The following is a 52,451-nucleotide window of genomic DNA, read 5'->3' on the forward strand; positions in this document are numbered from 1 at the left end:
AGCATATTTTTAAGGGCACTGGTGCGTTTGCCTGTGGTGATACCAATCTGGTTCTTGGCCATTATATTTCCTTTCTTTGGCCCCATCAACTCGGCTGTGGGGGCTCTTTTGGTCAGCTTCACGGTCTACATCATCCCCTCTTTAGCACATATGTTCACTTTCAGATCTGCCTCCGCAAGACAGGTAAATTGTTTAATCTCCCCGCTTCTTATCTTCATTTTTTTTGGTTGTAGTACTCATATCCAACTGGCATTGTCTAGTCCGCCATTGAAGTTGTTAATGCATTACCACCTGCCTCACTTCCATCCATAATGTCGACTATTGCAATCTGGTGGACACACATGCTTATATTTGGTGTGTGTGATGGTCGAAATAGTTCTTATATCCATATAAGCCGGCATATTGCTCATTCACACAATCTTAATCGCTGTTTAGTCAGTCTCAGCTATTGAATTATTAGAGAGAGGGGTGATATCTGACCCCCGAGCAATTTATAATTGGCTTCCTTGCTGTTGTCAAGTCTTTAAGCTGTTAGTGGTGAGCCAAGAGCGTACCTAATATTAATCTGTTTTAAGGTCGTGTCTACAGATTTTCTGGTAGCCTGTCATTTTGTCGTTCTGTCAATGTTAGATTCAAGATTTGTTGATTTTGAGAAGCTTCAGGATCTCAATATAAAATTCCCCTTTTTCTTTCTTTGGGGATGAAATTTCAGAAACTCATTTTGTGAGCCCCATTGATTTACCTTCTTACTGTCACTATTAAGCGTTTGGGTTCGGAACACAAGGATGCACCCAAATTTACATGGGCACAAAACTACAGGGTGTTACAGCTATACTTGCCTCTTATGACAAAATAGAAAGGTCAAGGTCTTAATTGTTTGAGGATATGGATCCAGCTTTTCAATTTGGCTTGGAAGTGACTTTCAATCCCATAAACAAATATAGCCCCACAAACTCTTCAGGAAATTTATGAGAAAGAGATGAGGTTGGTGGCATCTCCTTGTCATTCAGTTATTTCAGACTGTCAGATTTCTACTCTTCTTGTACTGGCCACCTCTTGGAATGCTTTGGTCCAAGCCAATTCAACTCTAGGAGTCGACCCTACTTAGTTCACCAGTCTTATTCTTGGACCTAACTGCGACTTCCAATGAATTTGCTGAGCCAAAGCATTGAGCTTACTCTGCTAAATTATACTAATGAAAATGAAAAAGGAATCAATTACTCCCATCTTCCTATCTTATTGCAGATTTGCTTAATTTTTTGACTGCATGTACTTTCTCTCCCTACTTGTTTAAGCAAAACTGCATAGTATTTCAGCTTCGAAATTAAACTGTGACTATGTCTACGTAGCAGAACCCATTTATTTATCCCTGACATTTAGTTGTGTAACTCTGGTGTATGCAGAATGCAGCAGAGAAGCTTCCATTCTTCCTTCCGAGTTGGACTGCCATTTATGTAGTGAACACGTTTATAGTGGTGTGGGTGCTGGTAGTCGGATTTGGCTTTGGAGGGTGGGCCAGCATGAACAACTTCATCAACCAAGTTGACACTTTCGGCCTCTTTGCCAAGTGCTATCAGTGCCCGCCCCGAGCAGCAGCCGCGAAAAATCACTAATTTTCTCAGGCATATTACGTAAGGAGCATCAGCATTTCCCCTTGTGCATGTGGTGTGCTGTATTTTCCCTATCCTTTTGTTACGTCTAGTATTGTGAAAGGTGTTTTCCTTTTAGTTCTATCAAAGCAATGCTTACATTTGGATATGTTTTTCCCCAAGTATACAAGTAACCAATATATTCAGATGATCATGCCAATTATAAAGGCCAAGGGCGCCAACCAAGAACACTTATAATTTGATTTGGAATGCATGCAGCAATAGTCATTATTAGTATCATCTTGGCTAAATCTGACAAAATCTCCCATATCTGTTTCTATGAGTTTTGGTATATGCTTCCGTGGCCATTGTATTTGCTTCACGTACGTGGCTTTCAAATTCGGAAACTTGTGTCTAGCTGCTAGCATATTCCAGCTCCCTTGCATGTGAGTTCACGTGAATATTACAAAACAGTGTAGTCTGTATTATTATGATTAATAATCTAAATTAAGCCACCTCTGACTGGCTCTTGTTTATTTTTCTCACTCACATGAACACAACGTTATACAACATATATATATGTGTGTGTGTGTCGTTTTGCGGCATAATCATGTTGTCTTATACGCTGACTAGTCAAATGAAGTGGATTAAACATGGGTCCGTCTCGTTGATGTAAAGGTGCATGGTTTGGTGTTTGGAGCTAATTTCAACTTTACCATATACAGAACTAGCGAACAGCTTCCGCTCAAGCTTCGTTCTTCTTCTTTTTTTCTCCGCATTTATGCATTATGATAAAGCTTCGGCGTGGGGACGTCCAAGACAAAACTAGAGATGATGAATTTGCTTTTTTAAGTTGTGCAGGAGCAAATTGGTCATTGGTCCCTATAATAGTTTATTTAAGCATTTAAGTCAACGAAACTGAGAAATTGATTATGCTCCACCAATGCACAACCTGTCCTGCATCCTTGAGATACAAAAGTTAAAGTCCTCGTCTCAAATATCAATCTTTTTTCTGCTCTTCTTTTCTTTCTCACGTATAAGATGATGACAGAAACCAGCAACTTTAAAGAAAGTCTCTAAGAAAAAATGAAAAAAGAGGGAACGGGCTTTATCAAAATAAAAGACCCCATTACCTCATCAAATCACACGTTCCCATTCTGTTCTGATCCTTTTTCTTTCTTGTTTCCATGCAAAAGCATATTTCTTTATAATACAAAATTGATTTGGCGACCAAAAAATGGTTGCTTCCGCTCCCCTTACTTAGCATTGGCTTGACTTGTGCATCTTCATATTCATTTTCATATTTGTATAATATTTTTTTAAATTGATCTACATTGAATTATGTATCTTCAAAATCTAATATTAAAAGTAATATTAAAAATGGTTCAAAAATGGAAAAAGCATATTAATCCTTCTCTTTTTCGAACTATCTAACCATAATGTAAAGTAAAATTTTATTTCTAACTTTCCACGACACCCAAATTATGCCCATGAAGTAGATTATGTCTTGCTTACCCAAAATCATGTTGAACCAACTTTCTCTCTTGCTCCCTCGGAACAAGAAACAATGTTAAAGATAAGTAATTTTTTTATCTTAAATTTTGTCATCCTAATCATACATTGTTGATATAATAAATCATTTTAATTAATTTTTTTATTTTAAGTGGTAGACAACTACGTAAAATGTATCATATTAACAAATATGATTAAAAGTGATAAAATTTATAATAAAGTGTAACATTACTTATTTAAAAAAAGATAATGATAGGCTTACTAGTTCCTACCACTCATTTTTTTAAAATTTTTTTTTTTACTTAATTGTTAAGGACGTGATAAGTTGTATATATATATTTTTTTCTTAATGATTAAAAAAATTCAAATATAAAAGAGTGATAAAAGGATAGTAAACCTAACATTAATTTTTAAGAAATAATTTAAAAACGCGAATACCTTCTTTCTAGGCATAATGCAGCATTAGTCGAAATTTTTCTCATAAAGTTTATATAAAAATGAGAAATGTTTTGGATCCGAATTCGAGATCTAAAAAATATCCCGAATGGAATATTTTTTTTTTTTTTACCAAATGATTAAGAAAATATTTTTTAATGATATTGTGAATTTTTTATTTTTTTAAAATATTTATGATAATTAAAAAAATACATTAAAAAGAAAAAATTTGCACTATTCAAAATATTTTTTTAGATCTCGAATTCGGAGCCGTAGCAGTAATTTATAAAAATTACAAACGGGGCTCTGTGCGTCTCTGTATTAAGCCCTTTGTTACATTCAACAAAACCGAGATCCAAGAAAGCTCTAAAAGACCCCCGAAAAGCCCAGTTATAGTGAGAGGCTGCGAGGCTGCACCCCACTTAACCACTAGCGACGGAGAATTCTAGACTACATGGGTTCGATGGCTAACGCAGCAAAGGCACCATCAAATTTGGGCGCGTCTTTTTCCATCTTTGTCACCTCTACCAGCATTTCCACTAAATCAGCCTGCTCTCTCTCAGCACTTTTCTGTAGGCCCAAAATCACACTCTCCAGCCTGCACTTTTCCATTCTATGAGACTCGGCCTTGCTCTTCAATCGCCGAATCCACATTTTGTGCAGATGGAGCTCCTCCATAACCTTGGTTAGTTCCACTAATCTTTTCCTCGGCCGAAACACATTGTACCCCAAACTCTGAAGCTCCTCCATAGTCTTCCACAGCTCGCTGGACCTAACCCAGAAATCATTTGCTTTCAGAGTATGGATTTCTTCGACTGTTTCTTCAAATGCTCGATCCCACCCGGCCATCAAACTCTTCCTTGCCACTTCAGAGTAGCTCCGAAGCTGAAGAAAGTGAGGACTGTGAGGGATGTCTTTCAGAATTCGCGAAATGGGTATCAGTGGTAAACGTGGAGACGAAACAGATTCAGAAGTTTCTTCCATTTTCGGAACCGTCTCGATCTCTTTCTGAATTGTTTGCTGATTGGGTTGAGCGTCTTTCCGTGAATTCTCTGCGTTATCTGAGCTCAATGGCATGACCTTTTTATCTAAAACAGAATTTTTAAAAACATAGTGGAATATTATTAGACAAATTAACTTGGATGTACCGTGTACGGAACGAAATACACACATACACACGAAACAACCAGAGGTTCGATCCACGAACAAGATGATCACTAGCCACCTGGCACAGTGATTGGTTTAGCATTTGTAGACAATGACAAAAGTATTTTACCGTGGGTGACAAACGAGCTCGAAAATGCATGCACAAACACCGTCAAATTCATACCGTTACAAGACTGCAATCCGGAAGAAATCGAAGCAGGGAAATTCGTTGATGGAGGATGTGATGACGGGAAGGGGTTGGAAAACGGAGTCGTAAGAATGGAATTTGACAAATTTGAATTTGTTGCAGAGGACTCGGTGTTGGCCCCGCAAGAGCAGCGATTCCTACCACCTTTCGCCACGATTGTACGTTTCCGAGGGCGGAGTTTGGCTTTGAAATCAACTGTTCCTGATCATGGGAAAATTGTAAGAATGGTATTATAATTAGTTGGATCACTAGCGAGTGTGTGTTTGAGAGAGAGATGATTACCGCAGGAAAAAGAAGCAGAAGAAGTTGGTAATGTTCCAAAGACGAAGGAGTTCGAGTCGGCCATGGCCTGAAAGCTGGCGATTACAGAGAAACAGAGAGGCCACTGGTCTTAGTTGAAGTAAAATAAAAGTAAGAATAAAGCAGGATTAGCAGTCACTGTCTCCGTCGATTTTTGACACTTGGTACAGTACGGTGCTGAATCGTTCCCACTTCCCAAGGCTTAGCTTTCCATCGAAGGAAATAACAGTGATCACTGGATTAGATAAGAGCACTCCCATGTCTTCTTTACCATTTTTTTTTTAAATATATCGTAAAAATTTATTCTTTCTATTTTATATATTAATTTTTACAATAAAAAAAAAATTTAAATTTATAAATAAATTGAGATGGATTAAAATAATTTATGAATAATAAAATAAAAGTTAAATTATTTATTATATTTAGTATGAAAATTTGAAAAAATTATTTTAAGATTTGAAAAAGTTGAATTGTTCATTATATTTTATGAGAAAATTTGAGAAAGCTGTAATGATGAAATGAGATTAGTTGAGATAGATTTTGAATCCAAACCTCTCTTAAGTTATATAATAATTTATTTATTTATTTATATTATTTAAATATTATATTATTTAATTCTTTTTATTTATTTCAAATATTATATTCTCTACATATCATATATTTCAAATATTTTTCTATACATCATATATTTTGATATTTATAATATTTTTTTATGTATAATATAATATTTTAAATTACTTTAAAAAATAGTAAAAAGATAAAAAAATAAAATACCTACCTTTATTATTAACAATATAAAAAATTTTCATACATGAAAATCGAAGTGACTATAAACAAAATACTCGAGAGTAGATGAAATATAAGAGAGTGGAGCTTGTATAAAAGTGATAAAATGGTTAAAATGAAAATAAGATAAAAAAGAAAGATGATGAAATAAGAGAAAAATAATAAAAAATTATTTAGAGGAATAATCAGTAATCTCAACATGTGAAAGATTTATTGTAGTTAAATGTAAAATAGAAAGAGAATAAATGAAATAGAAGGAATTTTTGACTATCTATTATATTTTATAACAGACATTAGAAGTGCTCTTATCTAGTTTAAAATTTAAAATTTGGTTACCTAACTTTTTGGTTTTTCACTAATCATTTAAAATTTGAACTTCATATTAAATTGGTTATTATATTTTCTATAATGATAAAATATTATTAACTTTTATTTTTATTTTTAATGCAATTTTTTTTATTTGTTTAAATACTTTTTTATTTTCATTTTCATTATCTCCAACAATTATTTTTATTTTTACAATCTAACAATCTATACAATTAGCATATCTAGTTGAGTAATAAATTGTGTTATTTTTATTTTCACAATCCAACAATATAGTTGTTGCCCAAAATCTAATTGAGCAACATATAACATTCTACCCACATGATATTCTCACAAATTATCTATTTTTTATTCTTCCACATATAACAGTAGCATATAACACCTCGATAAACCCAAAACTTGCCTTTAGAAAATCAAATCATCCCTATAAGAAATTATATCGAATTACAAAGAGTATAAGTAGACGGAGAAAATAAAAACTACCCGCAATTGTGATAGAGATCTGCTAATCCACTAGATCACAGAGGCCAACCTATCTTCCATTCATGCATGGAGGTGACTCCGCATGAAGCATTCATGCAAATCTTTGGCCCCGTTAACCCAAAATCGAAATCTTTGAGCATAGCAAGATGTAAATCCAAATCATAACCCTAATAGCACTTCACAAAAAATTTAAAAATTTAGTGAGATAAATTATCATTAGCCACAACAAGCACATGTACACAACTCTCTCCCTCATATACATCTACGCGCAATCGTTTTGAGATTCGACAGTGAGTTGAGTTGAGTTGAGTTGAGATGATAAAATATTGTTAGAATATTATTTTTTAATATTATTATTATTTTGAGATTTGAAAAAGTTGAATTGTTTATTATATTTTATATTAGAATTTGAAAAAGTTGTAATGATGAGTTGAGATGAATTGAGATGAGTTTGGTAACCAAACTCACCCTAAAGAAACACTAAAAACCACAAACAAAAATAATAAAAAAACATCAACACCAATCTCGTCCCAATCCTCAAAAACCCCATATCTAGAAGTGTTTGCATTGACAATAAGTTATAACAATGAACACAGAAACAAACTCATTTCTTGTCCATCCTCATAAGACTATAATTTTTCAACCAGAGGCAGTAAATATAGATCTGCTAAAAGTGAAGATGAAGAACTACAGGATCAACTAGGTGGAGATCGATGGGGGAAAGGGGGAATGAAGGGGAATGACAAAAACGAAATGAAACGGTGTTGTGGAATGAAGGGGAATGAGCAATAAACGAAACGGCGTCATTTTTGTTTGCCACATGGGAGCTGATGCCGCGACGGAGACGCAGGGGCGGTTGTATATAAAATTATACATTGAAAAAACATTTGACGCATCAGCCTCCCATTATTTTATGAAAAATGATAGCCAACCCGATAAAAGTGATCGATTGATTTTTTTTTTAATCTGTAATTTTTTTATTTAATGGTTAAAGAAGTGAATATTAGTGAATTTATATATTTTTAAATATTTAAAGATGTATAGACAATAATTAAATAAAAATATATATATTTTTACACTTATGGTCGTTCTTCCGTTAAAGTCTTGGACTCTTGATCCTTGTATCACTGTCCTTGTTTTGTTATAGACGCAGCTTCACCCAATTTCATCCTGCTTTAACATCAATAGCATCTTCTATTCAACGTGTCACTGCCTCTCATCTGACTCTCCCGTCGGAATTCTCTTCGAGTCAACTCTCCTTCCCTTCGTCTGAGACATGGTTGCGGTTCATCAAAATCACAAAATAGTAAGGAGTTCTCTACCTAAGGAAGAGCAATATTCTCTACTACCGAGTCATGGCTTTTTTTTTTTTTTTTTTTAGAAGGAATTTGTATATTTTGTAAGATAGGTGTTTTTTTTTTAATTTTAATTTTAATTTTTTTATAAAAATAATATATTATTCATAAAAGAGGACATATAAATATGACTTAAAAAAAATCAAATACAACTGTTAAGAGCTTCCCAGCACACTACCGTAGTTGATATGGTCTAGTCCAGATGATGGATCGTTAAAGACCTAAGTTTAAAGAATCCGTTATATACATCTCTATTTCCGACATAAAAAAAGTTATCAGGTGACAAAATTTATACTCCGTCTAAATAGAGTAGGGTAATATAGGTGCTTTCTTTTTGTAAAAGTATTGCCAACTTGCATCTTATGAATTATTTACTATTTTTATTAAAGAGACAGTGCGTTTCTATCTCTCCAGGTACTGTTATTCCAATGCCTTGCAGAAGAACGAAGAAGACGAGTAACCACACCATGTGGAGCTCGACTTTGTTCATGATGGCATCGGAAAAACCTAATGGTGGCTGTTCTGGAGCTTGACTTTCTTTCAAACATTTTTAAATATTTAAAGAAAATACACAAAATCATTAGTAGTCACATTTTAATCATTAAAAAAATTAAAATACATTAGCAGTCAAAATCAAAACCAAGAGACAAAAATCTAGCATTTTCTCTAACCATTTATATTATGTAACACGTTTGAAATTTGATAAATATGACACATTATTCCACTGGAAGAAAAAGTGAAGGATATTTGGTCACGCTTTTCATATTTGTAAAACATATATTTTCAACGGTCTTTGTAAATCGTTTTCAGGAACTGAAATATCTATCGTGGGCTTTTCATTCAATGTCTTATTATATTTAGAGGGCCAACTCGTATGGAAACCGTGACAAATTTGTGGATGTGTACTTAAAAATTCAGTGGTACAACTGATATCCATATAAGGAGACCATTACTGTTACTAGGCAATGTGTGCTGGAGTCAGACTCATTTATAGGGCTCAATCCTTCTTCCATAATCATAAATCTTTACATAATTACATCTATTATTTTTATATGGTAATAAAAATAGAAATTAAAGGTAAAATCGTTGCTTAAGCCGTCTTGAAAGTAAAATAAAAAATGCAAATTACCTTTGGGTACGATGATGTATGTGTACTTGAAATGATGATGCTAATAAATGTCAAAATCTGAACTATTCAAATAAAATCTAACGTACTCACACTCGCATTAGATTTTTGGATTTATTTTTCTTTTTACCTGGTAAAAAAAATTTGAATCAATCAGTCACTCATTTAGATATTGAACTGAATTGAAATAAATTAATTTTTTTTTTATAAATAATAGATAATTGTGATAATAAAATAAGTTTTATAGAGTCTACTTAAAATACGTTTAGATATATTTAAATATTAAAACGATTTTAAATGTATTTATAAAAAATTAAAAAAAAATTATAAATTTTACATATAAAAATATTTTAAATTAAATTAAACTGAATTAATCTCAATTTTTCATACCGACCTTACGAATTCTGTTGAGAAAAACAAAGAGATTATTATTTTTTTAAGAAAGAAAATATTGATAAGGATAAAAGGACATTAAGAAATAAAAGTCTGAGATAATGCACAACTGACAACTGCACATGTGACATATTGACACATGTGTCCCAAGCCAATCACCAAGGGGTACAGATGCCTCGCAGGCAGGCTTTCAGTTTCTTCTGTATGTTTTCGAGCGTTTCAGTTTAAAAGTCGGAGCGAGGCCCCAAAGCACCACTCCAATTTCTGAAGCGTCTTCTCTCCTCCTCCCGTCGCTATTACGGTTTCTTCGAGGATTTCCGTCACAATGCAGAGCCTCGGTCTTTCTCACTGCTTGCTTCCGTCCAGCCGCGGGCGCTCTCTGGCCCCACTACCCGTCCCCGCCATTGTCAGTAGAAGAAGCTCAAGCTCAGTTGCATTTATCCCTACACTGAAATGCTGCTCTCTAACAAGCTCGTCCTCGTCTTTAGGTAATTGATACGCTTCCCGGTGTTGTTTAAACTCTTGTCGGTCGCCGAGAAATTATAGGAAGGAACCGAAAGGTTCTGTCCCGAGCTTCTTGCCTGCGGAATGAAATTACCCATGTTTTTGGAAAAGGGAAAATATTGCTTGAACGAAGCGAGTCATTTTTATTAAGCTTTATCAATTGGAGTTTCTGGTTAAAAACAAGGACACATCCAAATACGTTATTGAAAAACGTTTAGTTATAAGTGATTGCGTGTTTCATTTTCTCTTTTGTTTTTTTTTTTTGGTATTCTTATCTATCAATTATTCCGATTTTTGTTTTTGGATTTTCAATGATAAAAGCAATTTAGCAGCTTATGTCTCAATGTTTCAGCAGTTATAAAAAGTAACATTGAGGATTTTCATATTATATTCTTTACTATATTTTCTAGCTATCCAAATAAGGAAAAAGCTCGGAAAAGAAACAAATCAAACATCTTGAAATCGATACTATGTTTTATCTTTGTTGAAATATAAATTAAATAAGTTAGTTCACGTTTTCCTACCGGTTTCAGCTTTTGGACAATTGGTTATTTAACACTCTTGGTTTTTATAATTTGTGCTAATACTTAGTGAGAAGAGAAGTGTTCAACTGATTTGCTAATTTGAATAGGCTTGGAGGAGTGGCGATGTCGATTATCCTGAATCACATTTATACAAATTTCAAACGTCAGAAGCAACTGAATTTAGAATTCAGTACAGAAATTTTTTTCTTTTTTAAAAGAAGCAGTTATTAGGAATTTGATTTTGTTATTTCAGTTGACAATGAGACAAAATTCGTGGAAGTGGCTAAACATGCAAATCTAATTCCACTTCACCGAACCATATTCTCGGATCAGCTTACTCCAGTTATAGCTTATCGGTGCTTGGTTAAAGAAGATGATCGGGAGGCTCCAAGCTTTCTTTTTGAGTCGGTGGAGCCCCATCCTATTGCTTCAATTGTTGTAAGTTGTGGTTTAGATTTTTGTTTCTTGGTCTTGAATTTACGAGTCTCTCCATATCATATTACAAATCACTACTGCATTGGTTGTACTAGGGTCGTTATAGTGTAATTGGAGCTCAGCCAACAATGGAAATAGTGGCAAAAGAAAATAACGTTACCATAATGGACCATGAGGAAGGGCGATTGACTGAGGAGGTTGTTGAAGATCCAATGATGATCCCAAAAAGAATCTCAGAGGACTGGAAACCTCAACTTGTTGATGAACTTCCAAATACATTTTGTGGTACGAGAAGATAACTTTGTCTATAATCTGTGTCCACAATAATCAACTTATTGATGAACTTCAAAATACATAGCGTTATCAAAATTCTGTTGATGACTGGTGTTCCATAAAATTAAAATCTTAGGTATGACCGGATCGTGACTTTTTTGGTAACTCCTATTGGATTTTAACAAAATTATCTTACTTTAGAAAAAGAAAAAGATTTTGCTGGAAGCCACATTACTCACATAGGTTGAAAGTTGGTTGATTGGACTTACTATGTTTGAGCTGAAATGGAAGTGCACAGAAAAATAGTTTTTGCTTATTACTGATATGGTAGTGCGGTGCATTTGTTGTTGTAACGTCCATAGCTTACAACATATGCATACAGTATATACATGCATGCACATGTATAACTGATAAACCTGTTCTAACGAAGTCAATAACCAAATCGGGATAGATGTAGGAGTAAAATCAGGTTCTCAGAAGAAAGAATAAAAACTTTCCATTATGGCCGACCATACTGCTTTTTGGCAAGCTCAGGTTTTGGAATTATTAGCACTGGGAATTATTTGAGACAGTTCAAAAGAAAGAAGGAAAATGCTAAGAAAAGTACTACTCGGTTGAAACTGCAGATCTTTTAGGTTCTTCCAAAACATACATTTGGTTTGTCGGTTCCTCAGGGTTTGGAGTTATCGGCTCTGGCAATCATTTTGAGGCTGGTCAAAGGAAAGAATATTCTAAGAAAAGTAATATTCTGTTGTGACGACAAATTTTTTAGTTCTTCCAGAACGCATGTTTGTCGCATCCTCATTATGGTGCTGAACATTTGTCCTTGGGGTCTATGACTATGAAGTGTCATTTGGCAACTTTTGGCTGTAATAGCCATTGAATTTACTAAGCTCCAAGGAATATGGCATTGTATCCATTAGAGGAATTAATGTGTCAAATAACTTGAAACCCTTTGTTTGGTCAAATCTCAAAAGAGAGCGAGGATCAAGTAGCTGTATATTCATTGCTTAAATTTTGTCATTAATGGGGAACCTTGAGTTCAAATTGGGTTTCCGTAATTGTACCAAATCATTGAAATATGTAAGATATAGACATCATCATTTGTACATGTAAGGGGATGCACCAAGTGGGTGGGTGTATGTGCATAGAAGCATATAGTTGTAATAATGAATCCCCAAGTGCTAGAGATATATAAATATGCAAGTTCTGTTCATATTTTAATCAAGATTCTCTCATGGCATGCTGCATATATTAAAAACTGAACATATGTTTAGTTCATCTTGTTATAAATTCTAGCGCTGGGACTCACTTGGTTGTCCGACACTGGAAGTAAGATGCAATTGCTTATTCCTCCTCTTTTTGATGAACCTTGCTTAATGGTTTTTTTTTTTTACCTTGCTTAGTGGTTAATTGCTGTCTTGAATAGGTGGCTGGGTAGGTTACTTCTCATATGACACAGTTCGTTACATGGAGAAAAAAAAGCTGCCTTTCTCAAAGGCTCCAAAGGATGATAGAAACCTTGCTGACATACATCTTGGTCTGTATGATGATGTGATTGTTTTTGATCACATTGAAAAGGTATCTTTTTTTTTTTGCATTAATGATGTGACCTCTCACCAGTTATACCCATTATATGTTTTGAATTTCTGTGTGTATCATGTTTCAAGTGCCCCACTTGTGGTTATACATTGTTCTCCATTTAAAAGTTTAAGATTTTCGTTTGAACCCTTTGTAACATTCATATCCTTTTTTAATAAAACTCTATGTTAAGATTTCCATGTTGCTCAGAAATGTCATGTACATAACCATTTAGCCCCTCTTGGTGTTCTGTTCATGTTTAGAAAGCATATGTTATTCACTGGGTAAGATTGGATCAATACACCTCTGTTGAGAAGGCTTATAAAGATGGAGTCAAACGCTTGGAAGTATTGGTGTCCAGAGTACAAAATACTGAATCGTGAGTGACTGCTGCTCTTTGTATAAAATACTGGAGGTAGTAAAGTTACCTTATAAATTTTTTGTTTGATTCCCAATTTTACAGCCCAAGGCTTGCTTCAGGTTTTGTGGAATTAGAAACTCACCATTTTGGTCCTTCTTTAAATAAGTCAACCATGACAAGCGAAGAATTTAAGAAGGCTGTACTACAGGCCAAAGAACATATTCTGGCAGGGGATATCTTCCAGGTCGTATTAAGTCAACGTTTTGAGCGCCGAACATTTGCAGACCCATTTGAAGTATATAGAGCATTGAGAGTTGTGAATCCAAGTCCATATATGACTTACTTACAAGTTTGTATCTCTTAAACCTTTTGTAATTGCAATATCCTGGTTTTATGAGTTTGCTAAGTTGTTCTGAACTTTTTCTTTATTTTTTGTTTATATTGTTCCCCATCAGGCTAGAGGATGCATTCTTGTTGCTTCAAGTCCAGAAATTCTTACACGTGCAAGGAAGGTAAACTATCACAAATCATTTGGGAATTCATTGATTTGAAATCCTCGAACAAAAGGACCAGCTCCTTTCTTAACTCCAATATTGTTCTTATTCTCTGACTATTTACAACAAGGATATCCATCTTTATAATGCATGACAGAATAAGATTGTCAACCGACCGTTGGCTGGAACTGTAAGAAGGGGGAAGACAAAGAATGAAGATCAGATGTTAGAAGTTCAGCTGCTTAATGATGAAAAGCAATGTGCAGAACACATCATGCTAGTTGATTTGGGTCGAAATGATGTTGGAAAGGTTTCTAATTCTGCTAAATCTTTTCCTAATAATCTAGACAGCTTTGTAACTTTTAAAGCTCTAGACTCTCTAACTTGTTTGTGTTGGCTGCATTACTAAATTTACTCCTTGTAATTGCCTTCTTATTCTGTCATCTTTCTTTCCTTTGTCACTAAAATGACATATTTGAAGTTGTAATCAGTTGAAGCCATTAAGTAGTACAATAATTGTTTCCATTGTGTATCTATCCTGTATAATATCCATCTGCTAAGAGCAATTAGTTGTGCTTAATTTAGTCTATGCTTTTGAAAAGCTTCTTGTTGGATATCTTGTGTTTTAGTTCTCCTTATTATTTTCTAGAAGCTGCTAGTTATATCATGTTGTGCCTTCGTCAATTAAAGAGGAAATATAAAACCTGAAGCTTCATTGTTAAAGCTACAAATCTCTTATTATCTTTCCCATGAATAATTGCTTATTGTCTTCATGAATGGACCCATGGTTGTGGTCCGTGGATCGTGAAAATTGTTAGAGTAAACATATCTTCTCTTCTATGTTGCAGTAGAAAGGGCATAACTTCTTATTAATGACTTTTCTGTTAGTTGCAAAAAACTGGTATTTCTGACATGGATTCTTGATTTAGGTCTCCAAATATGGTTCCGTGAAGGTGGAAAAGCTTATGAATGTTGAACGGTATTCCCATGTGATGCACATAAGCTCCACAGTAAGATCTGCTCTTTTTGTGTCTCTTCTTGTTTGAAATTGTAACATGAAATGTTTCTTGTGATTATCTGCATAAAGCATAGGTAAGATGAACTGTGTCATCTGTCCTGGTTTTGCTCTATTACTTGATAGTTGAGTAGGACAGAAACCTTGAGTAAGGAAACACATGATATATATATATATATATATATATAATATTTGGTGCCTCAAATAAATGAGTGAGCAACTGCAGAACTTAAACGTTGGGGATGTGTATTCCAGTTTCGAGTTGAATACTATCAGCCCTAAGGTGAAACAATTATTGCACTTTGTTTACAGTAATAAAATATAAATGTCTACTTCAGTTTATGTGGACGAAAAACCTTGCTTCCACTGTGTTTGGTTTGTGGTTAATGGAATTAGGTATGGCATTCCAATATCAAGTGAATTGAAATCAGTTTGTTTTGGTTTTTGTTGGCAGTATGAGTGTTTTTCCATATGTAGCGTTTGTATAATATTCCTTTGTTGACTTTTCCCAGGTTGAGGTAAAAGGTGAATTTCCATTTTTTTTTTTTTAAAATTTTCATATTGATTATGGTGATAGATAATAATGCCTGCTTCCATGTGATTTCCAAGTGTCACGTTAAAATTGCTTTGAAAAGCTCTATAAACCAATGTGATACTACAGTATCAAACGCATCACGGTGCAGGTTACGGGAGAGTTGCAAGATCATCTCACTTGCTGGGATGCCCTGCGTGCCGCACTGCCTGTTGGAACTGTTAGTGGAGCTCCAAAGGTTTGGAGAGTTATTTTGCTCGATTCACTTCTCTTCATTTACCGTCTTACGCCTATTTTGTTTCTAAACAATGACGAAGTACTTATAAAAAAAAAAAAAATGCGTGCTGCTCGAGCAAAGTAGATCGCTAGTTTTAGATCTCTCTCTCTCTCTCTCTCTAGCTCTCTCTTCTGGTTGTCATTAGTTATCGTTTCAGGTCCGGGCCATGGAAATAATTGATGAATTGGAAGTAGCAAGGCGTGGCCCATACAGTGGCGGATTCGGAAGTGTCTCTTTTTCTGGGGACATGGACATTGCGCTAGCCCTCAGGACCATTGTATTTCCCACAGGAAACCGATATGACACTATGTACTTCTACAAGGATGCAACCAGGCGCCAGGAATGGGTTGCTAACCTTCAAGCCGGTGCCGGAATAGTGGCTGACAGTATTCCCGAGGACGAACAACAGGAATGTCAGAACAAGGCAGCTGGTCTCGCCCGTGCCATTGACTTGGCCGAATCCACTTTTGTTCATAAATTATGTGGATGAAGAAGATGTTGGATACCCACCTAAATAATTTTTGCTTTCTCAATAAAATCTAGTAAAGGTAAAGCTTCTCAACAGAACTCAAGTTACTTTCTCATTTTGTCCCTGAAATTCTATCGTATTTCTTGCCACAATATGAAAGGCATAGCATTAAGAACACCCACGGCCAAAGATACCGTTGGATCATAATCAACTTATAATGGAGCAAATATTCTTTTAGAATTATTATTATTATTATTATTATTATTTTTGTCGAAAAACCTCTCCAAGCAGAGCCCTTCGGACCCTTGACTCATTATATTAAAAGATATCACTGGCTAATGAATTAAAATCCAGAGGTTCTTATTTTTGTTTACAGCTCCTAGTTACAAGCAAAACAATTCGTCTTGCGAGTCACCTATTTTTCCCCTCTTATTTTACAATGTCAACCGTGCATAACGTGGCGAGACTATGCACTACTGAAAGTTTTGTGGCTTCGTTCAGAAAGTAAACTCATCTCAACTCATAATTATAATTTTCTCAAATCTCTATATAAAATATAATAAACACTTCAATTTTTTCAAATTCTAAAATAATAATAATAATAATAAATAATATTCTAACAATATTTTATCATCTTAACTCAAGTCAAGTCAACTTAATTTAATATCCAAACACACTAGTAATCAGTTGAAGAATAAAGTACTTTTCCTAGATCCAGTTTTTTAATGATACTGCGAGAGTACCATATATCCATAATTCTAAAGACTATCTAAGAATTACTAATCCTATACAACCATTAAGTTTGTCTATCATAAACCCTCAAAATCTGTTCGCACATATATATGTACTGTGGCATAGGTGAAGACAGACTGCCAAATGGAAGCAGAAGTGAAAAGATAACGATAAAGAAACGAGCCATATATATTCTGGTATGGAAAAGTACATACTTTCCGTCCTTTAGATAGGGCTTGCTTGTTCAACCGAAACACCGGCAAAAATAATGAATACGAGGGTTAGCACCAATGAACTCTACATTTGACAAAGAGAAGAACGCTTTTTCCTGGTGTTGGCATCCGTAGAGAGAGATCAAGGCAAATGCAGATACTATTTTGTGAATGTTTTCCAGGCAGAAGTTGTTCCTGTTTCTGGGATCATGGTATTCCCTTGGCCTTTGAGTCCCAAAACTGGCAAACAAAACTAACTCTATATCTCAATGAATTACTTGAACAACAGAAGCATGAAACCCTTGATGAGATCAGATTGCTGAAGATCTCCTTCAGAACTCCCCTGTTAAGAAAGTCTATATGCTCTCATGCTAGTTTAGTCCTATGCTGGTAAATTGGTAATGCAACGCAAAGCCATATGTATGATATCACCAGCCATGGACTGAGTTATGCTGTACAAGTATCCCATTGTAATGAGCCTTCATGCTTTTGCTGATAACTGCTATAATCTTATAAGCTTTTATAGGACCACTATTTTAGGATGGTAAAAGATATCAGGGAAACGAATGTATGGCGAATATCTTCATTCAAAAATCATCTATGATGTGGTTACCATATATCCACCCCATGGCATCTCAATCTTATAATAGATGGAAAATTAACATATTATGGATCCCATTCTCCTCCTCATATTAGTTTTTAACAATAAGGTTAAAAACCTGGGAAAGAGGCATTTCAGGATGAAGAAAACAGGAACAACCATCAAGGACTGAAACAGGACATATTCAGAAATGCCACATTGCTCGATGCACAAGCCCTCATCCTTAAACTAAGAAAAGCTCATTCCTTTACCTTCAACATATGCTATTAGGCCTTGCATAAGAACAAATACCGCAACAGATATCACCTTGCTATTAGTTCCAACTACTCTAGTCCCTGACTGCCAGAGTATCACCGCTCCTCCATTCCCATTTCAAGTTAAAATCAGTTACTCTGTTTATGCCTATACACAATTACAAGCATATATCATACGAACATACGCATGAACAAATAATTCAATTGCATACACAAGCAAGTACGAAATAAAACTGCCAACCAAACAAAAGTCAGAATTTCCAGAGAACAAGCAGGAAATTTAAGCATGAAATAAGCACAAAAATCATACTGAAATCCCCAACAAAGAAGCTCCCAACAAATAAGCTCCCAACAATAAGCAACAAAATCGAAAATTCAACCCTCGATTCAAAAATTTGAAAAGAAAACAAAAGCATAAATAATTTACCGCAACATAAGATCCGATCACCGAACACTGATCATCACCAAACAAAGAGAATATCCTTACAAAGACCACAAACACGATCCGAATCCATATACAAACAGAAAATTAGAGACCCCACAAAATTCCACCAAATTATCCATGTGCGAAGATACAAAGATCAAGCTCAGCTAGTCGACTTCTAAATCTCACCGCTTGCTATCGTAATCGACGATCTCCGAGTCGGTAACTGACCTAGAGTGCTGCACTATGGACCGTCCGATGGAGTTGATCCAATCCTCTTTCTCCTTCTCGGAGTCGGCAATAAAGTACATGGTCTCGGAGCGGGTGGAGAGCTCGAAGGCGTACTGTTTGTTGAGGACGTCCTCGGCACCCTTGACGGTGAGGCAATTAGCCACCGGGATGACGCCACGTGGAATAGAGCCGCGGGTGACCGTGGACTCCTTGAACCAGAAGAGCTTGCCTTGCTTGAGCACGAACCAGCGACGGCGCCATGTCTTGATGTACTCGCCTTGCTTCGTCAGCCACCCGGTTCGCTCCGGGTTGGACCAGTACTCCACGCCATCGTAGTTGTCGGGATTCTCGGACTGGCCCGTCACGGCCCGCCACAGGCTCGCCATCGGACCCTAGTTTTCTGTGTCGGGTTCGGGTTAAAGCGATGGATGATCGCTGGTGAAGCTAAATTGGAATGGGAATCAGAAATGGAAACCTCCACCGGACAACTTACGGTTCTTTTTCTATGTTTTACTTTCGATTTATTTTATTTTAGATTATTTTATTTTCTTGGAAAATTTGCGAATGTACCCCTCAAACTTTTCATATCTGTAAAAGAATCTATCCGCTTGTTTGATCTATTCTCTGTTTGTTTATGGGTCCGAACGTCAACCCATGCGATTCCTCTCAGCTACTACTGCTTGTGCTAGAGGATGAGGCGCATGAGTTTAATATTTAATTTCATATATTTTTCTTAGACTCTTTTTTTACTTGAAAGTCGGTGAGCAAAATATCCAAAAGAATATCTTATCACCATTGCTACGTGCAACCGGCATGCGAAACCATTGTGTAACCATGACATCAATATCTGTCAAATATTAAAAAAAATTGAGAGGTTGACTAAAAGTCTAAAATCAAATGAAACTCTTTGTTTGAGTCCAAAATTCACCAAAACAATAAAAAAACTCTCCAAAATGTACATCTAAAGAAACCTTTGGTCTCATCCAAAGCGTACATCATCTCCTCATCCATGGCTGCCACTGGTCCTCTCCATCCTTCTAGCTCTTTCGGCATCTCCTCCTAAGCATCATTTTTCCACATCGTAAACCATCTTGTAAGTGCAGGTCATTTTTCTTTTTTTTTTAGGGGTTTCTTCATTTCTTGGGTTTTTTTTTTTTTTTTGTAATGTGGTTTCTTCATTTTTTTTTTTGAGGGGTTTCTTCATTTCCTGGGTCTTTTTTTGTAATGGGGTTTCTTCATTTCCTTGGTTTCTTCATTTTCTGATTCTTAATCTTGAACTAAGGTCATTGATTTTATTCTGTGAGAAGACGAAGGAAACGAAAAGACTGGGGACACATGAACATGGAAGTGGTGGAGAAGACAAACAGTGACTTCGGGTGTTCGTGTGGGTTCTGTGGATTCGTGGAGAACAAGACGAAAGAAGACGGAGTGAAGAGTAGCATTCGTGGGGATGGGGGCGAAACGGGAACAAAGACAGAGTTGTTAGGGATCTCGGTCAAGTCCCTAAACACTATGATTTCTACGCCTAGGATCTCCTTGAGATGACAGAAAGCCCGTTCCTATCTTGCTTGATTCTCGAACAAGGGTCACAAAGATGACAACTTGGGTGTGGTGAGGTTAAGTGTTTAGGTTTGAATAGGTGTATGGAATGGTGACAAAGAATGATGAAGTGTATAGCTACAATGGTGGAAAGTGGTGCACGACAATGGGTGCAACTAGGGTTGGCGCCACTTTGGGGTTTAGGGTTAGGGTTTGGAAGATGATGTTGGGCGGCTAGAGTTTAGGTTTAGGGTTTGGAATTAGGGTAAGAGTGTTGGGCGGTTAGGGTTGGTCGAGTATAGCTAGTGTGGGATTTTAGGAAAGTTTCCTAAAATCTTGGAAGTCAATGGTGAGTGTATATGGCCAGCTATGGTAAGGATGAGGTCAATTAGGGTTCCTAAAATATAGAAACTCTAATTATGGTAAGTGGAGTGGGCGGTTAAAGCAATTCAAATAAAGCAAGGAATGCCGAAATTTGAATTCGAATTCAAATTCAAATGGAAGTGGGTTTTGGCTAGGGCCACAAGGATGAAGGGTTTCAATTATGGAAAGTAGACAAACACTAGGGTTGGTCGAAAATATGGTTTGGATGATTAGAAGAGCAAAAATGAAGATGATCATCAAGAACACAAACATGAAACTTAAGAACTTGAATGAACAAATAACAATAAGGATAATTCAACACTTGATTCACGAATTGCACATGAATTGAATAAATCTCATATATTGATAAATATAACTTGGATTCACAGATTGCACTAAGTTGCAAGAAAACAAGATAAATGAATTACACCTATTCATGAATTGCAAGGTGTAATCCTCTCTTTGGGGTTCACAAATTTTACCCAAAAAGCCCAAATGCAAAGGCACCGTTTATGATCTCTCAAACAATAGTCTTTCATCTAGGAAATTTGCCAAAAGATCCTAAGGCAAGTGAATGAAGTTCTATTTATAAGTAATACAATTTGGAAACTCCCGATGTCTCTTGAAAATAAATAAATTAAATAAATAAAGTAAATAGCATGATAATGACGTTGGCTGCATGGCCCAAGCTAGTGGCTCAGGCGTTGAGGCTGCAAGGCATGGGCTGGAGTCATGCGCTGGATAACATGCCTGGTGGGCATGCCACTGACCTACTTTGCAAGGCCCAGGATGGAGCCGTGAGTTGGATGGCATGCCACGAGGCATGCCACTGACCTTGTTGGTGTACGGCAGCTGCTGTGCGTGTGCGCGCGCGCACGCACGCACTGGGTGGGCTGGATGTGCTGCGCATGGCCTTGCGGCACATGGGCATGCGCAGGGCCGTGCGGCCCATCAAGATGTGCATGGGCCTGCGCACGGGAACAAGCATGCACGCGCGGCGCGCTGTTACATGCAATGTTGTGCGCATGGGTGTGCGGCGCATAGGCAGGCGCTCACTAACCTCGCTGGCCCGCATGCTGGGCGTCCTGTGTGTGCCATCGCGCGCGGTCCAAGGTTGCATGCATGTTAGGCGCCCCGTGCGTGTCACTCCACGAGCCAATGCATGCTTGTGGGCTAGCCAAGGTGCATGTCCCCACCATGACTAGGGTATGTGTGGCATCTCTAGAGGCAACTCGACGTGGAGGTCTAACAAGAGTGCAAACGACATCATTGCTTTGCCACGTTGGACACGATGCCGCGGGGGTTCCCCAAGGCGGTTGCAAGTAGCATTTTTCTTCATATACTATATATATGTCCACACTTGATAATATGAAAATGCACAACATGTGAAATCCCTTCCTCATTCTGTAGTCCACCGAAGCCTCTTGCAATACTTCCCTCTACCATCAGACGAATTCTTCTTGCTGCTTCTTTCCACCAACTGCTGCCACCACTACCAGATCGAAGCAGCCAGACTGAGTGACCAACACTGGAGTCGTAAAAAAAATGAAGTAGAGCATGATGGGGCCTGTTTATTTAATTATAAAAAATAATTTTAATATTTTTAGAAATACATTATATTTTTCATATGAATAGATAGACTAATAAGGATTTAGATATACTTAAGGATTTGCAAGGCAAGCCAAGAGGGTTTCGATGCTTTGGGGCTGCTAGACAGGTCTGTGGGAGTTAGTTCTTGGCTGTTGTTTTGGAAGAATTCTTAGAAATTGTGTTGGTTGTTGTTCTATGAATTCTTAAAAACCCGCAGACGGATCGGCTCCCAGGTTTCTCCTTCTTCGTCGTGGATTGATTTCTCTGAAACTAAGACTCTATGTCTATTTTTATTTCCTTGGATTTGGTTAGTGGTTCCGAAAGATCTTCATAGTCTTCGTTGATTATACTAACCAAACTCATCTCAACTCATCATTACAATTTTTTCAAATTCCAATACAAAATACAATAAACAATTCAATTTTTTCAAATCTCAAAATAATAATAATATTAAAAAATAATATTCTAACAATATTTTATCATCTCAACTCAACTCAACTCACTTCAACATCCAAATACAACCTTACTACTTTCTATCACTCATTTACTAATATTATTTTTTTAGTTTCTTTCTTTTAAGCTCAGAAGCTCTCCGCATCAATCCAGACAATCATCTACTCCTCTACACTCATCTGTCAGAAATTCGCTTGTAGAACTCTACTTTTCACTCATCTACTTATGTCCAGCGTGCTCTTATAGTGTATTTGGAACTTTTATTTTTATTTTTAATTTTTTTAACATTTTTAATTATTAAAAAAAATTAAAAAAATATACAACTTGGGTTACTTATTTAACCATTAAGTAAAACTAAAAAAAAAAAAAAATGCCTGCAGCGGAATAGAGGAGTGATGCAACTAAAAAGAAAGAAACTTAAAAAAATAAAGGAAATAATCAACGGATGGTTGGAGGTAGTAAGCATATTACTATTCTTTTATTAATTCTAAAGTAGGGGGAGTAAAAAGTTTAGAAAAATAATAGTATGACTATTAAATATATCCACCAAATGTGTCCACTCATATATATTTTTTATTTTTATTTTTTTGGCTCCCGCTCCCTTTTTTGTTTAAATTTTTTTTATTTAGTGATTAAGAAAATATTGTTTAATAATATTGTATTTTTTTTTCTTTTTTAAAAAATATTTAAAAGTATTATAAAAATGATGTGAAAAAAAAGTTTGAAATATTTTTTGTTTTTTTTTCACATCATTTTTTTTAACTCTTTTAAATATTTAAAAAAAATCACAATATTATTAAATAATATTTTCTTAATCACTAAGTAAAAATTACTAAATAAAAAATAAAAAAATGTGAGCAGGAGAGGGATCCCCTATCATTTTCTTTTTTCTTAATGATTAATGGAGTGCTTATTAATGAATTTATATTTATATTTATAAAACTGCTTAAAGAAAAATATAAAAACTTATTTGTACTAACGTGAATATTTCGTGAGCACAAATTGCTTTATACAAGAAACGAAAACGACTCCTACTCTTGAACACTAGGGAAAGAAAATCGGGACTTGAATGAGGCAGGGAGACTTTAGCATGATGTTTTGGTCCTAGGAAGAACTGCCTGTAATCTTAAATAAAAGATGGAAACCTTTGGTTTAGTGTATTTATCTTAACAAGAACACTAGAAATTGGACTTGTGCAGGTAGATGAAGAAAGCCATGTGCTTTGTGATCTGGAAGAGTAATTTGGTATATTTTCGAGAGTCAAAATGTATTGCAGTATCGTATCCAACTCGGTACATCACCAGATTCACCGTATATCTGATCTTAATACGTTCTTCAACTAAGCCTGCATATATAATGTCCGTTTCGACATGCCCAATACGTGTTTGTAAGAATGTCTTAGACGTGTTTGTAAGAATTTCTTCTTACCAAGTACGTTACCAGGTTCACCACACGCAGCCAAAACTGTTTGGTCAACCCATCAAAGTTTTGTGCTTGAGAGGTCTGACAAAAATGATGGGAAACTGAGACGTTTCAAGGTAAGGCTTATTTGTGCTTGTATATATAATTCCACAATTTTGAAAGTAATCACTTCTGTGCATCAGCACTCAAAGCGCTTAGGTTCCTAGTCCTGGATTCTTTCTTCTTCCGCCTCAGTATCGTTGTGATTATCATTACTCGAAGCTATCTTCTTCTGTAGCCTTTGCTATGTCATTTACGTCTCTTGTGAAAAGGTTTATATCCAGAATCTGCTCTACTCTTTCTGGCAATGCCATCTTAACAAAGTTGTGGAGGCTGAAACCATTTTAAGGAAAAAACTATATTACTACTCAAGTTGTACCGTTATACTTGACGGCTCGGGAAAAAAAAAATTATTGATGTATTTTTTTTTTTATTTAATGATTAAAGAAATAATTGTAAATATATTGATGTATTTTTTTATTTTTTAAAAATATTAAAAAAATATGAACAAAAAAATTACAAAACGTCAAAGTGAGCGGCTACTCTGTAGCCCGACTCCCATCTTTAAACATTTTGTCGGTGGGTCTCTTTTTCAAAAGAAAATGATAGTTGCAATCATTAGTGAATGAGTGTGTACAATCGTTTTGAAAAAAATAAATAAATAAAATATTCACATAATAAGAAATTAATTTTTTATAAGTAGATTTTACTTTTTTTCAAAACGATTACATAATATTTATGCATTCTATAACTGTATATAGCATTACTCATTTTCCGAATCCCGTGAACATCTCCAACAGAAATATCCCGTAGCCATAGGCATCTCCCGGTCTTCACGCCTCACCACCCATTTCCGCAGTCTGCAATTCATATTTTTCACTTGCATAATTAATGTGAAAATGATTTCTCATAGCTGCTTGACAAGTACTTCAAAAATATACAAATTTAATGTTTTTGAAAATTCTAGTTTGCACCCCTAAACAACCACAATTTTTTCAAATTGTACTCAAAAGCAACAATTTGTGTCCCAAACATTCACATTTTCTCATTTTGAACCCTAAATTTTTAAGTAGATTGACTATATACACTTACCACAAATATAAAATTATGTAAATACCCTGAAGTTATAATAAAAATATGAAAAAAATACTATAAATAAATAAAACAAAATAAAAATAATACACTAATGTAATATAAAAGTAAAAAAATTAAAAAAAAAAAAAAAACAGGGTGACCTTTACTGTGTAGACCATTTTTTAGCTCTCATATTTTTAAAATTTTAATGGGTACATTTTAGGAAATGTGGGTGTAAATTTAGAAAATGTTAACTAGCTATTAGTGATTCTTGTCAACTAGCTATGATCATGATATGGAAGATTTTAAAATCTTAAAAATTATTTAAATGTAGCAGTGTAGCCAAGGGAACCCTTTATTCCAACCGTGCTGGTTTGGTTTTGGGAAACATTATTGGTTGTAGAGAGGAGCCTTGCCAAACCAAAATCACCATCATGAGTAATCGTGTCATTGTCGAGAAGAACGTTGCTTGGCTTTGAATCACAATGAATAATTGGTGTTTGAAGGTGGTCATGAAGATAAAAGTAGTGCAGAAGCGACATCAATTGCAATATCCAGTCTTTGAAGAAGATTCAAATTTCTTGGTTGATTTCCATCGTCATCTGGATGCAGCCACTTCTCTAGGCTTCCATTTTCCTTAATTTCGAAAACTAGTGCATTGAATTCATTACCATTGTAGTCTACACTGGAGAAGCATGTTAAGATCTTAACGTGATTCCAATTTCGTGTATTTCTTTAACATATTGTTTATAGTTTAGTTTTGAATGTTTGTCTCAGCGAGGTATGAGAATGGTGATCTTTAATCAGGAAGGAAAGCGGTTGAGAAAGTAATTTGAGTTTCTACTTCCTAGTTTTCAATGACAAGGGTCCAAACTTTCCAAAGAAAGTACACAACAAATAACAGAATGCGTAGGACTGTTCAGTACATATCGAGTTTCCCTAGTGGAACAACCATGAATTACATCATCTCTCAAATCCCAACAATTCCAATAACTTTACATTAATCGTAGAAGCATGACTTCGGTCAGGTCATTTGAGAAAGTGGATTCTCTTTAGCAGTCAGAATGATTCAGATTCAAAATGAAATGAGATTATAGGGCGACTACAATGCAGTTATATCTCAGGATAATAGGCCTTAGAACTATCACCTGCCCCGCACACAAGCAGGTGATCGACCACCTCGCTCACTGCCAATCTCGTCTTCTAGTTCACTCCCATCTAAACATAAGCCATTATTGTTCACGCTAACTTCAGAACTAGCATTGCTGCTCGTGGCAAGAGGAGAGTCTGAAACACTAATAGCTCTGCTTCGTGAAGGCCCGGACCTTACACTGTACATAGATGATGCTGGAATATTTGTCATCAATGGCCGTAAATTACCTGGAATGCTTCGCCTTATATCCTGCTCGAGTGAAACTTGAATCAGAGAATTGCTTTTGAAAACAAGAATGAACAAATGAACGAGGGATGAGAATCTCATGCCACGGAAACTTTTGTAATGACATCGGAGAATCTGCACTGAACTGATGCCAATGCAAATGCTCATAACATGGAAAGAATATACTTACCATATGCCTTATAGCCATATCCAGGGATTTCTTTGAAAGCGTTCTTCCAAAGCCTGAACTGTCAGGGGATGAGGACGACTTTCCTGAGAGATTACCACAAGGAGAATGCTTGTCATCCTGCTTTGGCGGTGCCAGTTTCCGCATGTTTATTACCCTTTCAACCATTTTCGTTCCAATTAAGACTGGGCTCACATTGTCATTAACTTTAGAATAACCGCGATTCACTGCAGGAACAGAGCCACCACTCGCATGTTTCGTGGGGACCCGTCCTCTTGAAGGAGAGCATGATTGCCGTCTTGGTCTTCCATTAGAACCAGGCTCAATGGAGGAAGATCGAGAACTAGGTTGTCCAGGCCTACCCCTTGTTGCTGATAGTGGCCTTTCAGGAACTGATGTCCTTAAATTCGGTGGCGCATCAAGTGAGAAACCAGGCATCTCCGAGGGTTTCCATGGCCTGGACTTCACTGTTGGGGAAGTGCCACGTGATGGCACGGAATTTCTTGATGATGTTGGAGCTGGCTTTGAAACTGAAGAAGATGATTTAATTGAAGGAGCAGATACATTGGCTGTACTCAATGGTGTGGATGGTCGCCTAGTGGGTGTTGCCGCCCTTGATGTGGACTTGGATGGAGTTAAAGTAGGTCTGGCAGTTGGAGTTGAAGATCTTGATGTAGATCTGGATAAAGGTGTAGAGGATCGTGCTTGTACTGCGGGCTTAGCTGCAGGAACTGTGGACTTATTTGCAGGTAGCGTTGACTTAGCTGCAGGAACTGTGGGCTTAGTAATAGAAACTGAGGGCCTAGTTGAAGACAAGGTCGCTCTTGATGTAGGTGTTGAGGATCTTGAAGGTTTCGATGTCGTGGTCAATATGGGACGCCCGGTTGGTGTTGCAGGTCTTGATCCTGGACCCCCTGACGATGAAGGCCTGCGAGTCCCAGCACTAGAATTGTTCAACCCAGGGGAAGAAGCTGCTGGTTTAGATATTAAGTTGCTCCTTGTAGTAGGCTCTGGCTGTAGGTTTGCTAACTACAAAAAGCACAAAGGAATGACTTCCCATATTGGCATCATGAATTCAAGCATAATGTTAACCTCGAAATACTAAATACCGAAATGCCATTAAAATTGCCTCATGGCCATTGAATTTCAAAGACTTTAGATATATTTGAGAAAAAACATCATTATTTCAGGGGGGAACTACAACAATCTTTAACTTCAACATAATTTTTTTTTTATAAGTATCAACTTCAAACGAAACTAAGGTCTTAAAATAGCTTAATATTCCTAAAACTGTGAAATTTTCAATTCAAGTAATCGAAAGAACACTGTCAGACAAGATATATATTTTTTGATAATAACAGTAGACAAGCAATATTTGAATTGGTACCAAGAGTTTGAATGTTCAGATAAATGCACATGTGAAATTCAGAACCTCAAACAGCCATCATTCACTGAGGACAGAAGTGTATAAACTATGAAACTTTTATAACTGCTTACCCTAGACTTCAGCACAGTGGGGCGAGCCTTTGGGGTACCAAGCTGACTCATTATTGTCTTTTGGGATCCCACCTCCAATGAAGGAAATAGAGGTGTTCCAGGAGGGGTTAGAAGCCTGAAAATAGAAGAAAACTCTATTGATATTGGCTAAAATAACACTCATTGACACCTAGTTACATATATGTAAAAAATAAATAAATAACATCACAGTATGACATTACAAAATTTCTATGGCAGAAAAACTAAAACAAATTTTCTTTTTGAGGATCACAAGATTTTTTTCATTCTGACGATAGAAGTTAGAACCTTTGAAAATGTCTTTCAATCAAATCCACAATGTATCCACTTCCATCACCTACACATAAATATCAATAACTACAAAAAATGTTCTCTTCTTCCACGTAGGTTTCTCTAATGTATGCTTACCGTGTACTTAGTGGCACCTCTTGCTCATTAATAAAAATTGTCCTACGTATCTTTTTTTTTTTATTGGCACCGTGTGTCTAGGAACAGCATCCCGACTAATCCCGGGGGTGCACATGCCCTTGGCAAGGAGTTTCCCACAAGTGCACCTTAGGTAATTCAAAGGAAAAAATTAAAATCCCCCAGTCCGATGGCCCCTGGAGATTGTTTGCATCCAAGGGGATTTGAGCCTTAGACCTAGGGGAAGCATACCCCCAAACCCAAAGCCTTTACCACTTGAGCCAACCCCTAAGGGTTGATTGTCCTACATATCAAACAAGTTTCTTTTCTTCTTCATTTGGTTTGGGGGATGTAGATCCTTTATTTTTACAAGGAAAAAATTATTTGGAACTACATCCCATAATTCAAGTTAATACTGCTTCTGAAACGTCAAACCAAGAGTAAGACCCAGTGAAATTGCGATGACAAGTGGGATGACAAAAATCTAGCCCTAACTGAAACTATGTTAATTTGCACAAGGAAGACTTAAGAAAAATTATTTGCTCTCTGGAATCAATCTCAGCTAGTGATGACTAGAACCCACATGAGAAAACGGAAACTCAACTAAAATTAGCAAACCTTACAATACGAATGTAAAAGGAAATAAGCACATTACCAATCATAGTCATTTTTATCATTGTCAGAATTGAGGAAATCGTCAGTACTGGTCTTGCGTGGTGGCGCCAGCGCCGCCATCGAGGATGAAATATTAAATATTGGAGAAGTTCCGGGTTTTGATCCTGCAATAGGAACGACACCGAATTACAAACACGATATCAATCATCAAGACGAATTGCTCTTGCTGCATATATCAAAAGTTCACACAACTGCAAATATAGACCACGTTAGCAGCCTAATTGAAGAAGAATACAAACCCAGTAGAGAACCATAGCAAAACCTATCTTTTATGTAATTCGACGTTTTATGAATAGCATCGACATGAGAACGATCACGATACATTTTGTACACTTTTAAAGCCCTCAGAAGCGCAAAATTTCCCAACAAAACTTGAAGAAATCTGTACCTAAAGGCGCATCGAAGTCTTCGGAGTTGTTTAGAAGGTCATTCCGTTCCTTCTCGCGCTTCTTCATCTCAAGGAACAGTGCGAGCTCCTCTTCCTTCTCATTCATCCTCGAGGCCCTAAGACCTCCCAACTGCTGCTGTCTCTGCCTCATCGCCGCTTGCATTTGCGATTCCTGAGCCCTAAAACTCCGATTCATCGCTAAAACCCTAGCTCACGACCCCCCCGAAATTAGAAACAAAAAAAAATTCAGATCAAAGCAAAGAAAGCCCCAAATCCCTAAGCGAAAACCTACTTAGCCTATCATTCCCGCCGCTAACCGCCGCAGAAACTTCTACAACACCAAACACTTTCTTTAAACCACAAGCAGCAAGAATTAGATCTGAAACCCAAAGCGCAATCTACACATTTTATAAGACTTTGTCCGAACAAGAACTTTGACCTCATCCAATGCCAGGGACTTGTCAAAAAGATTGAGAGCTTGAGAGAGAGTATCTTCAGCTTACGAAAACCTCCATCGTAGCGGAGTGAAGCTGAAACCTAGAGGAGGTAGAGATTGAGTTTGAAGGAACCGTCAATGAAGCTGAACGAAGCCGAGGACAGATGTCTGAGATTTCACAGTAGAGAGAGAAAGAGGAGAAGTGGCATTAAATGGTAAATAGGTGGGGTTTGGAGTCCGAAAAGGAGAAAAGAAAGGGGCTTGGACCTACAGCTCTCGTGGTTTCTATCACTTAAAGCCTACGTTTTCAGGTTGGGCATTTGGTTGGGCAGGTAATGACGATAATACCCTGTCCTACTACTCCTGTTTTTCTTTCGTCGAAGCTCCTTTTGAATTTTGAAACGGTGTATTGCAGTTTTACCCCTAATTTATTCTATAATTCTGTTTGATACGCTTTTTCAGTTTTTTTCTTAACAAACTTTATTATTTAATAACAAGAAGTCTGAAGAAGACTTGCAAAGGGCGTTGGTAGAAGCTATGCAACAGCTAAACTGGAGCAAAAGGCCCAATACAATAAAGCCGAATTAGGCCGAAGACCCACGATGATAAAATGGCCCAAAACTAAAAGCAAGATGAATATGCCTTTCTTGCATAAGAGAGAGGTTGAACCTCAGCTGAAACGACGGTGGTTGGTGTCTGCTCAAGACGACTATGAAAAGTGTTAGAAGCATATGTAATCAACATATAGATAATAGATCTCTCTAAAGGCTGATTGTTGCATGGGGTCGGTCTCAAGCTGAGGGACATAAAGAGGGTGAGCGACCAGTAAGATGATGTCAAGACAAGCTCGAGTCCTCGGCCATCGTGGGATCGTTCACATGTAGCCTCCTCTACGAGTAAAAAACCAAGCCGACCAGGGGAGATACCTACAATTGCTGTGTGTATCCCCATTCCCCCCTTAGGTTGTCTCTCTCTACGACCATCGTGTGTGCAACTTTTGATATGATTTTTATTGGAACGATGTTATATATAGTTATGAAGTGTGTAAGCGTCGTGTAGTCGTTGTAAAAAATAGTGAGATCCACTATAAAAAAATTAATTAATTTTTTTACGTGGATCTCGTATTTATTCATTTTTTTAAAATAATTACACGATACTTGCGCACTTACGACTGTAACTATCATTTTTTTTTACTCTGATATAAAATTATTAAAAGTAATATTAAATAAAATTATAGAATGTGTAAATTTAGCGTTTTTTTTTTTTTTTAAATAATTAAATCTAATATGCACATGAAAAATTATTTTTCTAATAATAAATCCTACATTTAAAAAAAAATGTACCAGACTTACTCTATTATTTAGCACTATTGAAAGTGTCCGTTTGGACACGGAGGTTATTTCATCTTATTTTAATTAATAATTTTATTATTATTTATAAATCATCTCAATTCATCTAATCTCATATCATTATTCAAGCATGTTCTAAAATTGAGATATATAGATTGTATAAAAAATTTTAAATATAAGTCTCATACTCTTACACACCACTTAAAAATATATTATTTTATTTTTATATTTTCGTAAAATATGAGGATAAAAATTAAAATTATATATATTTTAAATGTCAGTACTTCTGTGTGTAACGACTCTGATTGTATTATACACTTTTTCTATGCATCCGCAAGTTGCGTATTAATTTTGCTGACGTGGGTGTGGAGACTGGAGAGTAATATTTTTACAGGGAAAATAACAACGGTAAACAAGGGTGCGATCGAATCTCAGATTACTTTTGCTGGGAGTCTGGGACACAGAATTTTGACAGAAACGAAGGGTCTAGTGGTGTTCGCCGAAGTCGTTTAGTGGCGGGGAATATGAGGAGCGATGGTTGCAGTAGCAGTAGCGGCTTTAGCAGTAGCAGAGGGGAAAGCATTGTGGCAGACTACGGAAGGCACAAAAGCTCTTGCGGCTATTGCAGACGCCCCGGTCGCACCAGCATGTCTCATGGTCCGTCTTTCTTTCTATTTATTAATTATTGTTATTTATTGTATAATATATATATGTTGAATTGTTAGTTTAAGATTTGGTTGTGATTGAACAAACTGTTTATTCTTAGTTATTATTCTGTGTTCATCAGGGGTTTATTCCTTTGTTAATTGGGAAATGATGCGTTTGTTGAATTTTGGACGAATCTTTATTTAGTTTCTATGCGTGAAAGTGCGTACGCTTGTGAGGACTTATTGATATGTTAATTTTGCTCAACTAAGGTGGTTACTATGAGTATTTGCAAATTCACCCGAAAGAATTGAGCTTCGTGAGCATTCCTCGTCCATTGATCATTCTTTGACATAATATTGGAAAAAACTGGATCAGAGAGGCGTCTGTTGTTGACAATTTAGCACAGGCAGTGACTCATGCAAAGGCGCTCATATTATGTAATATTGAGATATTGAAGACAAAAGATCGTTTGTTCATATTGAATAGGGGTTGTCCGTAAAAAAATAGTTTCCCATTTGGATTTTGAAAAGTGAATAGACTAGTTTTTGCACCCACACACATTTTCAAACATACATGCGTGCTTGTGCACTTGTGTTGTACACACATACATGTTTATTTCACCATTCTTTGTCTAAAACAAACACGAGCAAGGTAAAAGGCTTCTCATTTAGTTTTTTCTTCTTGTTTCTCTTTTCTTTTGCAGGTTTGTGGGCGAATAGAATCACGGTTGATGACTACCAAGGTGGAAGCAGCTTCTTGCTCTATGTTGCAAAGCAAACACTTGTTATTTGCATGCAGATATCAGTCAGTTGATTATTGTTCCAGAAAAGGATCACATTTTTTCATTGTTACCCAACATCAAACTTTGAAGTGGCATGACCTTGCGGTGCCATCGGGAATTTTGTGGTTGTCTCACTAGTCTACACTATATGTGATATATAATGGTGCCATGGCAATTGTAGTGTTACGTCTATCTATGAAGTCTTCCCCCAATCCCTGGATGCCCCGGTAATACCATTGAGGGCCATCATTTATCTCCTTGAATGAGAATAATGTGGGTCTAGAGAAAAAACTTAGTTATTTTTGTTATGTTACAGATTTTATGTTTAAAAAATTTCCATGATGTCCGTGCCTAATTAAATAGGATATTTAGTGTGAGTAATGACATTGTGATAAGTGCCTCTAGAGCGTACAGATGAATATTGTGATATTGCAATGCATAACAAAGATTTTCTTTTATCATTGTCATCACATATGTCGGGGTTAAATGGTTATTTTCTCTTCTGTTTTCTGGTTTGCTGGCTCTCATTGTTTTGTAACTGTAATAAGATATCCATTACTTCAAGTTTTCAACACTTCTACTAGTTATGATTATGTCTTGACTGCCCTTTAATAAATCTATTAGCCCTTTGGTAGATCTTCTTGACCAAGGTTGGAGGAGATCTGGCTCATTTCTCTACAAACCTGACATGGAAACAACATGCTGCCTTTCTTACAGTATTCGTTTGCGGGCGACTGATTTTTTTCCTTCTAAAGAGCAACTCCGGGTGTCTAGACGAATGCAAAGGTAACCTAAGTTTTTGTATGTTTAGTCATTTGCAACTCATATTCTTTTATTAGCTTATACTTTATTATTTACTAGCTTTTATACTATGCTCTAACTGAAGATATTGTCATTAATTTAATATTATCTCTACTAGAAAATTTGAGCTATCCTGATTGTTGAGCATCCATAATGACTTAAAGAGTTGAAAGGGGTGTATTTTGACCTTTATTAGAGGATCAAACTTCGGAAGTTAAGATGATCTCATCTAATGAGTATTTTCTTCCTACTAATATGTCAAATATTTTCTCACTTATTTCTCAGATTAGACCATGGGTTTTCTTTTCTATTTGGGTTTTCCTAGGGATTTTAGTAGATTGCGATAGCTGGTGACATCCTCCTTCAATATCAGAAAACTGATTTGCTTGATGTTGCTAGTTAGCTCTTATTTGTAGGCACAACTTATCTTATTCTGAATTTTGTTCTGTATAGGGTACTGACAGCCTGTCATGCCTAGGTTTTTAGATGGCACATTGGATATTCAGAAACCAATTAACCTAATAGATGATCCACCTTCTAAGGATACATCATGCTGTGTAGGTAATGAAGTTTCAAGCTCGTCCACAAAGGAATTGTTGTCCAGTAACAATGAGACGAATAACAAAGCAGAACAACTACTGAATTATTTGTCTGACCAAATTGAAAATGCAATACTCACATTTAAGGAAAGTGGAGAATATCATTATGATATTCAATTGCCAAAAGCATCTGTCAAAGCGGTTGCACAAGCCAAAAGGAAGCTACTAATTAAAGGATCAGAAGATCTGCTGTACTACATGTGATAAACATCAGCCGAAACTATCAAGACACTCTGCAGAAGAAGATGAGTTGTCCCCAAAATATATTACAGAAAAACTGGCAAGTTCTTTAAGTCACCTGGCAGAAACTTATAATCTGTTAATCAAGGCTTGCAATGGACACATAAATTTTTATTCTGCTAGCAAGAAATCTTCATCAGATGGAAGTGTTGAAATTCATTCAAGTTCTAAATCTGGAGCAGGTTGTGCAAGTAAAAAGTGATGCTTGAAGAAGAGCACCGAACAACCTCAGGGGAAAAGGCGGAGGCTTGAGATACTTTTGAAAAGATCCAATTTCGATCCAGAAGAATTTGCTTTATATAGGCAATATTAGATTAAAGTGCAAAATGATACACCAGATCATGTCACTGAAAGCTCATACCGAAGCTTTTTGGTCAACACTCCCTTAGTATTTGTTCCATCAATTGGTGATGGTATCATTCCTAATTGTGGCTTTGGTTCTTTCCATCAGCAATATGTGATTGATGGTAGGCTAGTTGTAGTTGGTGTAATAGATATCCTCCCTAGATGTTTGTCAAGTAAATACCTGTTCTGGGACCCAGACTTTGCCTTCCTATCACTAGGGAAGTACTCAGCCCTGCAAGAAATAGGTTGGGTCAGAGAAAATCAAGCCCATTGCCCTAGTCTTCAATATTACTATCTTGGCTATTATATTCATTCCTGCAGTAAGATGAGATATAAAGCAGCATATCTCCCATCCGAGCTTCTCTATCCTCTTCGTTACCAGTAAGTTCTATATCTATCAACTGTTTCCCTTCTCTACTTTATCTATCTTACAAAGTTATAACGCATCACCATTCATCCCCATCACTAGCTCTTAAGTTTTGGTTTGAGAAACTTCTGACATTCGTGAGTAAAACCAGAGTCAATGATCAAGACACACCTGAGAGAAAAATATATTGTATGTAAAATTCCTGGAGATTACTTATAAAAAAATACAAGAAATTTGTAATAGAGAATATTTACCTAGAGATTTGAGAACGTGGTTGCACCATCCAGATATTGTTTCCCACCATCAAAACAAACAAACAAAACAAGGATAAAACAATTTACTTCCCACCTTTCAGATCTCAAAAGTGGATCTGTTTTGCTGCATTTAGTCCTAATCACTTTTTGCTTGTCTATGTGGCGTTCAAAGTTTTAGGTTATGTTTAGATACTGAGGTAGTTCCATACATTAGACTATACTCAGCATCCAAGCGCACACAAGTATGCCCCATATGAAGTGATCTCAAGTGGGTCATGTGTTTTTTCGTCATTGTTTATTGAGAAGACGAATCATTGATGTGACTCACTACTTTTTCAACTTCCCATAATTATTCCATCCCTACTACAACAAACCAATCATTGATGGACCGACGCTCTTACACGAAACTCATTCAAACATCTTAACTCACTACTATTTACAGATAAACTCAGATCATCTGAGATACTCTTAGCATATTCTTGGCTTACAAAACTGAAAGCTTGTTTCTAGATGGGTCCCCTTTGATATTGCCGGGCCTTTGCTTGACAGAAAGCCATATATAGTCTTATCAGATTTTGAGATCTTACAAAATGGAGAATCCTCACCACCTCCCATTTCTCACAAGTCATGGAAACGCATCCTGTTGACATCCTTCACCAAGACTCGAATGATGTTTTTAAGGATGAGGAAGAAGAAATGATTGATACTGGATATGAAAGCTCCGAGAATCAGTCCCGAAAAGCAGTGATCAGGCTTCAACTGAAATAGAACTTGGTGACAACTGTAATATTTTAATTGGGCCAAATAAATCTCATATGAGATACAATCATACATACAAGGTATGCATTGTCAACCTGGTGCATTGATGACTCTACAGCATCTTATTATTCTCATTTTGACTGAAGTTTAATTAGGCAGCTCATATCATATTTACTCATTTTGAAGTAATAATGATTGTTTCCGTTTGGATTTAATAGAGGAAAAAATAGGAGTAACAACCAAAGAATAAGTCAAGGGAAAAATAATCTAGTCGTCTGATCACAAATTCTCACTAATAGAAGGCCGCTCCAACACTAATAATGAAATAGTTATAGGGAACTAAAAACTGCGTCCAATGGAAGAAATTACTAACCAGTCGAATTATGTTTCTTAATTCTCCGTGCTTTTACTCACTCTATGGCATTGTTTCTCTACTGAAGGATATACGACAAGCGTTTGGTCCCGCTGAAAGGAGTTACTTGGAGTTACAGTTGCGTAGATACATGAATGTTGTGGGTGCAGAGCTGTTTGAGCGAATGGTCTATTCACTTTTTTTTTTTGCTCAAACCAACCATATATATAAATCAAAAGGGAGAACAAAGTTATACAGTTATAGAATAAATACAGAACATAAAGAAGATCTCTGTGGGGTCAAATCTAGTATGAGTCCAATAGAGAGAATCATGAGTGACAGGATCCTGGTACTGATTAATGAGTTAGCAACCCTTTGAGCAAGTTCATGTGCCTTATGGTTGGCATTTCTGGAAACATGTAGAGATCTTCAGTCCATGAATTGACTGAGTTGGTGTCGACAATCCTCAATGATGTTTTGGATAGACCAATCAATGTCTTCATGGCTATCACTGATGGCTTTATGTACAAGTTGGGAGTCGCCTTCTAGGAAAATAAATTGAGCTTTGAGAGCCAAAGTTTCCTGGATTGCCAGTAATGCTGCTTGAGCTTCACCATAGAGAGGGGTGGATGCTTTTTGCCCATGATTTAAGAATTTCTCCTTTTGAGTTGCTACATATGCCTGCAATAATAGTGAATTTTTCTCAGATAGCTGCATCATAATTAACCTTCATGAAGCCGATGGGAGGGGCTGACCAAGCTGCATCATAATGCTTGATTGGGCTGACCAAGAATGGTCTATTCACTTGTTTGATTTGATTATTTTGAAAAGATCACTCCCTCAAATTTTTATCTCAAGCAAGGGATGTATGTTCAAAGTAGAAGCGGCTTCGTTTGGTTACTAAACCTCTCTCAACTCATTTCAACTCATTATTACAACTTTTTTCAAATCTCAATACAAAATATAATAAATAATTCAACTTTTTCAAATCCCAAAATAATAATAATATTCAAAAATAATATTCTAACAATATTTTATCATCTCAACTCAATTTAACTCAACTCAATTCAACATCCAAACGCAACCTTAGTTAGCTGCCCATGTTCTCTGTTGATCATACTAGGGGGAGGTCGAAAGCGAGATGTGTTGTAGTTTAACTTTTACTTCGATTGGGGATTGGTTTGTTTGCTCAATCGTCCAATGTCCAATAATGAAGTACAGATTACTAATCCAGGTTCATGTAGTTAGTCCATAAAATGAACTGGACTTCTATACAACCCCACGTTCAGCATGTTTGGCATGTAATTTATACTTTGTGATTAATATACAAATTCTTCTTATCAGACCACTACATTTTTTAGAACTGATTTGGGAATATGCAGAATCAATTTCTTTATGGAGGTAAGGCACTCAAGAACTGAAAGCGTCGGATGTGCAGAAACAAACTTCCACCGCAAGCTTAAGAAGAAATTAAGAGAGGATGGATCGGATATTCTAGAATAGAGAAAAAAGGAATGGATTCTACCCTACCGATTTTAAGAGGGCAATCATTACGCAGTGGTGGTGTTTTGTATTTCCCCCTTATTCTTAAAAGCTGTTATAAACGTGAACAATAATGAACAGTGATACATGAACAGTAGATTTGTTTTACTTTTTTCTTATTCCCCTTACGTCCCTTTCTGCATCCGCGTCCCTCTATACATCCTCACAACAAAATTACTACAAAATTACCATATAAATCACCACACAAATTTTCACACAAATCACAAATCAAATGTTATCGACTGGAGGAAAAGAGGACGTGGAGGGGTCATCGACAAAGGACGAGGCTGTTAGTGGTGTTGCAGTGCCGTAGGGTGGCTAACAGCGACGCTACGGGGAGAAACCCATGCGTGTAGAGGAAGAGAGAGGGCTACGGACTTCAGCCTGTTGCGAGGGGAGAGAGAGAGAGGTATGTGGGGATGAGATCGGCGTGGGGAAGGTCGCTTGTGACTGGGCTTAGTGCTGGCACAGCGACCGATGGTGCTGGGAGGAGCTGAGGAGAAGAGAGATCAAGAGGGAGAGGGGCGTGCGACTGGAGGGAGGGAGGAGAGAGAGGGAAGAGGGAAAAATGAGTGAAAAAGTTAAGGTTTAGGACTTTAAATCTCAACCCTTCATCTTGAATCTCCAAAATTGATCCAACAGTGGACATTAAAACATTAAAAATAAACTAACTTAAAATAGATAATTAAAATATAATTTCAACTTTAATTTATAAAATACAAATATTTTATCATTAAATAAAAAATAGAGTTTTGTTAAATATTTTTAAAAGAATAAAATCATATAAATAATTAAAATTTTTAATATAATTTAAATCTCATAATATTCTTAATTAACTAAAATTATTTAGATAAAATGATTTTTTTAGTGCTATCTGGGTTATTGAGTAGTGTGGTTAAATTCTACGATTCATATATTTTGCTAAGAAAACTATTGCTAGAATATCCAAAATCTTTTAATTTTTATGTTACTCATATTACTATAACGTTTTGTTATCATTATGATGCTTGTTAAAATTTATTTTTCTGCTCTGTACGTTAAAATATTGACTAATTAATTTTATTTAAAAAAACATATTATTTTTACACTTTGTGAATATTAGTCACTAGGAAAACGTGTATTACACGTCACTCACAACTAGTGTTTAAATAAAGGGTAATTAAGCATCATCTGCATCACTTCCACCAATATGTGCTCCATGGCTGACCCAGTAATTGCTTCCATCGGGACCTGAAACCTTGTATCTGCTCAAAATTGTCCAAGTCCACATGGGTTAGAATTGTCACTTGTATTTAACCAGCTTCCTATACAAAGTTCACCCTATGCACTAAATTATTTGATGAACTCAACATAATAAATAAAAATATTAGCTTTCTAGTAGGGTGAAAGCAAGCCTCTTAAGGCCAAATCATTTTAAATTCTTGTTTTCTCCTTAAATTCTTCTTCTATCAATATTTTGCCTACCTTTAAAAATGAACTCTACAAACATTATTCCCCCCCCCCCCCAAAAAAAAAAAAAAAAAACCTTAAAAATGCAGAATTGGAATTTGATTTCTCCAAATATCTACTGACCTCTCAAGCACAGATTTTCCTTCCTTGTACTTCTGGCTTTTTTCATGGGCAGTCTCCTGGAAAAACAAACACCGTCAAAACAACTAACAGCTATCACATGGACAAATATAGACCCAAAAATTTTGAATTTATGCCTCTAAATCTTACATATGTCCACCCTACTATTGATCCACAACCAACACAAAATATGTCAGCAACAGTGTGCATCCCAGTCGTCATCACTCTTTCTTCTTTTTCACCGACAGACACATTCACTCTGTCAAAGCATTGAAGATGAAAATTAGAAAAGCAAGCATGTGACTGGGGAAGCCCTTGAAATTCATTCCTCCTCTTGTAATCAAGTGGATGGACAAGAGATAGAAAATGATATATGTAGATTGATGCCCATAAAGTAATAATCAACCGGATGATAAACTAACTTCATCAATGCATATATTAAGTAGAGCATAAAGATAACTGATAAGATGTATATCTTCAGCCAGTTCCAGAACGAGCAAGAGACATACAAACTGCATCTTGCTCGTGTCTTGAAGCATAAAACAGTAACTATTTTAACTGGCACAGCATTTTCTTGGTCAGTGTTAGTACAACTTTGTAACTAGCACCTTGTGGCATTGGCAACTTTTTGGATTGTCGGTCCACTTCAAAGTTAGTTATATGCAGATTATTTGGTGGTGTTGTATTATGTTGAGGTTCCCAAAATCAAGGAAACTTACACCTTATTGAAGAGATAAGCTTTTCCATGCCTGCAGTGGAAAGACTGAATAAAACATGAGCAAAACATGTAGTCAGAACTCAGAACAATTGCTTCTTGAAAACTCCCAATTAGCAATGGTTCGACAGTGGAAATTGAAAATGTAGACAGTTTTTTTTTGGGGAGAGAATTATATGCTAATTATCACCAAAATTGAATAGCATCATCCACATATTACATACAGACTACGATCATCTGCAATTTCTCTTTACAAGTGCTGCATCCTATTCTATCAGACTGGTGGCAGCATACATCCGTGCATGTATACACATGGACTGGTATATCCATGCATAAGGGCATGTATGTGTGCTTGCAATACAATTATTTTCAAAACGCTAAAGATGTCTCTCCCTCATTAGAAGTTCCAGAGGAAAGTCGTCCTTTGTAGTCCTCTGTATGCCGGCTGCTCATACAACTAGAATTTGATTAAGTTTAGAAGCACAACTTGTGCCCAGAATAAAAGAGTGAATCCACTTCTCATTAACAATTAAAAAATAATTACCTTCCCGAGTTTTCACACCACTGGAGATCATTGATATTATTATACCTCATTAAGATGCTAAAGATAAAGAAGAAGTGGCGTCCACTTATTGGGCTTTAAAATCCGTTTTTCATCTAAAGACATTAAATTAAATATATAACCTGCTATCGACAAATTACGAGAGAGGCACAAATAGAGATCTTCCAAGCTTCCAGCTTACAAATTATCAAATCACAGTCTCCCAGATGGAATTATTTAGAAGCATCATCAAGCTCGCTTTCATGTGCACTTAGAAACCGAGCACATGTATATTAAAATGAAAGGCCTAAATCGACTTCTCGTTTATGAGCTAAAAGTGCTCTTTAATAGCCTAAATTGCCTAAGTAGCCTTTTTTTTCTCTCATTGCATAGATCGTACCTCACTTCTCCATATCTGACAACAAAAATCCCCAAGGGAAAAAAAACTACAAATTACAACTTGTTATCACACAACTCAACACCCGAAAAAGTAAAAACAAAAAATAAATAAAAACAAACAAAATTCATTAAAAAAAATATATAAAAATAGCAAATCCGGCATAAATCAAACAAATTAACAACACCCAGATGGAAATTTCCCAAGATTGTAACAAATTTAGAGATATCTAACTGATTAGAAGGAGGTAAGAGATGAAAAATTACCTTGGAAACGATGTCTTCACACAGTGCAAGATGGGTCCGGCAGTGCTTGCAACTATAGATCTTCCCCTCGAGATTCACCACAAACAACCTCCCCATGCCTTCCTAGAGTTTTAAGAAAACCTATCAATCAAATTCGGAGAGTACGCGAGAATTCAGATGGAGGGTCGTTGAGAAAATCGACGAAAGACGCTAGCTTGAATAAAAAGGCATGTCAGCAATCAAAGCAGATGAAGCATGCGTGCAGAAGGCGAAAAGAGATGCTAAGAGGAGAACGAAAGAGAGAGAGATTCGCTGAATATTACCTCCGGTTTGTGACCTTCGGAATTATCTTTCTGTCTTTAGACGCAATAAAATGGGACGGAGTAGCAATCACGTTACTTAGTTAAAATACCACTTTGTCCGCGAAAGTGGAACCTGATTGCTCCTAAAAATACAAACGTGGCGTTTACTTTTTTTTTTCTTTTCAGTATTCTTTTTTCTAGTTTTAAGAAAAATACAATCCATTTTACAACTTTTTCGCGACTTATATTTTCGATCATATTTTTTTGTAAGAGAAATTTTATTTACAATCTTTAAATAAAGATTATATATGTAAATATATTATTAGATGAGAGAAAATATCATTTTAAGAATGCTAATTTTATAATTTTAAAAAATTTTAAAATTAAAATAGTCTAAACTTACATTACAGTCTTCATTTGAAGACTGTACCTAGTATTGTTCATTTTGCAATATGTTTGTAATTATATTTTACAACCCTTTTTTAATTTTTTTAAAGTTTAATAAATTTCACAATAAATGATATGTTAACACCCGATTTATAAATAACAGGATTCTTCACATAATAATTATAAAAATATCGTCCTATTATATCTCCAGATCAGAATATATTTAAATAATAAAATTGTAAAATATCCATATCTTGTAGATAACTACAGATATCCAAGTCTAATCTCACTGTAATGAAGCAGTTATTTAATTAATAAATAGATTAATTATTGTGAACTTTCTGTGCTTTATTTAAAAATAAAGAGCAAAAAAATAATCTAAATTTGCAAGTTATGTGTATAAAGGACAACTTATAAAAATCCGATTATGAGATGCCCGATGTCGCAATTTTATACGTGCGAAGAAATTTAATAATTGATAAAGGTCGTTGTTGGTAGCTTTTAGTAAGTGAGCATTTGTAATAAATGCTGTTTTTGTTAATAGGAATATGATTTGTTAGAACCTATCTTTTTCTAACCCCATTTCATATAGGAAAAAATGATGAATATGTGTATGCATTTTAGTTTCTGGCTTGTTTGGATAGTGAGATGAGGTGAGATGGTTTTAAATGAAGTAAATAAAATATTATTATAATATTATTTTTATTTTAAAATTAAAAAAATTAAATTATTTATTATATTTTATATAAAAATTTAAATAATTTATAATAATTAAATAGAATAAAATAATTTCTGTATCCAAACAAACCTTTAAAATTATATATCAGATCCTTTTAGGGCGTGTAAATTCGTAAATATTGGATAAAAAATGACATAATATGAAGAGGAGGTTGGAAAAGGGGTTGGGGGAATATAATAAAAATAAAAATAAGTGATATTTTACGACAAAACAGAAGTAGGAATTCGGCCTTGATGGGTGAAATTTAAGAGAGGTATTGAGTTGAAGTATTGAATAAAAAAGTTCCAAACTTGAAAAGAAACTAATCCCCCCTCCACCTTTTACGCGCAGGAGAAAAGTAGTTGGGCATAAATAAATAAAAAGTGAATGAAAAAGTAGGTATGGAATATTACCAACCCACCTACCTACCATGCACACAGCTCGATCCTCACCAATAATGCTGCATTTGATGACAAATTCAACTAATTATTGTTCCCAATTGCTTTTTGTCTGTACGTGTCTCATCTTCTTATTAGCTCAATCAACTTATTATACCTTCTATTCTTCTCTTCTAGTGCTAAAAATAATATTTAGCTCTTTCTTTATTTCATTTTCTCACCTCTTTTAATGCATTGCTGTTAGTACTAATGCGTATGGAAGCATCAAGCACGAAACCACAAAAAAAAAGGGGTGATAGGAGGCTAGCTAGGAGCCATCAATCAACGTCTCTCAGCTACGCTACTTGATCTCTTGTGTATTATTTTTACCCAAATGTAACGTTTTGTTGTTTACTTTGTCGAATACCACTAGTTACTTATTCATCAAAGACAAATAGAAAACCCAACACGACCCTTCATTATTTTATAATTTTACTACTCTTAATAGAAAGTGAGGGAGATTTTCTCACATACATAAGATGCTATTGATGCTTATGAAGCTTATCTATTGAGTAGCACTGACAAATGGGGGAACTCCGATCCGGAGAAGATCAATATATATTTCAATTTTCAAAGATGGCTGCTTTGTGAAGGTGAGAGACGTCACTAGTCCTACTTGTTAAAGGTAGCCACAAAACTGATTGGTCCTTTGCCAGTTGCAGCAGCTTGGATTGCAAAGATGAGGAAGACCACCATAGCTAGCCTTCCATGCTTGATCTCTGCCAACTGAAGCCTGGCCTTCTCGTCGGGGTCGGCAGCCAAGCCGAGGGGATCGAAGAACTGGCCTCCGGGATATAGCCTTTTTTCAGGATCGAGTTCTGCATTCCTTTGGATTTCAATGTAGCCAATAATTATTACCTCAATCCATATCAGTGTGGTCAAAGAGAATGGAAGCGGGAGACCTAGGTAGGACGATCCTTCCACCAACTCCACCTGATCATCATCACCACGATCATCAAAATAACCCCACGCACGAATTTATTTTGTTAAGTTCATGAATGTTGACCATGCAAGGAAAAGCTAATTAAGGGTAAGTACTAGAACGAGCTAATAACAAAAACAATATTGCACAAAGTTATGTCTTTTTCATCATCGCTGTCGTTTCTGTCGCTGCCCTTATCATCGTCATCTGCAACAACGACCGTAAGTTTTGAGTGGATTTACAATAAGACACGATGAGCAGAAAGCTGCGCCAGGTACTTCAGCTCCTATATACAGGGGACCATGTCACTAGACACTAGGCGACAAAGAAAACTTTCAACCGAGTGACAAAAAATCAACCTCCATGCGAGGGAATTAAGGATTAATTATCGGCCTTCAAGAGACATTTTCCATATTAACTTTTACTTTTCTTTCTTTCAACTCTTTTTGGATAAAAAGAAAATAAAATCCAGCCAAATCAATGCTAGCTATGATGACTTTGAAGAACAATTAATAATGCGTTACCTTTCCTGCGTCCTGCCATGCAACCCCAGTGAGAGCCTCGACAGCAAGGGCACCAAGTGCGCCCAGCATTGCCCACCTACCATGGATGAGCTCGCATTCTCTAAACCTCTGCAACCCAAAAACCTCCGAGTATGGCTGAAAAGGTGTCGGATTCAGCTCCGCGACCTCGGACCGGGTCCCGATCACCTCACCGGCCTCGTTCTTCGCCAGGTTCTGGTCCAACGAGTCGAAGTCGAACTGCAAATACTCCGCCGGCTTCCCGAGCCCGAAAGGGTCGAACCCACGGTCCCCCACCATGGTCCCGTCGAGCCACTCAGGAGGTTGTGCGCCGGGGAACCATACGGGACGGTCCGAGACCAGCTTTGGGGCAGGTTTCTTTGGAGCCGGAGGTGACTTTTTGGCACCGAATGGCCCGAACCCGAAGCGGGCTTGGAATCTTCCGGAGCCAGGGTTTGGGTTAAGGAAACGAGTTCCGAAGAAGTAGGAGGTGGCGGCAGCTGTAATAGTGGTGGCCATATTTTGTGGAGTGGTGGAGCAGGGAGGAGGGACGGTGTCAGTGTGTGCGTACAAATACGAGGTATATATATTATATAGTAGATTTTGCGAATGGTCACATCTCATCTTTTTGCCTTATCTGCTGGCCTGTGGTGAGGCTGGATGGTTGGTCTCGCATTTATCCCTTTTTTCTTTTATTTTTATTTTTATTAGAACTTTTTTTTTTTAAATCCTATTTGCATAATGTGATGTGCAAACTTTTTATTAAATAAAAAATTATTATTATTTTTGTAAAAAAATTAAAGATGAAATTGATTAAACTTGAAATGCAGTCTCTAAATAGAAATTATACGTAGTATTTTTTTTTATCATTTTTATTAGAATCTTGTAACTAAGTTATTTTGTAGGTTAAAAAAAAGTTATTTTGTAGGTTTAAATATGAAATATATATTTATAAAAAAAGTAGAGGAGATATAACATCTTAAATTTAAGCACGTCAATTCATTTTCCAGAACACTCTATATTGAATCTGGCAATTTTTTAAACATATAAAAATCACTTCTCAATTAATGACTTCTTCGTTATGTTCTCGGATTACACTCACGAGTCGCGAATTCTGGATGTTGAAATAGGATGCAGTAAGCTGAGAAATTTAAAAATAATAATGAAATAGTAAATAAACAGTAATTAAATTGTTTGAATTAAAATATTTTATGAGATTTTAAAAAATAGAGAGAAAAAGTTAAATAGAAAAATTATAAATTTAAAATATTGTTATAATATCATTTTTATTTTAAAATTTTAAAAAATTGAGTTATTTTTTATATTTTATTTAGAAGTTTGAAAAACTTATAATGATTAAGTAATTATTAAATGAAATAGTTAAAAATTTGAAATTTAAAAGTATTTTATGTTTGAATGATATTTAAATATTAAATAAAATGAGTTGAGATTATTTCAACATCCAAATATGATCTAAAAGATTTCGAATGAGATATAAGATATGAAAATGCAATACACTACTCTATTATTTCATTTTTATCTTACTATATAAGATATTGTAAATTTATTATTATTAGAGCATTGGTAATGGACTAGTCAAATGTCAATATAAGTCTAAACTTTAGCTAGATGTGAGAAAAAGTATCCACATTGGACTAATCAAAAATCCAAAACTTAAGACTTGAGTTAGAGTAAATCTTAAGTCTTCTCCAAACATGGTGCTACTATTCACAATAGAAAATAATATTTTATTATTTCATCACTTCCCTCTCTCTTTGAATGGTAAAACATGCATGGTATGTACATTATTTATTCTACTGATTGCGAATATTGATAGAGTAGATATATTATTTTTACAAAGCATGAAGATCTAGGAAATATATGAATTGTATTTGTAAAAAAAAAATAAAAAAATATATAATATTATATTATTATTTTAACTTTCAGATAACTAGTCCAATGTAGACTTATTTAGTAAAAGATTAATACTATAACCAAAAGTTAAGATTCTAACTAAATTTTAGACTTGGCATTGCCAATGCTCTTAGATGGAAATCGAATAGAAGTGTAGTGTATAGAATTATCACATATATATATAGGAAAATGTTAGAGTTTTCGCTGGGGGCTCCCGCTGGGAGCTCTAGCTGGAGTTCTAGTATGTTTTATTATGAATATTTTTTAATTATTTTTTTATATAAATTCTTTTAATAATTTTAAATATTTTTAAAAAATAAAATAAATTTAAAATATCATTTAAATTTATGAATTTATGAATTTTTTTATTTTTTAAAAATATTTAAAAATTTTATATAAAAAATAATTTTAAAAAAATATACATGTAAACATATATTACAGTTTCAACAGAGCTTCCAGCGGGAGCCGATAGAAAACGGCGTGTCCTATTGAAACGACGTTAAGGGAGAGAAGCCACAGTCGCCCACAGTGCAAGAAATAAAACAAATTGAAATACGCAGGGGGTGAGGTGTCTAAAATTGGCCAATCCTCATTCGGCAGGTTACGCAATCATAGCCCCCCAAAACAGAAAATTCTCCCCAAATAAAGTGACCACGTGTCGCTTTGATGGAAGTCCCACAAATATCTTCTCGGCATCTTTTCTCAGTATCACTGCTTTACTTTCGTCTTGGATTGCTGTTTTCCTGATCTCTTTGGTGTTTGCCTTGTTATTCCCCTCTCTTCTATCAGAAGAGGTACGTTCAATTTCTGTTAAATAGTTCTAAATTTTAATCGTAAATTTGGGCATGCGATGCTGAATATTATCTGTCGTCTTTATCTTTTCTTTTTTTTTTTTTTCCTAAAATTTGAGCAAATAAAACGGGTACGTATTAATTTGTTCTTTTCGAGCAGAGTCTTAATAATATATATTATATATAAAGTTCTTGACTTTAACTCTTTATGGGTATTCAGTATTTTTGTTTCAGTTATTATACTTGTGATTTATTTTAAGCTATTATAGGCAACATAGTCACGTTTGCAAGGAAGAAAGGGAAAGAAAAAGCCTGCTGACATGTGCTTGTCCGATCGATTCTCTTTCGAAGAAGGCAAAAAATATTGTAGTTTTATGGCTTTGCATGGAAAGCGAACATTTATTTTGCACATGAAAGCTTCAACATTAATATCTTATGTGATCATAGCTACTAAAGATCCATATATAACGCCAAACACGGCTTAAGATGTGTAGTCAGAAATTTAATGACAATGGCAATCACCTTTTGCGGGGACTGCAGCCGTGTCAATCTAGTTTTAGCCAATTTTAGATCAATTTCATTGTTTATCTACCACTTAGTTGATGGTGTACTGCATAGACTTGGCTTTAACTGAATCATTTTATGTTAGGGATCTTTATACTGACAATGAAGATTGCGAAGGGAAAATCATCAACAAGGAAGGACAAAACAGAAGTATCAAAGCCGGTTGAGGAGAGGTAGTTCTGTTTCTATTGGATTTTGCATCCGATCATTTTTTACTTTTTGAATTGCTTACTTATAAATTTAAGGTTAATCATTTATTAGAGAGTCTAAGATGGGGTTTGGATAGTGAGATGAGATGAGATGGTTTTAGATGAAAGTTGAAAGTTGAATAAAATATTATTAAAATATATTTTTTTAATATTATTATTGTTTTGAGATTTGAAAAAGTTGAATTATTTATCTTTATGTGAAAATTTGTGAAAATTGTAATGATGTCATGAGATAAGATGAGATAGGTCGAGATGGTTTTGGTATTCAAACTGAGCCAGGCATCCTTGCTTTGCTCATGAAGTGGATGTGTTTTTTAGTGAATGCTAGTGTCATGTACACGTTTTCTTCTTCTATTTTATTTTTATTTTTATTTTTCAGAAAGGTTGGAAAGCGAAAGGCAGCAGTTAAGGCTGATAAGAGTCGCTTGAAATTGACCAAGAAAGCAAAATTGGACAAGAAAGATCCCAACAAACCAAAGAGGCCTCCGAGTGCCTTCTTTGTTTTTCTGTAAGTCTCTCCTAATCTCCAATGGTTTAGTGTGCTGCTCTCTCTTTATTTTTATTTTGTATTTTTTATTTTTGGGGGGGTGGGGAGGTTTGAAGAGTTGCTAAACGTATACAATGGAATCACTGCAGAGAAGAGTTTCGAAAAACATACAAGCAAGAGCACCCCAACGTGAAAGCTGTTTCAGCTGTAAGCAGCTACCTAAACTTTGTGTTTCTAGTACTTTCAAAGTGTTTTTTCTGAGTTTGATAACTCACTTTATCTGTAGTTGAAACTAATCTAGCTACGGCCTGCTGTGCTGCAGGTTGGAAAAGCAGGAGGCGCGAAGTGGAAATCATTGTCTGCCACGGTAAGTAATAGACTATTTTCCTTGGAAGGTGCTTGAACGGGTTGAAATGAATTAAGGACAAGTCGTGCAATCACCTCTTAAGCTGGTTACTTCAACTTTGAAAACCTATGGATTCTGTTTGTAAAGGTGCTGCGTAAACCTTTCACTGTTACTTCCACTGGACCTGGCTATCGGTGACTTTGAACTTCAATGGTGTGGCCAAGCCAATCCAGTCTGTTGTAGACTACAGATGCCCTTAATATTTTGTATTGCTTGGGCCTGAAGAAAGGACTGGATGGTGGAATTCGACATATACATCCCTTAATTGATGCAGCAAGTTGGAAATTTAGCACATACATGAATTAGTTGATATAACTAGTTATGCACAGGGTATTAAGTTTTTTAGTGCTGTAAGTTCTATTCTCCATCCATGGCTTGATTCATGCCAACTGAATATGTAGAGATTCTTGCATTTGTTAATTGATTTTTAATTGGACTGGATTTTGGCAGGAGAAATCTCCATATGAAGCTAAAGCAGCACAAATGAAGTCTGATTATGAGAAGCTTATGATAACATACAATAAAAAACAGGTGAAATTTTTTATCTTTCTTTTGTAAGAATGAAGTGCTTCATACTTTTATGCTTCATATAGTACTTTACTCAACTGTTTATTCAGGAAAGTACGAATGATAATGATGATGAAGATGAAGAGTCAAAATCTGCTCTGAATGATGAAGATGATGAGGAAAGTGGGGAGGTAATACCTACGCTATGATTCCATGCATACTTAGGTGCATTGTCTTCCTTTCAAGTCTTGAATGTGCAGCAGTTTGCATCTAATAGTAAAGCAAACTTTCTCGTCTGCATAATTTTCTAACCATCACTGACTTTTTTGGCTGTTAAGTTAGAAATAGAAGTTATCCATCGTAACATGAGCAGTATAATTTTAAAGTACTCTTGAGACTGAATTATTCAAGATTTCAGAAAGGATTTAATGTCAGTAATTGTTCTTAATAAGGCACATCTCCCCCCCCCCCAATTTTTTCTTTCTCCTCTCCATCTTTCTCTGCATCTACATCAGATCACCAAAAACTCCATTATTCTGACCTTTTTTTTGGCCGTTCTTTGGACTTTTTGTTAGACATTTATTAGAGAAATCGTTTGACCTGCCATCTGCACACATACAGGGATTTGACCAAAAAAAAAAACAAAGAAGATAAAATAGTTTTACCAACTGTATTAGACAACTACCCTTCGGCCTAGGTGGAGAGCTAAAAACTTGTGAACTTATCTAACCTATTGTTGGTAAATAGGTGCATTTGGTGTGTAGCAGCACTTGATTTTTCTTAAGGAGTTTTGGTGGGTAATAGGTATAATCATAAGAGCTTAGAACAAGTTTCTCTTAAACAATCAGTGGCTTGCTTTCCTCCTTAAACCAAAGGCACATTACTTCAACTGCGAAAAACTGATGCAAGCAAAGTTCCTCAGTACTTATAGGCCAAGCGTTTAATAAAGCAGCACATATTAATTACCGATTGCCATCATCAACTTTTGCTGCTTGCATTCTCATCTAAAGACGCAGCTGCAGATACGGCCTTTTTGAATATGTCATATCTACTGGCTGTCTATTCACCTTCCGTTACTTATCATATTGTTTGCATTTATACCGAACTAAAATCTCTCCTGACACAAGTTGGCTTTTACTTATGTATAGGATGAGGAAGAGGATGAGGATGAGGATGAGGATGAGGATGACTGAATCCAGCATGCTGTCTAAGTGTCCCGAGCGTGAGCTCCGGACCTTGTACTGTTGTACATTTGGGGATGTATAATATGATTGGTTTCTGAGATGGAAAATGCAGCTCTTAAAAACTACTAAAGTAGGAAAGGTTGCTCCCGTATGTGCATTGAAGTTAATCTCGACAGTTGAAAAGCTGACTTGGAAAATTGACCTCAGAACTAACAATTACTGGCTCTTGTAGTTGTATCTATATTGCTCATCTGTTTCCTGTCTCTGGCAGTTGGAGTTTGTCTTCCCATATAAATCTAATACAGCAAATAAATGCCATTTTTAAGCGAAAATCTCACACTGATCTGTGTTTGATATTTTGTTAGCTATTTTCAACCATTTTGTTATTAATGACTCTCTTTAAAGTTATAACACCCCCTACTTGGATGCGCACAGAACCTCAAAAGCACAAACAAAATTTATTCTAGCATCTAGACCCTCTCACTTCCATATTCCATCTTTGATGCCTTTGTTCAAAACCAATGTTTGTTTCAACAACGTCCATGGAGTCCATCACATTTGTATCCACGTCCGCAGATCATGGTAAGCGGTCATGGGAGGATTAGATAGCCTGAAATCCAAATGGGCCTTTTCTTTTCAAAACTGGGGGAAACTTCAGACCGAAACAGTAACACAAGCATATGTCTCTCATCAGAGTCTGATACCTAGAGTTCAGAAGAAAACCGAAACAGATAAGATGCCTATTTACATTTTCCTGTAAAAACAATTTTCCATATATCATCTAACAAACATTTCTTATGATTTTATTTCCCCTGGCTTATGGGATTGAATCACAGAATTAAATTAAAAAGGAAGGTAGAAACATAATGATAGGTTGGGTCCATTGAGGAGAAAAATTAGTCATAGTGGACTCTTATAATTGTCCATGTTGGATCATGGGCCACTGTAAAGAACAAAAAAAAAGAAAAAACTTTTTTAAGCCCCCTATTATATGCATTTAGAGTGCACAATCCAACTTTGTAAAAGTCTGATCAACAAATAGGCTCTGTAAAGAAATGCATATAATAAGATTAAAAAAAAAAATTAAAGGATTTAGCAAATGATCATGAGGTGGACGCAGAGAAAACATGATTCCCACGTGCGGATGTGGGAACATGTTGCCGGAAAGCCAGAAGGGGGATGGCCACCTGGTCGCTTTAGAACCGTCAAAGTGGAGGAGTACTGCAAGTGCCATCATCGTCAATTAAAAGCTAAAGCGAAAAGAAAAAGGCCTCCCCCACATGAATGACAACATAAAACCATTAATCTTATTTTTCTTTCCATGTGTTTTTATTTTATGCTAATCATGATTTAGCCTATTATTCAAACTTTTATCATTGTATCGCATAATCTCCAACATTAATCATTCCCGATGTCAGTTCCAACAAGATTGATGGATTCTGTTATTAGCGTGAATCTGTTGTTTCACACCTTGATGTCGGAATTTTGTCGGTGATTCCAGCATTCACGTGTGGTATGGGTGAGAAATAATTCTGATCTTCCGGTACGTGTTTGCTTG

The 52,451-nt window shown here is 35.9% G+C and overlaps 8 protein-coding genes and 1 pseudogene across 14 annotated transcripts in view; 4 read left to right on the forward strand and 5 right to left on the reverse strand.

Moving 5' to 3' along the window:
- Positions 1-1,932, forward strand: part of LOC108991890 (auxin transporter-like protein 1) — a 5,824-nt gene extending 3,892 nt beyond the window's left edge. For both annotated transcript variants that reach the window (XM_018966294.2, XM_035692006.1), the window contains 2 exons: positions 1-183; positions 1,404-1,932. The exon at positions 1-183 is cut by the window's left edge and continues 75 nt beyond it. In XM_018966294.2, coding sequence (XP_018821839.1) covers positions 1-183; positions 1,404-1,613 — 393 coding nt within the window. In that variant the 3' untranslated portion in view covers positions 1,614-1,932. The remainder of the gene's footprint in view (positions 184-1,403) is intronic.
- A 1,839-nt stretch (positions 1,933-3,771) lies between these two features.
- On the reverse strand, positions 3,772-5,310 carry LOC108991807. Of its 2 annotated transcripts, none has more exons than XM_018966196.2 (3): positions 5,173-5,310; positions 4,867-5,085; positions 3,772-4,624 (listed from the first exon to the last, which is right to left on the reverse strand). In XM_018966196.2, the coding sequence occupies exons 1-3, from the start codon at positions 5,234-5,236 to the stop codon at positions 3,987-3,989; spliced, it is 921 nt and encodes a 306-aa protein (XP_018821741.1). In that variant the 5' UTR covers positions 5,237-5,310; the 3' UTR covers positions 3,772-3,986. The 2 variants fall into 2 exon arrangements, with proteins under 2 accessions (XP_018821741.1, XP_018821740.1); XM_018966195.2 differs by having other exon boundaries at positions 4,867-5,091; positions 5,173-5,309.
- Positions 5,311-9,875: 4,565 nt separating this feature from the next.
- LOC108991762 (anthranilate synthase alpha subunit 1, chloroplastic) lies at positions 9,876-16,251 on the forward strand. The gene is made up of 11 exons (XM_018966148.1): positions 9,876-10,145; positions 10,939-11,123; positions 11,216-11,405; positions 12,823-12,974; positions 13,238-13,353; positions 13,438-13,684; positions 13,791-13,847; positions 13,987-14,139; positions 14,759-14,839; positions 15,528-15,614; positions 15,811-16,251. The coding sequence occupies exons 1-11, from the start codon at positions 9,983-9,985 to the stop codon at positions 16,141-16,143; spliced, it is 1,764 nt and encodes a 587-aa protein (XP_018821693.1). The 5' UTR covers positions 9,876-9,982; the 3' UTR covers positions 16,144-16,251.
- Positions 16,252-18,213: 1,962 nt separating this feature from the next.
- Positions 18,214-19,253, reverse strand: LOC108991928 (pleckstrin homology domain-containing protein 1). The gene has a single exon (XM_018966352.2). It carries the CDS (start codon positions 18,960-18,962, stop codon positions 18,531-18,533), a length of 432 nt encoding a protein of 143 aa, XP_018821897.1. The 5' UTR covers positions 18,963-19,253; the 3' UTR covers positions 18,214-18,530.
- Positions 19,254-25,930: 6,677 nt separating this feature from the next.
- LOC108991887 (flocculation protein FLO11-like) lies at positions 25,931-30,403 on the reverse strand. Its single transcript, XM_018966291.2, has 5 exons — positions 29,605-30,403; positions 29,197-29,320; positions 28,119-28,233; positions 26,625-27,650; positions 25,931-26,458 (listed from the first exon to the last, which is right to left on the reverse strand). The coding sequence occupies exons 1-5, from the start codon at positions 29,798-29,800 to the stop codon at positions 26,201-26,203; spliced, it is 1,719 nt and encodes a 572-aa protein (XP_018821836.1). The 5' UTR covers positions 29,801-30,403; the 3' UTR covers positions 25,931-26,200.
- A 1,496-nt stretch (positions 30,404-31,899) lies between these two features.
- LOC108991874 lies at positions 31,900-37,460 on the forward strand (annotated as a pseudogene).
- A 1,650-nt stretch (positions 37,461-39,110) lies between these two features.
- On the reverse strand, positions 39,111-41,954 carry LOC108991873 (protein yippee-like). 4 transcript variants are annotated; one of them, XM_018966271.2, is made up of 6 exons: positions 41,868-41,954; positions 41,566-41,685; positions 40,366-40,409; positions 39,797-39,905; positions 39,650-39,705; positions 39,111-39,321 (listed from the first exon to the last, which is right to left on the reverse strand). In XM_018966271.2, the coding sequence occupies exons 2-6, from the start codon at positions 41,659-41,661 to the stop codon at positions 39,237-39,239; spliced, it is 390 nt and encodes a 129-aa protein (XP_018821816.1). In that variant the 5' UTR covers positions 41,662-41,685; positions 41,868-41,954; the 3' UTR covers positions 39,111-39,236. The 4 variants fall into 4 exon arrangements, with proteins under 4 accessions (XP_018821816.1, XP_018821817.1, XP_035547912.1 ...); XM_018966272.2 differs by having other exon boundaries at positions 41,566-41,667; positions 41,868-41,933; XM_035692019.1 differs by having other exon boundaries at positions 41,566-41,754; positions 41,868-41,914.
- Positions 41,955-43,783: 1,829 nt separating this feature from the next.
- On the reverse strand, positions 43,784-45,414 carry LOC108991907 (chlorophyll a-b binding protein CP29.3, chloroplastic). The gene is made up of 2 exons (XM_018966320.2): positions 44,835-45,414; positions 43,784-44,321 (listed from the first exon to the last, which is right to left on the reverse strand). The coding sequence occupies exons 1-2, from the start codon at positions 45,348-45,350 to the stop codon at positions 44,001-44,003; spliced, it is 837 nt and encodes a 278-aa protein (XP_018821865.1). The 5' UTR covers positions 45,351-45,414; the 3' UTR covers positions 43,784-44,000.
- A 1,985-nt stretch (positions 45,415-47,399) lies between these two features.
- On the forward strand, positions 47,400-51,225 carry LOC108991916 (high mobility group B protein 1-like). Of its 2 annotated transcripts, none has more exons than XM_018966338.2 (8): positions 47,400-47,539; positions 48,186-48,273; positions 48,689-48,817; positions 48,946-49,003; positions 49,119-49,163; positions 49,653-49,733; positions 49,820-49,900; positions 50,870-51,225. In XM_018966338.2, the coding sequence occupies exons 2-8, from the start codon at positions 48,203-48,205 to the stop codon at positions 50,900-50,902; spliced, it is 498 nt and encodes a 165-aa protein (XP_018821883.1). In that variant the 5' UTR covers positions 47,400-47,539; positions 48,186-48,202; the 3' UTR covers positions 50,903-51,225. The 2 variants fall into 2 exon arrangements, with proteins under 2 accessions (XP_018821883.1, XP_018821882.1); XM_018966337.2 differs by having other exon boundaries at positions 47,403-47,539; positions 50,858-51,225.
- Positions 51,226-52,451: the final 1,226 nt, after the last annotated feature.

This window comes from Juglans regia, chromosome 7, assembly GCF_001411555.2.
Source record: "Juglans regia cultivar Chandler chromosome 7, Walnut 2.0, whole genome shotgun sequence".
In the NCBI taxonomy this organism is placed as follows: Eukaryota; Viridiplantae; Streptophyta; class Magnoliopsida; order Fagales; family Juglandaceae; genus Juglans; species Juglans regia.

Bases quoted from the DNA above. Each gene is read 5' to 3' on its own strand.
- LOC108991907 (XM_018966320.2), bottom strand. From the start codon at position 45,350: ATGGCCACCACTATTACAGCTGCCGCCACCTCCTACTTCTTCGGAACT. The intron at 44,322-44,834 runs GTAACGCATTAT...GATGATGATCAG, and splicing joins CATGGCAGGACGCAGGAAAG to GTGGAGTTGGTGGAAGGATC.
- LOC108991887 (XM_018966291.2), bottom strand. From the start codon at position 29,800: ATGAATCGGAGTTTTAGGGCTCAGGAATCGCAAATGCAAGCGGCGATG. The intron at 29,321-29,604 runs GTACAGATTTCT...TTCCTATTGCAG, and splicing joins AGACTTCGATGCGCCTTTAG to GATCAAAACCCGGAACTTCT. The intron at 26,459-26,624 runs GTAAGTATATTC...TCACTCGAGCAG, and splicing joins ATATGGCTATAAGGCATATG to GATATAAGGCGAAGCATTCC.
- LOC108991762 (XM_018966148.1), top strand. From the start codon at position 9,983: ATGCAGAGCCTCGGTCTTTCTCACTGCTTGCTTCCGTCCAGCCGCGGG. The intron at 10,146-10,938 runs GTAATTGATACG...TTGTTATTTCAG, and splicing joins AAGCTCGTCCTCGTCTTTAG to TTGACAATGAGACAAAATTC. The intron at 11,124-11,215 runs GTAAGTTGTGGT...TGGTTGTACTAG, and splicing joins ATCCTATTGCTTCAATTGTT to GGTCGTTATAGTGTAATTGG.
- LOC108991807 (XM_018966195.2), bottom strand. From the start codon at position 5,236: ATGGCCGACTCGAACTCCTTCGTCTTTGGAACATTACCAACTTCTTCT. The intron at 5,092-5,172 runs GTAATCATCTCT...TCCCATGATCAG, and splicing joins TTCTGCTTCTTTTTCCTGCG to GAACAGTTGATTTCAAAGCC. The intron at 4,625-4,866 runs GTATGAATTTGA...ATTCTGTTTTAG, and splicing joins CGGATTGCAGTCTTGTAACG to ATAAAAAGGTCATGCCATTG.
- LOC108991873 (XM_018966271.2), bottom strand. From the start codon at position 41,661: ATGGGGAGGTTGTTTGTGGTGAATCTCGAGGGGAAGATCTATAGTTGC. The intron at 39,906-40,365 runs GTAAGTTTCCTT...ATGCTTTGACAG, and splicing joins GCTTATCTCTTCAATAAGGT to AGTGAATGTGTCTGTCGGTG. The intron at 39,706-39,796 runs GTAAGATTTAGA...TTGTTTTTCCAG, and splicing joins CAATAGTAGGGTGGACATAT to GAGACTGCCCATGAAAAAAG.
- LOC108991928 (XM_018966352.2), bottom strand. From the start codon at position 18,962: ATGGCGAGCCTGTGGCGGGCCGTGACGGGCCAGTCCGAGAATCCCGAC.
- LOC108991916 (XM_018966337.2), top strand. From the start codon at position 48,203: ATGAAGATTGCGAAGGGAAAATCATCAACAAGGAAGGACAAAACAGAA. The intron at 49,004-49,118 runs GTAAGCAGCTAC...GCTGTGCTGCAG, and splicing joins ACGTGAAAGCTGTTTCAGCT to GTTGGAAAAGCAGGAGGCGC. The intron at 49,901-50,857 runs GTAATACCTACG...ACTTATGTATAG, and splicing joins ATGATGAGGAAAGTGGGGAG to GATGAGGAAGAGGATGAGGA.